The 58,143-nt window shown below is 45.0% G+C and overlaps 2 protein-coding genes across 6 annotated transcripts; one reads left to right on the plus strand and one right to left on the minus strand.

Moving 5' to 3' along the window:
* The first annotated feature begins 5,952 nt into the window (after positions 1 to 5,952).
* Positions 5,953 to 38,060, plus strand: bcl9 (BCL9 transcription coactivator). Of its 5 annotated transcripts, none has more exons than XM_076263465.1 (11): positions 5,953 to 6,040; positions 10,944 to 11,146; positions 22,756 to 22,840; positions 28,193 to 28,679; positions 30,719 to 31,041; positions 31,673 to 31,780; positions 31,948 to 32,128; positions 32,773 to 32,869; positions 33,419 to 35,672; positions 35,978 to 36,259; positions 36,375 to 38,060. In XM_076263465.1, the coding sequence occupies exons 4-11, from the start codon at positions 28,369 to 28,371 to the stop codon at positions 37,520 to 37,522; spliced, it is 4,704 nt and encodes a 1,567-aa protein (XP_076119580.1). In that variant the 5' UTR covers positions 5,953 to 6,040; positions 10,944 to 11,146; positions 22,756 to 22,840; positions 28,193 to 28,368; the 3' UTR covers positions 37,523 to 38,060. The 5 variants fall into 5 exon arrangements, with proteins under 5 accessions (XP_076119580.1, XP_076119582.1, XP_076119581.1 ...); XM_076263467.1 differs by having other exon boundaries at positions 6,010 to 6,111; XM_076263466.1 differs by lacking the exon at positions 5,953 to 6,040 and adding an exon at positions 6,301 to 6,981.
* Positions 38,061 to 39,523: 1,463 nt separating this feature from the next.
* Positions 39,524 to 45,846, minus strand: acp6 (acid phosphatase 6, lysophosphatidic). The gene is made up of 11 exons (XM_076263470.1): positions 45,739 to 45,846; positions 45,068 to 45,365; positions 44,778 to 44,906; positions 44,208 to 44,338; positions 43,930 to 44,009; positions 43,650 to 43,737; positions 43,180 to 43,312; positions 42,445 to 42,545; positions 42,193 to 42,285; positions 41,181 to 41,346; positions 39,524 to 40,853 (listed from the first exon to the last, which is right to left on the minus strand). Exons 2-11 carry the CDS (start codon positions 45,266 to 45,268, stop codon positions 40,716 to 40,718), a joined length of 1,260 nt encoding a protein of 419 aa, XP_076119585.1. The 5' UTR covers positions 45,269 to 45,365; positions 45,739 to 45,846; the 3' UTR covers positions 39,524 to 40,715.
* Positions 45,847 to 58,143: the final 12,297 nt, after the last annotated feature.

Consider the following 58,143-nt stretch of genomic DNA (forward strand, 5'->3'; position numbering starts at 1 on the left):
TCCCAGGGGGAGAGGGGCTGAGGTCTGGAAGTAAACATCGCTGCTGTGTGTGTGTGTGTGTGTGTGTGTGTGTGTGTGTGTGTGTGTGTGTGTGTGTGTGTGTGTTAGTGTGTGTATGTGTATGTGTGTGTGTGTGTGTGTGTGTGTGTGTGTGTGTGTGTGTGTGTATGTGTGTGTGTTAGTGTGTACGCCTGTGCGTTTTTGCGTGGATGCGTGTGCGTCTGTGCGTGTGGAAGGTGGATGCAAGAGAGAAAGAGAGAGAGTGGCAGACGGAGTGAGAGAGGTTACAGTATGTGTGTCTGTCAGTCTGGAGTGTGTGTGTGTGTGTGTGTGTGTGTGTGTGTGTGTCTGTCTGTCTGTCTGTGTGTTTAAAACGCAGAAAGGGAGGGAAATCTTTAAACATTACAAAGACGGCAGAGCATGCATGCTTTTAGGATAAACAAAATATGGTGCAATAAGAGGACACAACTTGGCCGGGTTTACAAAGCACTCTCCTCTCCTGTGTCCTCACCCTGAGCAAATCACAGAGTTCCTACCAAGTCTCTCAGTGAATGCAGGCATATTATCTTCAGTCTTAATTATTTAGCAGTTCAGATTTAAGCTGTATCCAGAGTATAATCATGTATTATAAATAACCATCTGTGTGCGCCTACACACACACAGACAGACACTCACACACACCAACTCTCTCTCACACACAGCATGGCATTGTGTGTTCTGTGTGTATTTGCATGGATCTGACTGTGTGACTCATTTACTTATTGGCGCAGAGTATATCTACAGGGATTTTGATGTGTTACATTAAGCAGCTGGACACACACACACACACACACAAATATACACACAAACACACACAGAACACAGACACACACACAAATAGACACACACAATTAGACACACGCACACACACAGTTTATTGCACACAAATACTTGCCTTCTTACCATTACTCTTCTTATGACTTTTAAATGTACCAGCTTGCGGCAGTACTGCAGTTTAATTTGCTGTAATTAGATAGCTCGTGCAGGCTGAGCATCAGCCTAACTTCCAGTCTCTCAAAAAATACACACCTGTACACATATACACACTTTTTTGTATCTCTCTGATACAATTTCAAACGTTACATTCTGCGTAGAAGCACAGGAGTTTGAGAGAGAGGAGGGGGAGTGAAGAAATAATCGCGAGGTTGACAGAGAGACCGTGAGAGATATATAAAGAAAGAACAAAAAGAGTGGTTAGTTGAAATGGATGTCAACAACATTTCAGGTTTGGGTGATTGTGTTACTTTCTGAACAGAACCACAGATGTCATTATCTATGCACTTTGTCTCCATGGTGATTCCCCTGTTGTTTCTTGTTTGGAATGCTGAGTGTTTTCTGAGAATCCTTAGTTCCGTCTAGACGATGAGGTTCCAGTTGTAGAACACACAGGACAGTTTCATAATGGTTTCAAAGTTCATAGGGAAAGACATACTAAAGAGAGAGAGAGAGAGAGATAGCTATAACTGGGAGAAAAATACTATTACATGTACATGTTTAAAGAGAAAACTTATTAAGGAAGATAAAATAGGGCAGCCGTGGCCTACTGGTTAGCGCTTCGGAGGGTTGCCGGTTCGAACCCCGACCAGTAGGCCACGGCTGAAGTGCCCTTGAGCAAGGCACCTAACCCCTTGCAGGCAGCTCACTGCACCGGGATTAGTGTGTGCTTCACCTCACTGTGTGTTCACTGTGTGCTGAGTGTGTTTAACTAATTCACGGATTGGGATAAATGCAGAGAACAAATTTCCCTCACGGGATCAAAAGAGTATATATACTTATAAAATATGATTAAGATAAAAGTGATTGGGCATATACAATACCATGGAACAGTCAAATGCTTGAAAGCCACATGCAGCTTTGTTAGACTCATATAATTCACATAATTGAAGATGCTGGGAGTGGAAAACAAAAGGAAGAAATTCTCTCTAAATGAGGGGCCTTCTGGTCTAGTGAACCCATCAGTCACCATCACAGTTGCCAAGAGGTGATAAAAGAACGCAGGGTTTGTGCTTTTGTACTGCTTTGACCTCTACATGAGGAACGCATGTCATTTAAAATGTACTTATCCCAGGCTTCTACTGTCTATGTCTGTGGATGCTCATTAAATGGCTGGTCTCTCTGAGGAAGAGGCCAAAAATTGCGATGGGTCTTTAGTTCTTGACAGGCCAAGGAGCATATAGCTTTTTAATTAGTGGTACTGCACTTCAACCTTGTAAGAATTAAGCGTGTGATAAAGAGTAATCCCCTGCATAAATCTGCCTGTGAGGTCACTGGTCTGCCAGAATAGCTGGCCAGCAGTACCGCTGGAGGTCATGGTTTATCTGTTAATGCATCTTTAGATGTGAAAGTAGTTTAATTACTCATTTAGGAGAAGAGAGGAGACAGACAGTGTGTGTATGTGTGATAGCGTGTGTTTGAAGAGAGAGAGAGAGAGAGAGAGAGAGAGAGAGAGAGAGAGAGAGAGAGAGAGAGAGAGAGAGAGAGAGAGAGAGAGAGAGAGAGAGAGAGAGAGAGAGAGAGAGAGAAAATCACAGAAGTGTTGTTCGGACAGCTAAATGGGAACCAAGAGATATGGACAGCTGTGTGAAGTGGTCAAACACAAAGAACCGATAAGATGGCTGCCCACTGTGAATATGACTGGCAGCTTGAGGTTGGGTTCAGGAGTTGATGCATTTCCTGTATTGGGACACCTGGGCAATGTTAGTGAATTACATTATTGGTGTGAATCTTTTACTGGTAGAGCCCTAGGTATCCCCATTCTCTGTGTTTGGTAACTTTCATCAGAATACAGCTGCCTATAATCAGGTTGCTGGGCTGAGCAGTTAAAAGAGCAGGGAATGAGCTCACTGTCTTAGTATTTTCATGGTTCTATCCATTGGGCTCCCAGCTCAAGACAGACAGAAAATGCTCCCAAAGAAATCTCAGAATAGATCCCACAAAAATGTAAGGAAAAGCACATCACAAATGACTAGCCTCTAACTTAATGTTCTCTGGAGATAATGGAAAATCATGTAAAAACACTCTTTGTGTGTGTGTGTGTGTGTGTGTGTGTGTGTGTGTGTGTTTACAAATATTTCCACCCCAGATCCTGACCCAGTCATGATGACTGATAGGATACTTTAATTGGTGCTCTCAAGCCAAGTTCATTGCTAAATAGGCAATTGATTAGTATGGCTTGGTCTTGTTCAGCCTGGTGCTGTAAGGCATTGTTAATCAATGGTTTACCTGACACAGAGATTTGAATAGGGTGATGAATGAGAGAGGCTCAGCAGGAATAATAAGCTCAAAGGGATTTTATGAATGGGAGTAGCCTACAGCTCAATGTGTGTATTGCCTGTATGTGCGTGTGAGTGTGTGTGTGCGTGTGTGTGTGTGTGTGTGTGTGTGTGTGTGTGTGTGTGTGTGTGTGTGTGTGTGTGTGTGTGTGTGTATGTGTGTGTGTGCTTTGGTTATGTGTAATGTGTGGGTGCACATGTCTGCTGCCATTGAATTTTATCAGAGTGATATCAAAGCACCTCTATCTCACACTGCCTGTAGGGTATTATACAAAAAAAACTTGAAAGGTTTTCTACACATACAGACTAAAGGAAGATGAAGAAAAAGAGAGAGAGAAGTCAGAGACAGAGGGAGAAAGACAGAGAGAGGGGGCGAGAGAGAGAAATATAAACAATGGAGCGACAGTTGTTTCATTACTCCAGCTCATTGGTGGTTTGGGGCTGGCAAAAGCGCACCAAACCATCAGACATGACTGGGAGTATACACACCACTGTTGTGTGTTTCATAACTGCCTGTCTACGCACACTAACCTCTCTCGCTCTCTCTGTCTGTCTACACACACTAACCTCTCTCGCTCTCTCTCTCTACACACACTAACCTCTCTCGCTCTCTCTGTCTGTCTACACACACTACCCTCTCTCGCTCTCTCTCTCTACACACACTAACCTCTCTCGCTCTCTCTCTACACACACTACTCTCTATCGCTTTCTCTATGCCTGTCTACCTGTACCTGGCCTGAAGGTCAATGCCTTAAGCTGTTTCCAGAAGCTTCCATATGGTCTTTCCCAAAAATATGAACTCCATCCTTGTTTTTAGTAACTCATTAGCAATGTTGTACCCTTACCCAGTAATTATACCCAATTCCCCAAAGTGAATTTCAGGTATTGTTTTTAAATACAGTGATGGTGATTGGCTCCATATTGACAACATACACATAAAAAGTGGAGACTGTTGAGTAAAAGACATTCACCTTACACATTTTAATTATGTCATCACCATTCTTCTGTGGTCACACCTATTTTCTCAGGGGAATGAACTAGGCATGTACTTGATAATTGTAAAAAATTGAGTGGAAATTTTATTAGAGCAATGGGAGTAGCTTGCTTCGCCGTATCTGCTAAGTGGTTAAATTATGCAGGTGGCTCTGTAACTTGATATGCAGAGAAGACATCGTCAGTGTCTATTTGTGTGTGTGCCCCACACACAAGGGTGGGTGTGCATACACCAACTCTCTCTCTCTCTTTCGCATTCACACACACACATGCACGCATGCACACACACACACAACACACACACACACAAACAAATATTTATATCCCCTCCACTGAATTATTCAGTTCACTGAAGTCAATTAAATATAATGGAGATTCAGTTCACTGGAGTCATTTATCTGCAAATGGAAAATTCAGCACACATAAATGAACTCTCTCAACTGGTCATTTTACCCATGCACTCTGAACAGTGCAGTGAATTGTAAGATCAGTTGAATGAGCCTCTAGACTGCTTTTCCCCTTGCACTGTCCTGGACTCATGTAGCAGGAAAGCCGGAATGTCGGAACACTGGCCTGGAAAGCCCTGCTGGTGTGCATGTCTAATGGATGCAGCGTCTGGGAAAGCTGCCAGACTATTGTTACACTGCCATAGGCTCAATACACATGAACACAGACACACTTAGATATGTGCAGTAACTCACGCACAGTAACACACAGACACTCAGAGACAAACACATACATAAAATACACACACACACACACACACACACACACACACACACAAGCACCCATAAAAGAACATTATTATATTCATTATTATACTCTTCTCTCTTCTTTGCATACCCGTGAGTTTGTTGGGGGGGGGTTTGAGTATTGACAAACTCTTTATTTACAATAAACTGAATGCATCAGTCACATAAGACCATATCTATTAACTTAATGTCAGTGCAGATGTGATCAAAGTGGTCAATGGCTAAATGTCAAGCAACTTTGTTGAGCTCTCTAGTCATCACACACACACAAAAAAACAATACTAAACACACACACACAGACACTCACTTTATTCCTTGGAAAATGACAAGAGTGCCCAAAGGCATAATAATATGTGTAACAACATTTAATACAAGCAATCTGAGAATGGTCTTGCATATTTAATTGAGAACATTTTAAATGTAATTCAAGCATCAAATTAAGAAAGCGCAATTCAGAGCTGTGCCACTTGAGTGTGATTCCCAGACAGGCACACGAATAGAGACAGATGACTGGAGGGCTTCATACCAATGAAAGTAGCCTAGTCACTATTCCATTACTGAAGCCTATCTGACATTTTTTCAGTATCATGGACTAAAGGGGCCCTCACATTGTCTCCCCGGGCCAGAAAATGAGTTAGTCTAGTGTAGGCTAAATGTGAACTTAACCAAAACAGGAATAGATCTAGTACTTGCGTATGTCTACTAGGCTACTGCTAATAACGATAATATTGTTGATGTTGGTTTTCATCCGTATTCGCATGCCCCCGGTGTAGCCTACGTTTCGCCCGACTTTGAATCTGTCATTAATATATTCTCTGCCACACAGACCTGACCTAGAATTGCTACTTAGAATTCGGACGAAACCAAATGACAGACGAAGCGGGGGGTGGAGGAAGGAAATCTTGGCGATGGATACAATCTAACAGGGCCACTTCAATCATCGCGTAGGGGGTGGCGGATTGCCGTTATCAAGCGTTGTTCCAGGTAATGGTGTCATTTTTTACATAAATATGATATTTTAACGTGGATTTGAAGGATACGGCGACCCACAGCAGGTGAGTGTTTGTATGGTTGAGCAAGGAACGGGGGCATTCGTGGTTGTTGCCCACCTCCAGTTTTCAATGTGCAAGCCCTTCTTCCATGATACCGCTCTTATGTCCCTCTCGCTACCCCTCCTATGTTTCTCGTATACTTTCTCCATGCTCGGTGGATGGAGCAAAGCGATCAAGAGATCTAAATGCTCACTTTAACGGATATGTCGAAGATCCGGTGGAATAAACTACACAGCTGAAATGGCGCTATGATGTGACCATACGGGGGACTGGTGCGAGATAGGCTATCGTGCGCGTTCGGCGAAAATAAATAGCCTCTATACCGTATGTGGGATGACATTTATCTTTGAAAATAATGAAATGCGCCGTTGATTGCAGTAAATTACCAAATGCGTCCTCTTCCATTGTGCATGCTCATATAGACAGGCTTACGAGCATATTTGATCATATCACTCATATTTATGCGATAGATTTCGTGTTTTTTTTATTTTATTTTCCCATTGATGTACCGCTGGTTTGGCTAATAGATCAGGCTCACAGCCATGGTAGGATTCGATAGCCTATTCCGTGTGCTTTATCTGAACGTAGAACATGGAGCCTCCGTGTCGTTTTATAAGTGCTCCACGATGTTAGGTGATTACAACAGTATAATATTGTTTTTCAACGCGTTATCTCCGTTTTGCGAGTCATACTGAATTGGATCCCGGGTGTGTGGAACACAGGGTTGGTTCTCTAGGCGGACTTTTGTCTGCACAGCCACCGGGCAGGAGAGAAGAGGAAAAGGCTCCCCTCCCCCCAGGTTCCGCGGAACAGGAACAACTTCTTTAGGAAGAAAAAAAAGTTGTTCAAGTTTGGAACGTCTTGGAGCAAGGGGTAGGCTACTTTTTCTGCTCGTTATTGGACGCGAATGAACCGCCGAGATTTACTGGAGAATAGTAGCCTAAGCATTCTGGATTCGAAGTTCTTTGGTGGATCGTACTTTCGAAAACTGTTGTTTTGTGCAACGCTGGATTTAAACAGAAGTTTCCTCGATTGGAAGGCTTCGCTTTGGATAAAAGGAACTCTGGCTGTGTATTAAGTTACCTCTCTTGCGAAAGAGACTCGATGGTAGCCTAGACATAGGCGCCCAATTTGGGTTGGGATGTTGGTGAACTTTTTAATAGCAATGGAGGATCTAAATTTCAGTGTTTGGTCTGAATTGAAAAATCCTATCGCAAGGGGTAAGTAAGGATCTGTTGTAGGCTATAATATTTAAGTTTAGCCTAGCCTACTTACCCTTCCCTATCTTCGCAGACCTATCTCTCTATCTCCTTGCTGGTCTCTCGATGGAACAAATCAGTTTGGGCAATACTGTTCCACTTCGCAGCCATTTAGCATAGTCGAACTTGCAACAAAGTAGCCTAATCAAAACAGTTGGTTAATCTGCAATGTAGGCTATCAGAGAAAGTTTTCAGTGCAAGTGATCTCGGTCACAATTGTTGCATTTGGATAGATCTAAGTCGATTTCAGTGTTCTTTTCTGTAGCCTACAAATTCTCCCTTTGGTCTCTCTAACAGTTTACATTATGCTCTTAATTTTTGTATTCATAAACTTGCCTTTAGGTGGATTATTCTGGAATGTTGGAGCACGTGGGTTTCAAACAAACAATACTAAACACGGCGGTACTGTTATCATACATTTGAAACTCGGTGTGTATTTCGCTGAGTTTTGAATAGCCACTTCATGGTGTTACGCTCTTTGGTTTCAGCGACTTTTGTTTGGGTCCCCATTGAAGTCTGCGCAGAGCCGCTCAAGTTTACTACGGGGCCGAGAGAGTGAGAGCCAGATTCGGTTACACTCCCGTGTGTGCTCGCGGCTCCAAGGCGGCTGTTGTCACTGCGGGCCAGGGGCCTCTGCAAGGCCCGTACTGACAACCGACGCCTTGGAGCGGCGACAATGAACGAGTGGCATAAACAGTAGACAAAGAGTAGGCTGGTAGGCCTACCTGAAGGAATGCTGTTGTGCTAAACGTGTTTGAACAGTTTCTTGGTAGTTGTGCAATATTATAGGCTACTCAAACACTATTGATCCGCGAATTTCTGAAGATTTAAGTTCACTTTGTGTCATCTTTATATATATATATAATGGTCACGTTAAGAGGAACTTTTACGGATTCCTAGATGGTTGCAGTCCCAGTTTAGCCTATGTTGTATTTTTATTTTATAGCCTATTATCTAGTTTTGCACTGTTGACATGACCTACATCTGCGAAGAACTCAAAACTGAAGTTGTCTGCAAAGATGTGCCACATAATTTAGGAGAGGATGCAGTCAAATGTGTTACATCAGTCTAATTCATTTAGCTAATTGGAAGCGGAGTGTCAGTGCAATTACATTTCATAATATCTAAAGGAGACTAAAGGCATATGATATGAAAGGGTATGCGAGACATACTGGTATTGAGAATCGACTCCCTTCCTGCCCTTTCTGTTGGTAGGGCCATACATGATTTCAGTGCAGCCAATATGAAAATCACAATCAGTTGTTAGTGTGCTTTGTTATGGTAGGCCCTATAGTATGGATGTAGGCCTGTCTTTACTTTTCAAATTACCAGTTGCTTATATTGAAAGTAACTCTGAATGAAGAGGATAAAACAAACAATATGTTTTATCCCCTGCTCTCTTGTCTTGCTAGTCTCATTCTTTGTGTCAAATCACATTATGGAAATTTTGTTGTAGAGGCAGCCATGTATGTATACCAAGATCTTCACCTGAGTTGTTGATTTTTGTTTGAGTAGCCTTGTTCAATATAGGAAATGGAGTTTCGGTATAGTCAATATATGCAGCAATATACAGCAGCAGCCCATAGAAAACGCTCATTTTGCTCTCTTTATGGATGCAATGCAGACTCTAGAATTACTCTGGATTGGAGTCAGAGTATATGTGTTTTTGTTCCTTGGGGAAGACTAAAGAGGATTGTTCAAATCTCGCAAAGTAGGCTAGTCTCTGATTTAACAGAAATCTAAGCTTTACAGTAAGTGTGGATGTTGTGAATATTTGTGTGTGCACCTATGTGCACTTGGCCTATATGGCCTGCTCCCGTCAGTCCTGTGCACTGCTCTCCTGTGCACCTCTGAATGGTTGTCTGGGTCACACAAGTGCGGTTTACCTTCCTGAACAGCCGTATTTATGTGTCTGGCAGTTATGTGTGCAACACTGAACAACAAATACATTATATAGTTCCCTATGACCTTTTCCTTTAACCTGATTATTTAACACTAAAAAGTTTTACAGTGCACTTCTTTTGGCCCACTATAATGATGCAAAAATAGCTCAGGTATAAATGTATTGGTTACACACTGCTTGCCTGTGCCTTTAAAGGGACACCAGACAAGCCTGATGCTTTTTCTCTACGAAACTCCCCCTCGCTCGGTCTGAAGCTCTTTTCCTTTTCTTTGCATCTTCCGTCAAGGGTTTTCGCTGCTTCTTCGCCGGCTCTGCCATTATACACACGTTTGCAACAATCGCTAGCGTTTCGTTAGCCTCCCTCTGTGCTGTGGATGCAGGATGGAAACTGAAACTGCTTCGGTCGCCGGGTACGATACACTGAACTTGCAAGCGGGATATTCTTCCTACAGGCAGTAGGGGCGGGCAAGAGAGTCTTCATTCACCCTGTAATGAGTCATTTAACCATATACCGACTTACGAAGATGAGTAATTAACACGAAAACGTTGCCTGGTGTCCCTTTAATGCTGCAATATCTCTGATTAATAGATAGTTTGGCAGACCACACTGGTCAGGAAGCCACGTTCAGCCCATATTCTCAGGGGCATGTCCATGATGCGCAGGTTTGGATGAAGATGTCTCCATATTGTTTGCCTTGAGCTTTTAAGTGGTGCAATAGTTAGTTTTGATATAGAAAGGGTAATCGAACATTTCCAGGTGAAAGTGAAAGCCAATAGAAAGGTATGGAAGATCCGTGCTTACACACACAAAGTAAAAGGATGGCTCATTGTGTGTGTTTTTTATTGGAGTTTACACATCCATTAGCTTGTGAATGCAGCTGGCAGGTGAGGTGTGCTGCTGATATTCTCATTCAAGCGGCAGCACAGGATTGAGAAATATAGGAGATCTCTGATGTCACTACAATACAACCAAAATGCTGGTTTCATGTACAAATACCTCTTTTGTGAATTACTTAAGATTTGGAAGTAGTGTCTGTTGGATGTTTGGTTATTGCTAGGTTCTTGTAAAGTTTATGTTTATGCTTTATTCGATGTACTTTCATTTGAAGTGTCTATCAAGTATCAACGCTGTTTCTTCTTACCATGTCAGATGTTTAGCTCCCTATTTGTTCCCCATTAGCTTGGAAGTGCTAGTGAGTTGGCGTGGATTATGTACTACAGTCACACTGTCTAGATGTGCTGATTGACATTTCTATGCCAATGTCAGATAAATGACCTTAACATGTGAGATGCTGTATTGATGATGTGATTCAGATTGTTAACAAGGGTCGAAGAAGTCAATTAATGATCATGGGAAGTATATCAGTTTAATGCTACTTTGAAAAAGGGTCTACCAATAACACAAGCACACTTGACTCAGTATTTTAATCGGTCTTGGTTGCAGTGTTTTCATTACTCTTTGCCAGTATTTGTCACTGTTTGAAAGTAATGATGAGCTCCAGCGTTTACATTGACATATTTTACATTTATTCATTTAGCAGATGTTTTTATCCAAAGCGACTTATGGAAACGGCATGAAATTCAGCTTTGTACGGTTGTTTGTGTCAGTGGGTTTAAGAAACCTGCTCAACACTTTCTCTGTGTTTACCTTTCCTCTCCCCCTCTCTTGCCAGGTTTGTGATTGGATACCTTGACCGGCTCATTCTGGGATTTGTAGTTTTTTTTGTTATACCCCCAATCTTTATTGCCCGCCTGTACGTTGGCTTACGTCACAAGTGTGGAGAAAGGTGAACTGTGGGGATCAAGTGGACCGGTTGGCCAATGCCACTGATGAGGAGCAGAACAGGCCGCCTTGGAGTTCAGGGGATCATTTGAGGTAAGACCTCGGGAACTGAAAGCGAGCGAGAGCTCACTTTGTTAGTGTCTTTCTGATGTGGTCATACACTGATATCTACATAATGTGTGTGTTAGTCTGTGGCCGTATGAAGTGTGAGTGCTAGTAGTGTTGTGGAGAGTCACACTGTTTATAGTATGTCTTAACAACTATAACTGGCAGTGCACTGCGCAGCTGACTTACTGAGGCTGACTTAATGAATCCTTGTTTCAGCTGACTGCATGTGGGTTATTGCATGCGTTTGGCTGTTTGTCTCGTGTGTCTTTGCACAGGCAGCATTTTATACATCACACAACAAAATAAAGACAATGCGAAGGAATGTTGGCTGAACAGACAGTGACGCACAGTAAGAACCAGTCTTTCCCCGGGTGAATGACTCATTCCGTGTATACACACACATACACACACACACACACACACACACACATACATGCACAAGCTTGGACACACAAACTCTATCTCTCCCTGATAACATTCCAGTTTACTGACACTTTGTAGACAGAGAGAAGTTCTGTTCAGCCGACTGTGCAGCATGTTTTACAGTGCCTCAAAGGCCCCCAGTGTGGTCTCTGTTTCTCACGCACATAGTGAAGGCGGCACTCAACTCATTTCCTGAAGAATGACCGTCTTTCTTAGAGGCACTAAAGTTTTGCTTAAAGTGATGATCCTGTGTGTTTTTTTTTTGTGTGTAAAAATGTAATTCCCTCCTGCAGTATCTGTGACTCTTGGTCAGTTACTATGGAGTTCATTTTTGGTACTTCCAAAAAAAAGACCCAAAAATACAGTAGAGAAGCAGCATAAACTTTCATGTATTCTGAAGCAAAATATTTTTTGTGTCAATGATTTTAGATGCCTTTGGAGGGAAATGGCGGTAAAACCATTCCGTAGTGGTAGAAAGGTTTATTGTGGCACAACAAATGGCTTGACTTCCTAGTAGAGTCTTGAGAGGGAAGTAAACTTATACATTACTAGTGGAATGGCGTAAGTGTTTTCAGGACAAGAACGGTGAATTAGCCATTGATGCTAAGAGGCTTAGAGGCACTAAAGTTTTTGCTTATAGTGATGATCCTGTGTGGGTTGTTTTTGTGTAAAAGTGTAATTCCCTCCTGCAGTGGTCTGTGGTCAGTGACTGTTGGTCAGTATATGTGACTAACTACAGTATGTGGAATATGTGCATTACATGAAGTTGACAAATTAGAGGCTACTTATGGCATAATGGAATACTTTTATTTTAACGGATGTCTGTTTTTGCAGATCATCTGCTTTTAAATGATTTTAAGTATTTTAAATACTTTGCTTTCTCTGCTTTTTAAAATACAGAAACATTAATGTAGTTGATAGTGTATGTCACAGATTCTGTAGACAGATGGTGCTTTAAAAATTGGAAACTATCATGTGTTGTGAAGGAATTTGGTACTTGGTGAAGCTGTTTCCACAGTCAAAGTCATGAATGGAACATTTTAGGAGCAAGAAGTTGCGTAAAAGCTGCATTGCTACAATTTGTGAGTTGCATACAAAATCTGAACTTGTAACTGGCATAATACCAGTATTACTTTTTTCTAAGGAATAATATTTAGGTATTTTTCCAGAACTTACTTTTTAAGGGCTGAAGTATACTCTTAAGGGCTGAAGTATAATAGTTTTGCTGTTGCGGACACTTTTTTCAGAACAGAAGTTCAATAACTCAATCCTCAATCACAGTGTTTGAGATAATATCTCGATATGCTGTGTGAATCTACAGCAAATACTGTTTAAAAAAAAAAAAAAATAGATATATACTAAGTCTGTAGTTTCAACTGGCCCTTTATCCCCATGAACTAAACGAAACTCTTATCTTATCAGCCAACGTCCAGTAGATTTATTCACAGCGAGCAAACATACTAATGAAAATGTCTGTCTAAGTTGCTTTGGTCTGCTAAATGAACAAACTGTGCAACTGCATTTTGTTTTCTGTTGACCCTTCAGAACCTGCATGCACATGCACAGTCCGTGACCACAAGTCTGACACAACATTGTGCGGCTATGTGGACTGTGTTGGCAGATCTTCCTAGTGACAAAATTTGTCATGTTCACTTGTGTGCCACAGACCTAAACATAACAGTGTTTGCGGGAGCATATTCAAGAATGAAGTAGTTAGCTCCTTACCTTTGGTACAATACTGCTCATCGGGGCTTCTACATTTAAGGTTAAGGGCTGAGTTGACCATCGTGTTCATTCTTTGTCTGTGATGCAAACACTTTGTTTAGAGGAACTTTAATGTCAGGCCCCTCGGAAATGATTACAAACTCTTGAGTCAGTTTCTCGAGAACAGATTAAGTGGCATGTCGTCTTGTGTGGCTGTGGTGGTGAGGTTGGTGATGCTTTCATCTTAACAAAAGTGTCTCACTTGGATTCTCATGAATCATGAACCATGGGCTCTTGAATAACTTCACTGAAGTATTGTTTATTGATCATGTTCATCGCAACTATTGTATAGGAACATCTCATATTGTTGATCTTTAGTCTGCTGTTCTCTAACTGCATACCTTTCGCCCGGCGTTGACTTATTTGGGGTGAGTTTGTTACTGCTCTGTGTGGATTGATTCAGGACTGAACATATCACTGCAAATGTTCAACTTCTCTTCAACTGTAACCCGTTTGTATTACTGTCAGTAGTTATTGCAGTCATAGATAGATAGATAGATAGATAGATAGATAGATAGATACTTTATTGATCCCCAGGGGAAATTCAAGGTATCAGTAGCATACAGACATCACACACAACATGCACTTACAGCAGAAATGTTAAATATAAGTATAAACGTATAACTCCACTGTACAATAGAGACAGTAGAAGATAAGGAAAACTAACAAAACTAAATACTAAATATACTATATAAATTAAATAAAAAAATCCACAGTGTGCTTTAGGGTGATCAAGCATGAGACGCTTGCAGTGACAGGGCCGGGACTGGCCTGTAGTTCTGTGTGCATGGTGAGGTGCTCAAGAGAGTGAGTGTCATGGTGAAGGTGCAAAAAGTAGTCCAACAGTAGTCCTGTAATTCTGTGTGCATGGTAAGGTGCTCAAGATGGTGAGTGTCATGGTGAAGGTGCAAAAAGTAGTCCAACAGTGCAAGAATAAGGTCTAGAGACCAGCATACATAATATGGACAAATAAGAGAGTAAAGTATAATGTAGACAAGGTAATATAAAAAACTATGTCAGTGCAAGAATAGGTTGAGGTAATAATTTTAACCTTATGGTAACCTTTGGTTAGCTCTATATCCCTCAACAAGTGTTGATTTTTTTTTAAACTTCTTTCCAGTCAGTGATCGTCCCCTGTATTTATCTGTAATGAAGGAATGGGCTGTTTGTAGGCTATCCACATCTTTTCAAATTTTTTTTATTATTTGTTGCTGCTTTGACGGTGACTTGGAATACTAACGATAGCTGTCTTTGGCACTCTGAAAGCAATTAAGAAAATGGACGCTCTAAGGGGGGATAAAAAATCTTGTGGGCCTGCTAACTTGGGCATCCCTGCCTGCCAATTATTTTGCGTTAGCAGTGCCCATTCAGAGGTATGGGTATGCTGCTATGGGTGCTATGTTTGGGAAAAATGCTAATATTGCGCACAGCGTGTCTTTTAAGAGTTACTATTCAAATTGTGATCTCCAGGGTTGGCATAATACCAGTATTACTTTTTTCTAAGGAATAATATTTAGGCCGGTATTTCTGCAGCAGTGTGTTAAAAAAGAGACATATTTGGTCTGAATAATGGGTCATTGTGTAGCACAAGGAGCACAAAACTGTAATGGAATGCAATCAAATGTACTGTGATGCCCTGAGGGCATCGAATAGCTCTACAAAGCTTTATTCATGATCCTTTTGTTGATGGAGTCTTAAGTAATATTGAGTAGTTGTTGTAAAAGCGTGACACCCAAGCTGCCAAGTCTAGAGGTGCAATGTATTAATTTATCATTGAGAGGCTCACAATCCGTGAGTACTATAAGAGCTTCAGTTCTGATCACTGACTGCATGCATATAAACTAGTTGTGAAACCAAACAAGCAATATTTGAAAGTGAGAAGGTAGCTATCCTTTTGAATTATATTGTATTTGGAGATTGTTTAGTAAGGGATATTGGTGGCCATGGCTACCATTCCAAGCACATTCACATTTAAGGTACCTGGAGGTATAGCTGGTCTAATAGGCATGAGGAATCCATTAAATGCATACAGATTGGCAGTGAGTATGGGGAACATTCAGTGATGTGGTTGAAGGCTGGTACATGCTGTAGTGGGTTGGTATGACAGGCAGCTGATGTAATAATTTGTGGGACAACATTAATAGCAGCTTGGTACCTTGTTCTTTAGATGGACGTGATTAATTTATTTGTCATGAGGCGCTCTGTGGTAAATTGAAATTATAGGAATGTTTCTGTGAAGGTCACCTTTGTGAGACATTTGGCATTTCAGAGTTGCAATCAGACATCTTTCTGACACCCAACAGGGTTGTCTCAGGAATATAATATGGATGTCAAAGCATTATCCTAATGTTGTGTTCACATTGTTGTATCAGAGAGCTAGATATCCATTGAATAATCATATGTTGGTGTTTGAGATACATTATTCATTTAATCATTATGTGCTTTTGGGTACCCTGATGTATTTTGTATACTACTAAGTTCAGATATAATACTGAAAACATGAGTTGTTACTGAGCACAGGAAGCTAATGAGGCTTATGTGATGGCATTGTGCTTGCTTTTTAGCGTGGGTGAACCCAGACGAACCTGTTATCAAATTTGAATTTGCAGGTCCGTCTGGAAAGGATCCCACTGACGCCCATTTCTGAACATCCAGGGAAGTAACCAGCAGTGAAATTAAACTTAAATTGGTGCATTAAACTTATCAAGTGCAGCAAACACATCTTTCTTGTAAATGAATAAACAAATTCAGTTGTTTAATCAATTCCAAAGAAATACTACGTTGCTGGGTTTTTGGTGATTTGGAAATGGACGTCAATGAGCTCCTTTCCAGGGTTCCAGCGGATCCTTAAAAAGTCTTAAATAACTTTTGGTTTTTAAGGCCTTAAAAAGTCTTAAATTGTCTGGGATGTCTTGAATTTTCGAAAGGGAGGTATTAAATTTGCGTATGGGACCGCCATCAAGTGAGCGAGTGAAATGTTTCCATCCGGTTTCGTGTATTTAGCCTACAACGCAACTGTATTGACTATACGGCTACGGGAGGAAGCGTAGTGGTTGCAGAGTGAAGATGTTTTTCACGGGTGTTGTTAAAGGTGTGAAAACGGTAATAATACAGTATGTACAAATATTCCTGACGTTTTCGTGGTGTAGCCGTGGCCTGAGACATACACAGGTAGCCTATGTGAGTGATAGAATGAGCGGGAGAAAGAGTTGGTAAGCCAGTTAGCGATAGGGTGGCCATGCGTTCGAATTTAGGCCGGACATATGGATTTTAAAAGCCCTGTTCGGCGTCCGGCGCAGCCTCAAGCCGGACGCTCATTTGTCCTCCTTTTTGGAGTTGCGCTGGGCATCTAGAATCTTTGCTCAGACGCAGCATTGTTTCACAAACTATGGACGCGAAGACTGCTGGTCAAATTATGCGCAGTGCTTCTGTCATATATGTTTGATATGTTTGCATCTTTCCAGCGGTTGTTGCTGGCATAGCCTAGGGAAGAAAATATCTGTCTAAGTTATAATATCTGTAATATCTGTCAGCAGCTCGCTTGCCAGCGTTTCCCAGAAGGTCTACTTTGCAAAAGTTGTGAAATGTAACCGCATATTTTTTGAATGTCGGGACTGGCTACATAAAAAAAAAAAACGTGCGTCCATAATACGTGCGTGCTTAAGATGAAACCAGCAGCTTTCAGCAGGATAATGCGAGGAGGATCTGTCTCTTAATTAATTTAAAACAAGTCAATGGTTTTACAATGTTTCAGTCAAGCTTTGGTTGGTTTAGATAAAACTGGTATGCAAAATGTAAAGCAGTGGATTAACTTTAATTTGCTGTGCTGCATATGGGACAATAGATGTACATAGTAAATTATATAAAGTAGGCCTATTAAAATATTTACATAGCTTAGTCTAACTTTGAAAAAAATATTGAAGGAAATCCAGTCCAGTGGACATGTCTTTGGCAAGTAGTCTAGGCTAGGCTACTACAGACACAGGTGAAGAACAGTCAGCCTCAGCCAGTAAGCACAACCAAATATGTACAGCCAACTTCAAAAGCAAGCAGCCCAGACCCTAAAATTGGGCATTCATAGCTGTGAAGGTAATTCACATACAATTATTTTTTTTCGCCAAAATATATTTGGTAACTTCTGTAGACATCCTAAATGGGGTAGGGGTTAAAATTAGTAGAAAAAAAATATTGCATAAAACATTTTTAAGTTGTCGTATGTATCTTTTTGCCGTGGTATAGTGTTAATTTTTCCATTTAGATGTCTTGAAAAGGTCTTAAAAGTCTTTACATTTGCACTTGGAAAATGTGCAGATACCCTGCTTTCCAGACTGATCTGCAGAGCAAATTCAAATTTGCTAATAGGTTAGTGTGGGTTCATGCAGGTTATTTGCTATTGTTTTCCTCTTTCAGTTTAGACCAAACTTGTGCATTCCTGACAGTGTATATAGATGCCTATCAATGAGTGTACCTGCACTGCCAGCTCTAGTGTTGTACCAATAGCACTGTGGCTCTTGCGAACGGCAAGATGCCTCTGGGAGAAGGCCTGTGGGTCTTAGTGGAGATTTGCTCAAGTTAAACTAGGCCTGGTGTCCAGGGAGCTGCCAGGGTGCACCAGTAGATGATTTTTATTAACATTTTATCTGTAAAGCACGGAGGCCTGGATCACAGCAAGGTATTCTAACATTGAAGTTTATTTTATTATTTCCCACAAGTGTAGGTGTTCTGTGATGAATTAATACACATGTATGATTCCAAAACTGCTCTCTCTTTATTCTCTCCTGCGCCAGAACACTGTTAGTTCTGTCACTGAAAATGATGAGAATGTTGTGGTTGTTATAGTTATGGTGGCTTATGCTTCAAAGAAATCCTGCTCTGGGTCTATGGGCTGACTCTTGGCATGGTGTGGCATGGCAGTGTGGCGGTGGTGGTGTTTGGTGTGGCAGGAAGGAAGGTCCTGTTGGCATTAGGTGCCCCTGCTGCCTGCTGTGGCATCCTCTCGCTTACGCCACTGTCCAGATGACCTGGTGGCGACCCCCAGTGACATCCCACAGTGCGCTGGGCCATCTGCCTGTGGCACAGATGTAAGGGAATTGGGTTAAATGGGCGCTGCTAATCTGGCACTGCTCGATCCCCGTCTCCCTCTCTCTCGCTCTCTCTCAGAGCTCCCTTCTCTTCTCTCGCCATTGGTGTAAATCTTCTAAAGTCCTCCCTTTTTACTCTATCCCTATTTTTGCGTGCTCTGTGTCTTTCCCCTGTCTTATAGTCATTTTCCAGCCAGCCAGTTGGAGGTGAGCATTCACTCTTTTTGATCTCTTTGTCTTTCTGTATTTCCTCACTATCTGTCAGGCGTTTTAAAAAATCCATCTTGTCTCCTGTTGCTTCCATTGTGAAAGGCACAGATTCATGAATTGTCCTTAGCTGATCCCACTTCAAGCTAAACGTCAGAGAGACAAAATGTCAGATTTTGCTCACTGCTTTTGGTGTTTACGTTCATGTTCCCATCTATCCCCAGTAGGGGATGTCCGTGTTGGAGACTTGTGTGTTTTCTGAATGGCTGCCTGTCTCTCCTCTCCTCTCCTCTCCTGCCGACACGTCGAGTCTGTAAAAGCTGGCGGGTCAGTCCGTCTCGCACCCTTCTGAGCGCAGCAGCCAAACCAGAGACGCTGGGAAACGCTCCCGCCATCACTCCTCCATGTTTCCTCACACACACTCTACCAACCGGCAGACACGTCTGCCCCTCACCCCCTCCTCGTCCAGCCCCCCTCACCAGCCTACTTACTCCACCCCCCCATTCCCCTCCCTCCATCTCTCTCTCTCCCTCATCCCTGCCCCCCCCTTATTCCTTTCTCCTGTCTCCCCTCTTCCCTCCTGGATCTTCCTGATCTGCTTGTTTGATGACAGTAGGGTTAACCCCATCCTGGATTGACGTGTTTGTTTGTGTATATATATGGGATGTGTGTTTGAGACTGAATGAATATATTTGTGTGTGTGTGTGTGTGAGGGTAAGTGAGTGAAACTGTGTGTAAGTGTGAGGCAGAGAGAGGGTGAGAGGACTGTGTTTGGTGCTTGTTTTCTGAAGCATCACTGTGGTGCCTAGGCCAGTGTGTTACCGTGCCAACGTCCCTCCCCCACTTCCACCCCCACCCGCTGGCTGTGTCAGCGCTGGCTGCCATGCTGGGCTCTTTCTCACTCTCTCACACACACACACACACACACACTCTTTGCTCTGTGCCAGGCCATTTAAACGGGCCGTGTCATTCCAGTGGAATGTTCAGCACACAGCCAATTCAGGGTAACACAGGGACAGACTGCTTATGTGCTCTTCATGGTTGTGTGTGTGTGTGTGTGTGTGTGTGTTTGTTTGCGATTCTTGCGAAGACCTCTTGCTGTGTGTTGCATGATCTCACACACACACCCCGTGTGATGTGATGTGGGGTGGCTCCACGAGATTAAAATCAAAGCTTGACACGACTCCTCCCTCGCCAGACGTGACTGCCTCATCCAGCCCCTCCCTTTCATCTCATCACATCTTTCTCTCTTCCTCTCTCTCTCCCTCCCTCTCTCCCTCTTCTCTTTGATGCGTATGCTGAGGTGTTCAACTGCCAGCGTGTCTGACGGAAACGAAGTTGTCTTCTCCTGGAGAGACAGGTGTGAGTGAGTGTGTGTGTGTGGGGGGGCAAACCCATCCCTCCTGTACTCCACTCTTGGTTGATTGACAGTTGCATTGGATGGACGCTACCTCGACGTCAATCCTACTTCAGGTGTTGAGAAGCTGGCGTGCCGGATGTGTCGAGGTTCATGTTTTCTTTAGGCGTGCCTGTTTGACTGTGGTTTCCATTTGCATAAATATGTGGTTCTACTTATTTACATTCACCTGCAGTCATTCTGAAGGCATTTTTATGAAGAACTGCTCACAGGCCAGTGAATGCATTCATTTGTCCCCACATACTTACGCGGGGAGTGGAACCTTTTCCTCTCAACAGGCACGGATTGTTGGCCAAGAGGCTACTCTGTGGTTGAAAAGTGTTCCTTACCGTAAAGAGTTGGCCAGACCCTGCCATGGGTTCTGAAGAGAACCTGTCATGAGCGGCTTCATAGTCCTGTTAGCATGAGTAGCATGTACAGTTTGACCCACTAAATCCAAACTGGACTGACCTCCTCAAACAGAGCTGTAGAGCTGTGTGCCAAATTGCATTGTAGTCCCTGCTGGACTAGTGCCTTATGGTAAAACATGGCTGTGGGCCCTCCACTGACTGTGCGCTGAGCCTGGGTGCTTGGAGTTGGCTACTCCACTCTATGAGCCACATCTGCTGGCTTCATCAACAGCAGTTGGGCGGTGGTAGTGGAGTGGCTAAGGAGCTGGGCTAGCATGTAGCCCAAAAAGTTGTGGGTTCAGTGAGATTTCTCAAGTAATTTCTCTTATTGTGAGTCCTGCATCCTAGCTGTCTGTCAGCGGTTGGTTGCGGCTGATGGTGATTTGGGGTGTGTTCGGCGTGAGGGAGAGTATGGATCCCCGGTCTGGGAGGTGTTGCATGGTGGGAGTGTGCAGGTGGTGAGGTGGGGCTAGCTGAGTTTTGGCTCTGGGAGGTGTTGCATGGTGGGAGTGTGCAGGTGGTGAGGTGAGGCTAGCTGGGGTTTGGCTCTGGCCTGCTGTTGTGAACAGGACCGTTAGCCACACAGCTCATAATGAGGTGCCTCTCTAGCAAGCCTGCAGGTACATGGACATCATTAACTTGGATGATTGACTGTGTGTGTGTGTGTGTGTGTGCGTGCGCAGGCGCGCATCAGTGTGTGTTTGAGAACAGTGCGGTAGGCAAACTTGTGTTCATTATAGAAAAGTTTTAGTCCCTAGTGGCTGTTCTTGAATAGGGAAAAAAATACAGACTTTTTTTTTTTTGAGGCCCAAAGCCTTCGTCAGCATCTCTGAAGGCTAGAAAAGTTTTTAGGAGCGGCTTGATGAGTTGTGTTCAGGAACTGTCGGCATCGCCCCATCCCTCCCCACGCACGCACGCACGCACACACCAACCTACCTCTCCCCAGAGGGCTACACACTCATTAAACTCCTTTAATTACTTTATTGATTTGAGATCATCAAAATATATGAAAACCACACAGACACTTTCCAAGAGATGGCGTGGGACTGGCTATGTCAATTATACCAACCCAATTATGGGATGATTAACTTGCTTGTAACTCTTGAATTAAAATCGGATGTGGTTGGCATGGAATGGCAGACGCTGGCTGAGGCTTAATGAAGACAGGTCAGAAGGTGACACAAAGGAGGCACGTTCTCATCTGAATAACTCGCATAGCTGTATTATGTATGGCTGATGAGTGGGTTTTGGCTAGTGAGAGTTCAATTGAGTCATAGCAGATGTTCATGACGCCATTCCTCACACTCATTGCACACACAAAGAGGAGGGAGAATCCAGCGTTGTTGGTGTGGAGTACTCCATAGTAGTGGCTGATGTGGTGATGGAATTTGTTTGCCATTTGTTTGCCTTATCAGTGATTTGTATATGCTTTTGTCACACGGTCACCATTTTGAATATTTTCTGTACGAAAAAGAGGCTGAGGTGAGAGAGAACTCTGAAAGTTGCTGTGAGTGAAGTAATGGCTTAGTGCTGTGTGTACCAGACTGCAGTTCTTACCAATGACGGAACCAGAAACTCGTTTCATCGTTTCCCAAGAGACACAAATATCCATCAGCAGTGGATTGCCAAAATAAGGAGTAGGGGACCCATTAAAAGTGGGCAGTTGAAGAGGAGGGGGGAGGGGTCATCTTGTATGGGACCTGCCTGACTTGGTTCATCTATAGCAGTGTGGTTCTCTGTTTGCTTGTGAAGTCGTGTGTGTGTGTGTGTGTGTGTGTGTGTGTGTGTGTGTGTGTGTGTGTGTGTGTGTGTGTGTGTGTGTGTGTGTGTGTGTGTGTGTGTGTGTGTGTGTGTGTGTGTGTGTGTGTGTGTGTGTGTGTGTGTGTGTGTGTGTGTGTGTGGAGGGGAATTCTGATATCAATTCTGAAATCAAAATGGAAATGAACGCATTGATTTGCTGCTACCGTGCAAATAAAACTGGAAGTAGCAGAATGTGTTGACAAACACGACTGAAAAACGGCATCCACCGCTAAAACAAAGAGAGCAGCTTCTTAGTAGAAATCATGGGGAAATTAGAGCGCTGACCTTAATGATCCACACAGACACCCCCGCCACACACACACACACACACACACACAGAGTGGATGGCCCCCTGGTGTTGTGTGCCAGACGGTAAGCAGATTACAACTGAGCACACAGAGTAGCATGGAAAGAAATAGAATTTACTGTGCTGCTCCCCATGTCTCCAGTGTGTGTGTGTGAGTGTGTATGAGAGAGACAGACTAATATCTATGCTGTCTGTCTCTTTTGCAGGCTTTGGGTCCTCTGCCATTGTCCTTATCCTACACACAGACAGACAGACATGGCCACAGCAATATCCCGGTGACACATGAAGATGGTGAGTCAATATACACACACACACACACACACACAAATATGCTGTCCTTTTTGTTAACTCTCTGAGGCCAAATGTGGCCACACACACAAACGCTCCACACAAGCAGAGTGTGAGATGGGCTGTGGGGTTTATTTTGCACACAGGCAAAGCTTGTCCCATCAGCTGCAGTTCTAACCAATCAATTATTTCCACAGCATTTCCACTGTACAAACTGCCATTATATTGCCCTCCTTTAAGGACATTCAGAGTTTGAAGACACACACACACACACACACACACACACACACACACACACACACAGAGGACTGTGTCATGGAAAGACAGCTCTGTGGCAGAGAAGTGTATGTGAGAGGAATGTGGAATGGTTGAAAAGTTCACAGTAAATATTTGAAATGGCTGGCATTCAGGAGCAGGAGGTGTGTGTGTGTGTGTGTGTGTGTGTGTGTCTCAAAATGAGCCAAAGAGCGTCACCGAGTTAAATTTAGTCCGTAATCAGTGGCGTACACACGTCACCGACTCCATCTCCAAGTTGTGTCCACAAATGCCACCCTCTCCAGTATCTAATTTACTCCTAATTTTCTTTCTCTAGGTCTCGCTCCCTCCCACTCTGACATGAACATAAACACTAACATAGCTTATGTTTACGTCAGGTATTGTTTTTAGTGAGGACCTTATGTAATGCAAGTGTGCAAGTTGAACTAAAAATAAGAAAACTTTTTTTTTATTATTATCAAATACAAATATGAACCCTCATTAGAGCTGCCAATGGTGCTCAGGTGCAAGTTATGGCTTAGTCATGAATAGTCACGAGCCAGAAAAATGATGATCAGTCATTACATGTTCCACCGAACTAGCCGTCACTCCAGGCAATGGGCTGGAGTAACACAGGACTGAAAAGTGGCAATGGCTGTACAAAGACAAACAAAGACCCAAACGGTCTTGAACCCATCCGGATAACTGAAAGTCTGTCATTTCTGCAGTCCCTGAAGTACCTCGGCCATCACTGTGTTTGAGCCAATGTCCTAGAGGCACACAGACTCAAGGATAAAGTGAGGCAGACGAACCTATAGGACAGAAGCAAGATGAAAAGCATGGAACACTGCATTTGGACTACTATTGTGATGTACTGTTCCCCCTTTAAAAGGGATCGAAAATGACAGTGTTTCCATTTCCACTAAGCACTACATTAACTGGGTTCACTAATTAGTTTTCTGTCTGTGGTTGAAGAGGCGCTATATATTGAAATTACTCGACATGTTTTTTATTCTTGGCCCTTAATGGAGCGACTTTGACGCCAGAGAGAGCGAGAGAGACAGACAGACTTAACTGAGTCACAGCTGCATTTCTAATGGGATTTGCATAAATGTGTTTGCTCTGCCAGTCAGCTGACCTGTTTGTTTGATTGTGTGTGTTTTGGATATGTGTGTGCTTTTCTGTTTTAGGATTGGTTGATTCATAATTATTTGGATTTTTTTCTGTGTATATAAACAGATTTCGATGCATCAGTGTACATAAGAGAGTGGTAGTGGTAGTGTTTATTGCACTGGTAGTGTTTATTGCATGTGAATTACATTCAAGCTTACAGATACAGGGTGTCGTGCTAAGGATACGGTGTATTACGTGGACTGTAGAATAGATGCATAAGCAGGTTTGTCCATGATGGGGAAGTGGTTTCGATGTGTGGGATTGATTAACTCTGCCAATTAGTAGTTTTCTGTTTTGTGGTTCTCCAGTAGTTTTTTTTTTTGTGGTCCCGTGGCTTCTCTTTAGTGAGCGTGCTGGTGTATAAAATTAGTGGAGCGCAGAGGAGGCGTGTGGTGGGTGGGGTTTTGGAGCAATTGTAAACACACGGAAACACCAGGGTAAACATGGGCGCTTGTGGGTTGGCATCATTGGCATTTTCCTGGCGATGCTTGGGGCTAGTGATGGCTCAATATTACCTCAGAGGGCTGGTTGGTGGAATGATCTGTGTTTTTTGGTAAGGGGAGGGGGGACTGGCATACCGTTGTAAAGTGTTGGCATACTGGTACTACTTGTCATAGGCAGAAACTACTCATTGATTATTAAATGCCATGTTCAATGCGGAAAAAACACTGTACCAACATTTGCACTTGATAGGACATTGATTATGTATGAACCAGTGAACAAATACTCTTTATTTGTTCTCTGAAAGCTGAATGTGATAGAGTTCTTTTGCTGAGAACCAAGGTTCTTCACAGGTTTTAAGTATTCACTGAGCCAGAGTTCTTTGTAAAATTCAGTGGTATTCTCTACATCTAATATTACAGTTCCAATACTCAGTGTGGGTACATATTTTGTCACTTCCGTACATGTCTTAATTGGGAGGCCCATGGGGCATTGTAAAATGAGATTGCTTTTCCTCCAAAGTGTATGTAACCCTCATCAAATGGTTTTCCAGTGTATCTGTTGGTTGCGTCCTTGATTAGCCTTGTAAAGAGGAGAAAATGATGGTGCAAACCAACAAAAACCACCTTTTTATTAAAACATAATGGATTATTTGCAGTTGACCTCCGGGGTCAGGAAATGCACGTTATGGATATGATCTTAAGGTCTCAACAACGATTTAGTTGTTACTGATAAACATGTTGGCATGTTGATTGTGTTTGCCGTAGGCATGAAATACTCATTGATGGTTATAATGGTATTAGATGCACAAAATACACATTAAATGCACAAAAAATACTGCAACTGAAATTATGCAACACTGTTGCAATACTGCAACCAGAATTGAAGTTGATGTGTATGAACTAGTGAAATCTTAATGGGTTCTCTGTAAGCTGAAGATTCTAGATAGAGCATCGAGAGGGTTCTTCATGGCTGGATAGTAATTACAGAGCAGGTGTTTTATGTCCTGTTTCTTGGTTGTTTCTGTGGGCTATATCCTTTGGTTCATGGATTAGCTTGGTAAACAGTAGAAAAATTATTGTTTGTCCTGTGTGCACCATCACCCTTTTACCAAAGCATATCGTTTGCAGCATATCTACTAGGCCAGGAAATCATCCCGCTGTTAGCAATGTTGTGGATATTGGAAAAAAAACATCACTAGCTAGCCGTGTGTTACCCACAAAACGTGTACATTTTATAGATAGCTAACAATTGGCATTGGTTTGATGCTACATGATAAACTTCCAATACAGGGGAAAAGGAAAAGCAAAGCCCTTTTTTTCTGATTACCATGACCTTATTGTTTTTTGTTCAGTCAGTTGAGCGTCAGGATAGGCCTACTGCAGAATGCTTTGAATTGAACGGACCACCCCGACATTTAGAGATTCGATATTGCTTTCTAATGACCGCTGAAAATGAACCACGACAACTTCTTTTGGCAACGGCTTTTGTGCATTTTAACTCGTAACCCTTCTTCTGTGGCCCATATCTATGTCTGCATTGTAACGTGCGGTGTGTTCTGTTCTTTCTTCCATCTCTGTGGCCCTCCTGCCTTTCTAATGGTTGCAGCTACTCTTGTTCACTACGGCAGCTCAAGCATGTGCCTTGCACAGGTGGAGAGTATACCAGTTATTCCTAGCTCAGGTTATATTTAGCTCGTATGTTCTTTTCAATTCAAGTCAAACCTCAGCAATGGGCCAGTGCCACTTGGGACAAATATTGTGCCCATTTTTCCAACACCACTGGGAAAACGTCCAGGGATATTTTATATATATATATATATATATATATATATATATATATATATGTGTAAGGGATATAATGTATAGAACGCCGGTCATTACTGGGAAAATAAGTCCCGACAGGGTGGGGGCAGCGGAGGGGTCTTGTTCCGCCCTGAAGGGACTTCAGTTCTATACATTATCCTGCTTATTACACGGCTACTTGCCAAAACTAAATAATAAACTCCCCACGATATGACTTTAGCCTACATAGCCTAGCCTATTTGTTACCGTTCATCATGGCATCTGCTGAGAAACAAATAGTTCGCTTAAACACACGCTGAACTTGAATCAAACATTCTTTAGAACACAGCTGATCAACCGTTTGCCTTCACTTTTGAATGAAGTTCCAGTCCTTGCGTAGTGATATGGAAGACGTATCAGAAGCACAAAACCCGTTGCCATTGACGGCGGTAATTATATGTTTTTTTATCACCCGGAGAGAAGAAATACTCTTTTCTGATTGGCTGGCGGGTGGCCTTTAATTCTGAATAACAGGACACCGTTCCATATCAATGCTTATGAATGGTAACTATAACAACCATAGTAGGACGACGGTTGCAGCGCTCTAGAATCTTTTGGTTGGAGGCTTCCCAACAATGGAATTAACTGTAAACAAGCTAACTGTCCATGCTAAAGTTGTACAACAAGCTGAATAGTGAGCTTCTTTTTAAACAGAACCGCGTGTTTACAGTGTTTACAGTGGCAACCGGGTGATAAGCGGGATAACGGCCTTCGAGGTATGTCCAGTTATACGGAATTAATGGACTTGGGCGGAGGCAACTCACCTCCGCTGCGCGTCGGGGAGTTTTTGCCCCTCGCCCTCGTCCATTAATTCCGTATAACAGGACACCTCGGCGGCCGTTATCCCTTACATAGCGGTAATTACATGAATATATTTTACTGTAGAACTTTGGGAAATCCCATTCAAGCCAATGGAGCGTTCTACTTGTAATAGCCGTGTAATAAATATATATAGCCTATATATGCTACGATCCAATGCGTTGGTTACATGTAGGATATGTGATCTGTTTGTCAATTAAACTTAACATACATCTCTAGTTTAGAGCCCCAAATTGCTTTTCTAATCCTTCGACGCTATGAGGTTGTGTTCCTTTATAGTTTCTGGATAGTACCGGTGCTTTGGACTGCTTTGTGTGTGCTTTGTGTTGAATGCATTATGCATATGTGTATTTTGAATACGTTTCAGTAGAACTCCTGTGGTCGCTCTGACTGTGAGTTCCAAGGGCCTTTTTGCTTACAGTATTCGGTTCTTTGGAAGCATGCCTAAATATTTTTGGGATGACAATGTGATCTGACATTGTGGTTTCTCATATTGCAACTGGAGGATGGGGGTTGGGGGAGAAAATAGAGGAGCCATGGTGACACACACACACACAAAAAGTTAGACACTAATATTTTTGGCTCCATTCCAAAAGCCTTGTGTATTCTATTTTTTTCCATTGTTTTGTTTGAAAAGATGGGCAACTGTGGTTGACTGTGCAATATTGGGGCTGGTTTAAAAATCTCTACATGATCTAATGTTCATTACCATATACAACAATGCTCTAATATTCTAATATTTTCATTAGTACTCCTGGTGTCTCATCGCTATTCTTGTGTATGTCTAATATTTCTGCTCTGTGCCTGTGTGTTTTCCTTCTAGTGTGCCAAAGAGTTGTAAGAGCTCCTGAGGGAGACTCCATACATTCCTGCACACACCCACCCACACACACACACCCACGCATATACAGTTTCACACACACACAAACACAAAAACACACACACACACCCCACACACACACACACACACACACACACAGAGACATTCACTCACAGAATATGCTCGAGGTGCAAGAAGAGAGGCCAACAGCAGCCACGGCGACAGCAACGCACTTTGGCAAGAAGGAGCGGGAGCGCGCTCGGAAGGAGCGGGAGGAGGGGAAGGACGGGCGCAGCCTTGGCCCCGGCACCGGCGCGGGCCCCCGGACCGGCAGGGCCAAATCCACGGGCCTCGCGGCGCACACGCACTCCCACGCGCACACCCACAGCCCGCACCAGCACTTAAGTCCACCGATCGTTGCCCTGGGATCTCCGTCAATGCATTCCAGCAACCCCAAAGTCAGAAACTCCCCGACAGCCAATACTCAAAGGTGGGTAGTGATGCATAGAACACTCATCCGCACTGAACACTCATCCGCACTGTCTTCTCTAGCACTCGTTCACTCTCTATCACTCTCTGTGGTCTGTGTCACTTCTTTCTATTAATCTCAGCTCTCGTTTTCAGTTTCTTTTTCAGATCATTTTTCTCTTTTTCCTATTCTCTTCTTTGATTCCCCCCATTTGTCTGTGTGTGTGAACCTCTGTCAGATTTTTCGCCCTTCTGTCAAGGTGCTTAGTCCTGTTAAAGATCCTGCATGTACGTTTCTGTATTTGAGTGTGTGTGTGTGTGTTTAAGTGCATGTGCGTGTGCTGACGTTTACACACACACCCAGTTATTGTCTCACTGTAGGGAACCCATAGATGTTGACTTTGGCAGACACGCCTCCCTGAAATAGTTTTTTTTTTTTTCTTCTTCTTCCAGTGTTAGGTTTTAGATGTGGAGGCTGCTCTCTGAGTGCCAGGGAGCGCCTCAGTGTACTGTTCTGGGGTCATTGAGGACACCGGACGAATGGTCCTGGGTGCTCCTGAGCAGGCTCTAAAACTGATCGGGGGTCAGTGGGTTTGTGGCTGCTGCTGACTCATGTTTCTGGAGCGAGTGGAAAAACAAGTGTCTGCACTTTGCCAAGGTCCCACTGAGCTTGAGCTTTTTTTTCGCATTCTGTCTATTTCTCTCCTTTCTCTCTCTTCCTCTGTCTCTCTCTCTCTCGCGCGCACGCACGCTCTTCGAGGTCATGTTGGCACAGGACCTAGCTTATGCCTCAGGCTTTCCTGCCCTGTGTGTGTGTCTGTGTGTGTGTCTGTGTGTGTGTTTGCATGCTCTTGGCTCAGTATATTAGTGTTGGTAGGGTGTGGTATGGGGATTTCTCCATTCTCTGTGTGTGTGTCTGTTTGCAGGTTTGTGTGTGTGTGTGTGTGTGTGTGTGTGTTTCAGGGTGTGGTGTGGCTTTGCGTCTGCCAGTTTGTACAGTTCTAGAAATCGGGATTAGATTCTCATGCTAGCTGAGACCATAGGATATGACCAACGGGGTTGTGTAAGACATTGCCAGGTGCTTGTCTTTCTGTGTGTTTAGTCATTTTAACCCTAGGCTGTGTGTCATTTGGTTTCCATGGAAATAAAGAGCTGTATTTCACAAGAGACCAAAGGGTCTGAAACCTGCACCATGATATTCACAAGCTCAGCTGACACACACACACACAAACATACTCTCACAACATACCACAACAACTATCCATGTGGTTTGTAGCATTGTTTGTGTATCTGTCTGGGTTTCTTTGTGTCTGAGTGTGTGTGCACGTGCCTTGGGCTAACTGTTGGCCAGATTTTAGAGGCCTCCTGAGGTGACTCTGTGGCCTGATTTCCAGCTGAGCCCCCCCCCCCCTCCCCTCACTGGGGCCCTCTTCCCTGGGCTCAGAGCTACTCTAGCCCCAGGCTTTGGCCTGTTCCCACTCACAGAGGAACAAAGGAGCAAAAACATCAGCTTGTGCAACCAGCTGTGAGATCAAGCCCTCTGGTAGAGCCCTGCGAGGCAGTCCCTCGAAAGAGCACAGACGACAAACTTAAATTGGTGCGCGCACGCGCTGAAGTACACCATTGGCTTTTTTCCCATTTTAATTTACTCTCTGATTGTTTGCAGTAACGATCCAGGCTCCATGCTGTTTTCATTGTGCTCCCACTCGTCTTGATGAAATTATTTGGTTTATGTGTACGCTGTGTGTGTGCATAATGTGTGTTATCAGTATCATAACTGGTTTGGCGTTCTCTAGCTTTCTTCAGCTTGATATTTATTTTTTTCTAGTTGTGCTCATTTTGTTTTGTAACTAATTCTCACATTTTTTCTCTCTCTCTCTCTCGCGCTCATTCTCTCTCATTTCATTTCATCATATCTTTATTTTTGGAGACCAGTGAAACTAGCACACGTGACTGGACTCAATGCCAATGGCCATATTGCTTATGTTCATGCACTTTGCTACCGATAGATGTGGAGCCACAGTGACCACTCCTCACTACCCCCCCCCCCCTCTCTCTCAGCAGTCCCAAGTCCAAGCAGGAGGTGATGGTCCGTTCGCCCCCTGTCATGTCTCCTTCCAGTGCCGCGCAGATGGACTCCAAACTGCCCAATCAAGGAAAGCAAGGCGGCGCTGCGAGCCAATCACAACCCTCCCCATGTGACTCTAAAACGCTGGGTGGTTGCCACGGGCCCAAGGGGACGCCAGGCGGCGGACCCGGGCTGAAAAACGGCCAGGGCCTCAACGCCGGCTCCAAGGTGAAGTTAAAGCGGGAACGGAGCACGTCGCTGGAGTCATTCGAGCAGCGTGACTCCGCTACACCCAACAACGACAGCGAGCCCAGAGGTAGGTATACCATCATAATCATCACCACCACCACCACCACGGCTGGCTGGCTGGCTGGCTGCTGCCATTTTGTCTGCGCTGGTAGTAAGCTGCGCCTCACACCGGGGTATTTAATGACTTAATTGATGAGGCAGCGAGTCTTACCTCCCTGGAGGCAGTTTACTAATAGAAGATGATTATATTGCAGTGGGCGTCTGTGGTACTATGACTGGCTGAGTGTGCGTGCATGTGTGTGTGCGTGTGCTAGTCTGCGTGTGTCTTGGTGTGTGAAGCCCACAGGCTAGGAAGGGTAGCAGAAAGCAGAAGACTAATGATGAAATCACAGAATTTATATCTAATGAAGAAGAGGGGTGGCCTCTACTCTCTCACTCACTCACACACATACACTCACATGCACATACTCAAGGAACTGTGTGTGTTTTCCATGTCCTCTATGTATCTTCAGACAGAGACAGCCAGACACACACACAGTTGGTGTTGTGTAAAGTTAAGTGTATGAGCACTGGAAAGACAGCAACCCTGCAGTTATTTTGCGTGTCTACACGAGCACACTCCCACACACTGACCTTGTGTTCTTGTGTGTGTGTGTGTGTGTGTGTGTGTGTGTGTGTGTGTGTGTGTGTGTGTGCAGAGGGGAGCCGGGTAAAGCGTGTGTGTGTGTCGGAGAGACGGCAGCCCTACAGCGGAGCAGACTGGTGCTCAGGGGGAGAGAGTGACGAGGACGAGCAGGGATTCTACAGTGAGTCTAACACACACACCCATGACACACAAGGACACAGAGGTTATGCCGTTTGTCGCTCTGATAAACTTTTAGCTGTGTGTGTGTGAGAGAGCTTTGAAGTGTGACCTTTCTAGCGCCTAATAATTTGCACAACTCCTCTATCTTCTCCTCTGTCTGTCTCCTAGACTGCTCCTCTGGGGATCTGAAGCCCCAGGATCCCAGCTCCCACCCAGCCTCCAATCCCGCCCTGAGTCGCTCCTCTACGCCTTCCCACAATGCAATGGGAGGCCAGAGCGCTACCAACGACCCCAGCAGCACCCACAAACCCAAAGTGGTGTATGTTTTCACGACAGAGATGGCTAACAAGTAAGGGTTTTGGTTTTTAAAGCATACGTACACCATAAACCTTTAATGCACATTTTACACTCTACCTCATCTCTCTCCTTCATGAATTTCACTCCTTCTTGTATTTCCCCTTGGGGATCAATAAAGTATCTATCTATCTATCTATCTGGTCTCTCTATCACTCTTTCTTCCCACTCTGTTCTCTTCATTAATCCATCTCTCTGGCCATCTGTACAAAACTTGGGTGAGGTCAGGGGGCAGAGTTCAGCATCTGTTGCCATGTTGACTGGTCCTCACAGAGTTCTAGGCTGCTTAATCAAAGTTCACACGGTGGAAGTAGGCAAGCAGAAATGAAAAATTATGTGTAAATGCACAGTTGGGGAAAAAGCACATGGGTATTTATAAGCTGAGATGGTTGGAATAATGTGTGAAAGAGGGCTGGACAGTTATTTGTGATGTTCACTTTTCTTTATATGTCCATCATCTGTACTCTCCTATTCACTCTGTATTGGATCATTTTGCCAAGCTTCCTCTTGTATGTAGGCTGGAATTGTTTGTTTAGTCTCCAAGCTTTGGCATTTCCTTTGGATATCTGTCCTCAGCCCCCCTCCCCTCACAGACATATCTAATATTGTGTGTATGTATGTGTGTCTTGCTCTCTGCAGGGCTGCCGACGCTGTAGTGACAGGACATGCTGAGAGCATCATTGCCTTCCACATGAAGAACATCTCCAACAAGGGAGAGAAGACCCACCTACTTGTGGTATGATGACAACCATTTAATGTGTTTACAAATTTAGAGTTTGCATGGGGACATTTTGTGCTACTGTCTTCCAAGTTTCTTGTTAGCTGAAGTTTAGAATACAGTGATTTCCGAGCTGTTAAGAACAAAACAAAAACCCTACATGTGGCCAGTTTGTTGAAGGGAGGTGTTCTACCAATGGGTGTTTTCATATAGTTACATACTTTAATGATGTGTAGAGAAATGCAAATGTGTGCACACTAACACACACACCCACACACACACACTGACTGTTCATCAGTTTTGAATGTTGCAGAATGTGTTTGTTAAGTAGTCCTCTCTCCCCTGTGGTGTGTTTAGTCTTAATGAGTCTGAAAGCTAACGAGGCTAATTACCGCACACTGCGCTCTGATCAGCCTTGCTGAGAGTTGTAATGCACAGGCATTCATGCTGCATTGCTAATTGCAATCACAATGCTCCCCTGTCTTCTGTCTTACGAGACTCCTTCCTCTTCATTTTATCAGCCTTTGTTTTTTTACACCTGCCGTTCTTTGTCTTTTTAAAATCTAGAATAATCAGACGGGACCCCTCCGGAATGAAGGGAAGCCCCCACAAGGATCAGGAGTCGGGCCCCAAGACCAGAACCTGCCACCCGGCACAAAACCTTCACAGCAGTCCTTCCAGCAGTCCCAGTCTTCAGTAGGCCAGGGGCCAAAGTCCGCTGGCCTCTCCCAAGATGGAGCTCCGTCAACAGGCATGGACAACAAGAGCCTACCAAGCAGCAGCCCTCGTAATCCTACACCTCATGACCGAACGCCTGGCAGGCAGACCCCATGCTCCCCAGGTGCCCAGCCAGGGTTCCCTCCGGTAGATGGTTCTAAAGGGGGAGACCAGAAGCTTCTGCCCCAGGACATGATGCCCGGCATGGGAGAGAACTCGAGCTCGGAGGGCCTGTCTCAGGAGCAACTGGAGCATCGCGAACGCTCTTTGCAGACTCTTCGAGACATCCAGCGCATGCTATTTCCCGATGACAAAGATATGGCAGTCATGGGACAGAACACCCCACCGGTGGGCCCCCAACCCCCAAATCATCCTGGAATGATGGAAGGGGGACCCAAAAAGCCAGAGCAGGGGCCTCTACAGGCCATGATAGCTCAGTCGCAGAGCCTGGGAAAACCTGGCGGACCAGGAGGTCGTCCAGATGGACCCCCATTTGGGCCGCCAGGTCCCCGCGACATGCCCTTCTCTCCAGATGATATGGGGCCCATGCCGCCTGGAGGACCAATGAACTCCCACCCTGGGGGTCCAGGGGGGGAACAAGGGGATCACTTGACCCCAGAGCAGCTTGCGTGGCTGAAGCTGCAGCAAGAGTTCTATGAAGAGAAGAAACGCAAGCAGGAGCAGATGCACAGATCCATGGGGGACCCCATGATTCTTCACGGCCCACGCGGTGCCATGATGCGTGCCCCTCCTCCGCCCTATCAGATGAATCCCGGGGAAGTGTGGGGCCCTGGCGGGCCTGAGCCGTTTCCCGATCAGATGGGCATGGGGCCTCGTGGAATGCCACCCCACATGCAGCGGATGCCCGGCTTCCCTGGCATGATGAACCCAGACATGGAGGGAGGGCCAAACCCCATGCCTCGGCCAGGCATGAACTGGCCTGATGATATGCCCAAAATGGGAGATGGTCGAGGTTTCCCACCCGGACAGGGCATGTTTGGGGGCCCTGGGGGACCAGGGGGCAGGGTTGAGAGGTTCCCAAACCCACAGGCAGTGCAGGAAGCCATGTTCCAGCAGGGAATGGGGGAGAAACCTGGAATGGGAATGCCACCAGGAATGATGATGGACAGGATGATGGGACATCCCAGACCTGGAATGGACCCCACAAACGGCCAGGGAGGCATGTTTCCACGAATGCCCGGTGACCCAGGACCCATGAGCCCAGCCTCAAGAATGGAGTACATGAAGGGGTTGGGGCGGGAGATGGGTCCAGGCCCTGAATTCGGCATGGGTCCTGGGGTCATGGGTGGTGGCCCGAATGCAGCTATGATGGGGGCCAAGATGAGGGAGGCAGGCATGAGTATGAGCCCCGAGGAGATGATGAAGATGGGGAGAGGAGGCCCACCACCTGAAAACATGGGGCCCCAGCAAAAGATGCTTCAAGGGCATCCTTTTCCTGACCAGCCCGGTGACTTCAACATGGGTCCAAACCGGCACTACCCAGGTCAGCAGCCTCAGGGCCCTGGCAATATGCGAGGTCCAAGGGGTGGAGAAATGCCCTTCGGCCCTGACCAGCGATCCAACTCCGGCCCCAACGTTGGAAACAACCATGGCCGTTTGAGCCACATGCCTCCACATCCGCAAAATCAGCCCCCTAACCAGGGCCAAGGTACTGGACCCAACTCTATGCCCAACCAGAGGGGTATGGGGCGCAAGCCTGCTGAACTCAGCATCCAGGCCGGGCAAGGGGTACACTCCCCAGGGGTCAACCCCCTAAAGTCCCCCACCATGAGGCAAGTCCATTCTCCCATGCTTGGCTCTCCGTCGGGAGCACTCAAATCACCGCAGACCCCTTCCCAGCTGGCCGGTATACTCTCAGGACCATCGGCTTCGGCTGTAGCGGCAGCAGCATCCATCAAGTCTCCCACCATGATGGGGTCTGCAGGGGCGTCTCCTGTTCATATGAAGTCTCCTTCGCTTCCGGTCCCATCTCCAGGGTGGACGTCTTCACCGAAACCTCCCATGCAGAGCCCAGGGATCCCCCAGAACAACAAGCCTCCCCTGAGTATGACCTCGCCCAACATGATGAGCAATGTAGACCAAGGTACTAGCATCTTTAGTCACATTAAGGCAGATCAATCAAATGTTGGTTAGATTAAGCACACACAGCACACCTTACTGGTCTTTCAGGCTGTATAACAGCAATCTCTTTCAATTTTAGCACCAGTTAATAGTTACTGTATTTCACAAAACAAATGTAGAGTTGTATGTATGTAGATGTATGCCAATCATCTCTGTCTACACAGTGGTTATATTCATTTTATCAGTATCAATCACGTATGCTTTGATTTACAGCACCTATTTAAGATTTAACAAGACCATGTGATGCCCTGTTTTCTCCTTACACAGGTGGGAATGGCCCGTCTTCAGCTCCTCCTCCCAGCTCAACAGCGAGTGGCCCTGGTGGGATGTCCCTTCCAGGAAGTCTTCCGTCCAACAGTCCCTACGGCATTCCCCCAGAGCCAACACTCCCCCAGAATCCTCTGTCCATCATGATGTCACGCATGTCCAAGTTTGCCATGCCCAGCTCCACCCCGCTCTACCACGACGCCATTAAGACTGTGGCCAGCTCTGATGATGATTCACCACCTGCCCGGTCGCCCAACCTGCCTTCACTCAACCACATGCCAGGTGCACTCACAAATTCATAACGCATTACTGAGACATCACTTAATCCAACCATGCACACAAACAAGTTTTTGATAAGTCAAGTTTAATTGTTCCATTTCTCTGTTGCCTCCTACAGGAATGGGTCCGAACCACCACCAAGGACACCCACGCATGATGGTACCCAGTTCTGCTGGCCACATGCCCGCTCTCAGCCCCATGGGTATGAACACTATGGGCTCCCAGCCCCTCTCCCACGGCATGCCCAACCAAATGCCCTCACCAAACCACATGGGTCCCAACATGGGCCCCCACCCTGGTGGCATGGGTCCCGGCGGCATGATGCCTCATGGGATGATGATGCAGCCTGGAGGCCCTGAACCTGGCATGGTCAACAACCAGATGGTACAAGGGAGGATGGGCTTCCCACAGCGAGGGCAGGGTTTCCCGCCTGGGCAGTCACCACCTCACCAGGGCCCTTTTTCACACAACGGCCCTGGGCCTCAGGGGCCCTTCCCCCATGGCATGGGCTTCCAAGGTGAGGGGCCCGGTGGTGGACCTATGGGCCGGATGGGTGGGAACATGCCTCATGGTCCCGGGGGCGACCCAGGGATGTGTAAGCCAAACCCACACGGAGGACCTGAGAACTTCGGCGGCATGCCTGGGGTGTTCAACGACGCTGACCTGCATGAAGTCATCCGTCCTGGGGCCACTGGCATCCCAGAGTTCGACCTGTCCCGCATCATCCCCTCGGAAAAACCCAGCCAGACTCTGTCCTACTTCCCTCGTGGGGGTGGTGGAGGAGGTGGGGAAGGTCCCGGTAAAGCTCCGCACCCCTCTGGCCCTCAGGTCTTCCAGCAGATGCAAGGGATGATGGGCGAGGGTAACCCCAGGATGGGTCTCCCGATGCAGGGCATGGGTGGCCCACCGGGTCCCGGTCACATGGGGCCCCAGGACATGGGCATGGGCAACCCTGGACACAACCCTATGCGGCCGCCTGGCTTCATGAATCAGGGCATGATGGGACCTCAGCATCGCATGATGTCTCCAGGACAACCGGGAATGCCCGGGCAGCCGGGGATGATGGGAGGGCCGGGGATGATGCCAGGGAAAGAGAGGGGGCCCATGTACAGCCACCCAGGCCCCGTGGGGTCCCCGAACATGATGATGTCTTTACATGGCATGGGCGGCCCCCAGCAGACTATGATGATGTCTCCACAGATGCGGCCCCGAGGCATGGGGTCAGATATGGGCATGGGCTTCAACCCTGGTCCAGGGATGTTCTGACCAGACCTGGCCTAACTAACTGAACAGTGCTTAGGGGGAGGATATGAACAGTTGGGGTGTTTAAAATAAAAATCCACCACAATTAAACATCCGTTTGGCTGTCACAGTGGAATCAGCACAGTGAAAATGGAGGTACCCACAATGCAACTGCTGCCATGAGAAGTGGGGCAGAGCATTGATTCTTGGACGTGGAAGTGACCGTTTTGTGTGCTCATAGTGATGGCTAAGTTTGCCATCAGTGCCATGAGAGAATACAGGAAGCAAAATAGTTTTTTTTTTCTTTCTTTTTTGGTTGTTTGTCTTTATTACTTTTTGTTCATGGAAACTTCAGAATGTACAGGACTAGCGTTCACTAGCGCAAAACTGCTTAGGTTTTTGTAAAATGTTTTGTCCGGACTTGGAACATTAACTTTGGCGTAAAAAACTGACAAGAATTTAAGTCATCAAATAAAGAATCAGGAGGTAGAGATTGAAGATGAAACTTTTTCAAATAATAAGTAAAAAACAACAAACAAAAAAAAAAACAAAAAAAACAAAACAAGCTCTCCTTACAAGGATTTTTTTTATCGTAAAGGTTGAATACGTAAGAAAAATACCAACCAAGACACCACCAATCAAGACTTGAAAGGAACTTCATTTTGTCAGCATTTTTTGTTTACATCTCGCTGATCGGAGATGGCATTTGTTGCTTTGTGTGTGAGTGCATGTGTGTGTGCGTGTGTGTGGGTGTGTGCCGTCCTCATGTTTAAGGGATTTCACCAGAGACTCTTCCTCCAGGTCCTGGGCTCCACGGTGACATAAGAGGGAGGTCCTGAGCTTATCGCCAGGCCTGGGCACTCCATATGTTTACCTGGGGTTGGCTCAGGCCATTTTAATTTTATTTGTATTATTGTTGTGTTTTTTTATTTCCTTTGTATCTTCAGTGTATAAGAAATCGACCTATGACCTCATACAGATAATAGTATTATTAAAAAAAAGCACAAACATGGATTAACCATAAAGGTACGCAGCGTTTTTATTCATTGGGTGCAGGTGGAGGCAGAAGCAAGCGATTAAGCTACTAAATGGTTGGTGAGACTGAAGAACTATAGGATTATAGGAAGAGCATTAATGACAGCTTAGTGTTTCTTATGGGCAACAGAAAAAGCTGGGTATTTGGTGAAGCAGATTTAGTACTTCTTGGCCCACTGAAGTGGATACTGAACAGTGTCTGGCTTTTACATTAATGAGGCAAGATCCAAACCAGTCTCTGGAGTGGCTTAACAACTTGGCCACGTGTCCATAAATTAAATGGGGTCTCTTAACTGATGTAATTTCACCACATTTGCCAGCCTCAGAGTGGTATGTATTTACAAAGCACCTCAGATTTGTTGAATTTGTTATGGCTGTGTTGGCAAATGCACACGGTGTGTTTGTGAGCCCAGTTTCACAAGGAAGAAGGGTTTCAGTTTATATCAAGGACAGTACATTTCTATGGTCAATTGAATTTATTTAATGCCAATTTGTGGTTTGTTTTTCAAGTCAATGCCACACAGATTGCATCACCACAACACAGGGCCAGTAGACACTTAAAATGATCATCTCCTGGAACTGGCGAAAGGGGCCTGTGTGAAACATTAGTACACCATGCAAGCTTCCATCACACTTGGCCATCATGGACATTCAACTCCTCCCATCAATGTCCTTTACACACATAAAAGAATTGGTAGATGGGGATGGCTAACGTTTTCAAGGGTGAACTGTTTATTTTTTGCTTAACTCTGGACATGCCCAGAGAGCATCTGGTTTATTGATAGACAGCTGTCTTCTACTGTTCCTATTCAGTCAAAGAGAAAGAAACCCCTCAGATCATGAGCAAAGATACACTGGTTGTGGTGTTGTAGACTAGTTTGACAGCCAAGCTTTATAGTTTCTTTGAAAATGTTTTGGGAAGAGATCCAAGAACAGTGATATGGATGTTCTCGGTGTGTTTTCTTTCAGCAAGAAGAGAAATGCAAACCATACGTTTTTGTTGTTTTATTTGTCCGTTGCATAATATGATTCAAACTCAAAAACAAATATCTCCTAAAGAGACAAACATACACTCTTAAAGATAATGTGGGTTCACATGCTATCTAAAATGAAGGCACCCATGTCATCACAAACATATATATTTCCCACTCATACAATAACTCAAGTAAAATACTCCCTATGAAAAGGGACTTATTTGTAAATCATGCTTGTTTGCAATAGCTCACACTGTCTTTAGCAGACAAAAAACAAACGGCACACACATTCCCCTGAGGAAAATGCCTGTAGTATGATGGTCGAAAATGGAAAGTAACGAAAGCCAAACCATTTTTTTTTGTTGACTGAAATGCTACACTACATGGCATTTCAGTTTTGCCTGTATTCAATAAGTAAATATGTAAAAGCTCCACCAAAGACTTACTTTTAACAAAAGCAGTGGTTCACAAGTGCTGAGGTAAGTTAGGTAGTCCATTCAGCTGCATACTGCATACGTTTTTAAGGATATTTATCCTTCATCACTGGAGTGGAAATCACCATTAAATGTGTACTGGTGTACTATTGCTACTGGCTGCTGCGGCAGTTTCTGTGACTCACCCTGTCAACTCTAGTGCAGTGGAACATTCAAGAGTATTGCAGTGGATTAAGTCTTAATATGAATGCCAAGCCCAAATGGACCAGTGTATAAGCATGTGCGTGGCATTGGTGCTTCAGTTGCCTCTAGTGGGTAGAATGAGTTGCACGTCATGATTTGTGTTCTACACATTATGCAAACAGAAAGAACAGTTTGAGATGGATATGCATGATCGACTGCTTTTCTTCTTCCAGATTCAGAAGCTAATTGAGTTAGTGAGACTCCTTAATGCCACAGTGTTAGCAGATGGCGGTAGGAGGTGCATTTTGGCCACGCCGATCCAAGTGACTGTCCAGAAATGGCCAAAATAGTGCTTTTTGTTTTGGTCCAAAACTGGATGAAGCCTGTACTGGTCACATGTATAACAAAGTAAAGGAGGATGGGATGGGAGGGGGGATAATATCAATGCATAATGTTAAGATGAAGTTGGATCTCAAAGAGAGAGTGCTTTTCAGGTAAAAAAACAAAAGAAACTAAAGTGTGTTAAGTAAACCCTGATAAAGAACTGAGGATCGAGACAAAGGACAGCAGAGAGAGGGAGCGATGTGGTGATCAGGATTGAGAGGGTACCCGCTCTGTATTGTCGCAGAGCTGCTTGTAGCGATCGAGGGGCAGCGTGTAAGCGGCCAAGGCCTGCTGGAACTCGGACAGTGGGCAGATCACCCCACTGCAGCCTGGGATCCGCTGGTCCTGGGGGTCAAGAGAGGGGGAGTTAACCAACACCAGCCATGAGGACCATGACTAACGCTAATGTTATGTGCAACAGCTACAAAAGAAGGAACTCTGATAAAAGTGCATTCATATCACTATTACCCAGCAAATAAACAGACAGTTAGGGGTTTTATATTTCACGTTCACTCTCCAGTCACTATTGTGTACTTTCAATAAAGAACATGCCAAATGTGATCTTCCAATGACTAATTTGAAGCTAGTCATGTCCACTGAATTGTTCCATTAAAAACAACTTGATGCCTCTTGTTAAGGCCTGGGGTGGCATGGCTATGGGGTTTCAGTTACCTGGCCCAGGTAGGACACCTTGACGAAGGACTCTTTGGTGGTGCGATGTTCAAGCAGCTCCAGGGTGATGTCGGCAGCGTAAGGCGGCCATTTCATGTCAAAGATTCCGAGGGCCATCAGACATGGCATCAGCGTGGTGTCATGGACAGAATACAGGAAAAGCTTCCTGTCACCACACACACACACACCAATACACAAATCTATAAATTCAGTGTTTCAATCCATTCACTTCACTTCATAGTAAGGATTAAGTCTCATGTCGACGTTCTCCTTGAATGCAGTAACTGTTGATCGTCCCTAACTGTTGATCGAATCTTCTTTGAATCCAAACTCCAATTGAAAAACAACCCTGCAAGGTCATTTCTCATTAACATGTTACATCCTCTCTAGGGGTAATGATGCAGGCAATGGAGGTGGGGGAAAATGAAAATGAGAATTTCTGCCACCTTGTGGCGATGCCTGGGGCATGCATGTCACTTGTGGCATGGTAGTGCTCGTCTGGGCAGCCTCAAGTCTGCCCCTCTACCTGGTGGAATGGCTCAATAAAAGACACATTTTGAAGGCTGATTGGTCAAATGAGCCACTGCACTCCACCAATAGGCGATGATCAACTGTTGTCAGGCAACACCGGATTATTATCTTGGACTGTGGCAAAGCTCTCAGCAGTGAGAAAAAGGTTTGGTTTTCCTCATTACACTTGATCCTTCAGAGATAACTTTGACTGCAACACTCATGGGCGCTTAAGAACAGTGTTTGTTTTCAGATCCCTCCTCTCATATTCTCACAGCCCTAAAACAAAAGCCTGGTATTGAAGTATTTCGCACTGGTAGGGTTGTTAATGAGGACTACAGTAGCCTACAATGAATGCGTACAGGCACACGAGCGTCTCAGCAGTGTTCCTGTTTCAAACCTAAACAACTAAATTGAGGGCCACTGTGAGCTTGTCTATTTTAGTAGGACCAGAGTAATTAGCGCAGCACAGCGAGGAGAAGAGAGGTGAGAGGAGACTCACCTGTTGGGCTCAGGGGATATACCCTTGGCTTTCTCGTCCATTTTGGTCAACACAGTGTCCAGCAGTGGTCCCACGCAGAGCTGCAGGTTCTCCCTACCATTATAAACCAACCAGGCAGAGAAGTACACAATATCACTAGAGGTATCTATATGTTTTACCTGTGTTGATTTAAAAACTGTATTGTATATGCTTTTTCAGTTTAATCACACTGTATTTTTCCCCTTTCAGAAGCCCTGAGTTGATGTAGCTCACCTCTTGCTTGGTTCATAGATGTGGTAGATCATGTCTACGGCTCTGCGCTCTACTATAGTCTTCCAACTGGCCAACTCAGAGGGGCAGGCCAGGCCATGTGTCTATACACATACACACAAATTATTTAAAAGCTCAGATCATCTGATACACTTTCAACAGATAGATTTAGACACATCTTGTCTGTCATCGTCTAATTAGATAGATATTTCCACTCAAAACACTATGATCAATGGTATGACTTAAAATGATTAACTGAAGAAATTACTTAACGTGAGTAACTGACTCATACAGGATAGTGGAAATACAGGAAGTGGACTGCTACTGCTATGATGATACAGTAATCTACTGTTAATTAAAGGTGCTATAAGCGATGTAACGCAGTTTCTAACCTAAAACATTTTTGTCACATACAGCTAACATCACCTCACCATAGCTGCTGCTATGTCTCCGTGGACAGCTTAGGCTCCAAAAACGGCCACAAAACAACTTGGGCCAACCTTTCCCATAAAAACAACAAACTTTTCCAGCAAATCAGACAAGATGCGTGTTTGGGAGAGTTTCAATTGCACGAGAGAGAGGTGGAGGGAGTAGCGATCTAGCTCTCTGTTTTGTTTGAACGTCAACAGAAGTGCCGTTACCCTGCGTCGCTTATAGCACCTTTAATACAACATTAAACATGTGTGATATGACTGGTGCCTATGCGGTGCTATGTTGTGTGATATATGGGCAAATCACCTCACGAGCCACCATGTCATCTCTGATGAGGATGAAGTCAACCTGTTGATGGGAGGGGATTCCAAGCTCACTTTGGATTTTGCGCAGGTCGTCTGCGATGGCCGGCAGTGTGGACGATTCTGCCCAGCGGTGACTATAGGTCACACACACACACACACACACACACACACAGAGACAAGACAAACACATTCAGAGTACACCCATCACCTTATCTGGCCTGCCTCTACGGTAGAACATCAGCAAATGACTTCCCTGTCCTCACTCAATCACTCAATTGGGTTTTATCAGATTATTTGGCTATAGGCAGAGAGAGGACCGTGTGTGTCAAGCCTTGCTGACACAGATCAGATGGTATGGAACATTCAAGAGTAGAATGTTTCCCAAACATGGAACATTCCAGAGTGGGCATTTCACATGAGCCATAAGTGACCATCTGTGAGGCAGCCCCATGTCCTTGCTCACACACCCACCCGCTCAGCAGTCTCAGCAGCTTGCAGCCATGGTAGTTTGGGTACAGGATCTCCTGCTCCGCCTCCGTCGTTAATATTGGAACAATATCTGCAAGTCAAATGAGTAAGAGTGGTTGAAGGTGTCCCAAAGACACCCTTTTAAGGAAATGAAGGGTGACAGTAAATTATATGAAGGCAGGGGAATATGATGGTGATATGAAGGTGGGTGAATTCAATTATCTTCAATCTTGTTTGACATAGATTGTAGCTTTTCACACACCCACACACGCAGTGCCCTTACCTGCCTGCTTCTGTTGGAACAGACCTGCCACCAAGCACTTGGCTGACTCAATGGTCCGAACAATGTTGGTGGAGCGCACACTGTAAAAAGAATACACACACAGAAATGCGGTGGACACAAAGACTATTTACCAGGACAGGGGTGTGTGCTTTATATTTCAACCAAAACAGCAAGCTAATCAGCTTACTGACACATAACTGTCTGTCTTACATGAGACGGGTAATGTTTTAATGAGTCTGATAAATGTAGTATCTTAACACCACGTGCAGTGTACTCACTAGACTTCGGCAGGACTGAAGGTGGGGGTTAGGAAGGGCACTTCCTGTATATATCTCATCCTCAGCCTTTTGCCCAGCTCATACAGTTGCTGCATGCCAATTGTGGTCAGCTGACCCGGGTAAGTTCCACCCTGAGTTCAGACAATGCACACAGACAGAGACAGACACAATGACTTTCCATAGGACGCATAGAGGCTTGATAGAACATATAATGGGCTGAAACTGATTACGCTGAAACATTACACAGAAACTGCACTTTGTTATATTATTTTGGAAGCAAAGTTAGAAATGTAATAAAAACTGAGATGTAGTTTTATGGCAGCGCTGACTGGGTAGTGGTGCAATATTGCAAGAGGGCAAGCCTGTTCAGCCTCTATTTCTGTCCGTATAAAAAAAAATCCTCATCTGATCTCTTACGTAATCCTTATCCCTGATGTGCATGTGAACAGAAGAAGCACCAGCACAAGCACACATATCAGCTTTAAATCAACAGCATCAGCAGTCATAGCCATACAGTAATATCCAGAGTATGCCCTGGCACACGTAAAATAATACACATCCCACACTCACGCTCAGTGTATTGGCTCTGTAGCTGTCCTCCACAGGTGCTGGAGGTCTTGGTCCTCCTTGAAGGTCTGTCACCACGTAGTTGATTCGGGTGTGAGGGGGAACATCCAGCAAGTTAGGCATCCATTGCACCTATGGTAGCACCATACATCATCATCACAGTGAGTACAGTACCACAGGGCAACAGATTGCTTTTTCCGGTTTTCGTAGATCATGGATTGGTCCGGACATTGACACAGGGAATCAGTCTATGCATCAACATTCCACTAGGAGAAAATCATTGCGATGCTCACCTCTAAAACGTCAGGGATAGATTTCAGCGGTGTTCTGGCGCCATGTCGGAACAGGACTTGGACTAGTTTGAGCTCCAACTGCGAGGGGTCCACATTCTTAGCTTGGCACTCTGAAGTGGCTTCGGGCTTGTTCTGGGACCAGAACAACGAACCGAGCGCCACCGACCCAAGGCCAACTACTCGAGCCCAGACAGTCCTCATTGCTAAAATGCGTCTTTCCTCAGGTTGGGAACAAGTAGGCTACTGAAATGGGAGGCGTAGCCTTTTCAAACAGGCGCTGTGAGATTGAGCCAGGGTCCTGTGAATGAATGACAGCATTAAAAAAGGTATGGTCCATAAAAACACTCAAGTGGAGGAAATGACGGCGTAGCCTAATACTGACACCCATCCAGTAAGCTTATATATGATACAGGTTATCACGGAAGCCTCTAAAGTTATGTAACCTAACTTTCTACATGTAGAATTCACATAACTAAATGGTATGATATAAGTGAGTTGAGCCATTGGTTCACTGAACGCGTGTAACAGTTAACGTTTCACCAGAAAGCTAGCTAAACTTATGGCTACTATAGGATAGCTTAATGTAGGTTAACACAATAACACATATTGACGACAGGGAAAACGGGACTTAATGTAGCTCCGTCACTCATTACTCAACATTAAGGACTCACTGGTATGTTGCATCAATAATAAGGTTTGTTTTAAATAAAATTCATCCCTCCGGTAAAAACATGGGCATGTCTATTACATTGACAGACCCACTGCGCTCATTCCACACACTCCGGTTGTTCAGAAAACATCGGGCAGTACATTCTGGAGAATGTAGTCTTACTTGATACCTGCCTAATGCAGAATAAACGTATTTAAACTACATTCCCGGAAAAAATAACCAGAACTTAAACTCATTCTCCTGACGTCATATCCTTTACCTAAACTTCTACCGTAAAATTAGAAATTTGGCGCAAAACATTATTTTTTTCATGTCCAAAATTCTGTATTCCTGCATATGAACTGCAAGGAATCTCTAGGCCTAATAAAAAATATGAACGGCAAAGAATCCCTAATAAAAAATAAGTTCTGACACTTGGATTTTTTTTTGAAAGAGCAGGATTTTGTTAACTTGAATCATACAAATATGCGGTAGGCCTATTAGTTAATGAGATTGTACAATCAGCAACACCCCAATAGACGACACAAGGGGCATTACAACGGTTTTACTGACATGCATTTCAGTCATGGAATTTTTAGCATTTCAGTATTTACTAGTATTTTAAAGGTTTTATTATCTTTATAACGTGGAATATCTCTGTGCAGTGGTGGAAACCCTGTTGTTGTCGTTGTTGTTGTTGTCGTCGTAGCCTACATGTCTATGCTCTTAATTTGATACAGCTGACACTTTTTGCTGCCTTTTTTTGCTGCTTTAGCAAATTTCTCTGTAATATGCCAGCAAGTTACTGCAAATAAAAGATTAATTTCCTTACTAACCAACATTACCAACTTAATTTGATTTAATTGAACTTATGTCTAACTACTTAAAACCTAAAAACAGTAGAAACAATTGTATGACTTTTTATTTTAACATAGTACAAACAAAGAGCAACAATCTTTTTCATCATCATCTTTATTATCATTAAATATTACAGTTCTTTTCAACTTACACACAAAACCTTTACATATCACATTCTGGAATTTCTTAAACCTGTCACTCAAACACCACTCCATACAAAACAAACTCATTCTCAGTTTTTGACTCAGTTTTCAATTTCATAAAACACTTTTTGTAAAATACCACATACAATTTATACCTAACACACACAAATCGTTCAGTAAGTAACTCATTTTTCAAACACAACCACTAAAACCGCTAAAAATGCCACCACACTTATTCACCAGGGCCTCATGCTCATTCCTCACTCCTATGTACACTCACACACACACACGCATGCATGCACGCACGCACGCACGCACGCACGCACACACACACACACACACACACACACACCATTTATTTCTTTGGAAAAATCAGCTTTTTCAAAATGCTTGGTGTGGTTTATGTGGTTGGTTGTATTTTGCTTTGTTTTTTTCCCTTGTGTGCCGTAAAACACTATTCACAGCAGAACAGAATTGGGGAAAAAATAAACATGTTTAGTTTCAATATTGCTTTCATGTTTATTGTGTATATTTCAACTTCTCTCTGCAGATTACTTTCAGTCTTGTATAGAAATATACATAGAAGCTCCTGAAAGACAGAATAGCTTTATGTTTAGAGCAACAGTATGTACATTATATATTCAAACATGTAATGTTTTGATTAAAGTGTTAAGGCTGCTTGCTTATGAGACGTGTTCATAATATTCTGAATGTTTCATTTTCAGTGTTTCATTTTGCAGATATGAGGCATTTTGCCTTTTGTGGAGTTTTGAAAAAATGAGAAAGCAGATGTAGCCTATAGTGTAGAGTTCTTTATTATAAAGTGTCCAGCAGGGGGTAGTAGTTGACTTCTCAAAGCACCATTCCATCAACTCTCTCTCTCTCTCTCTCTCTCTCTCTCTCTCTCTCTCTCTGGGAAAGTAGTGAAGGGTTGAGGGCATGTCTTGGTGAGGGAAGAGGCGTATCCCGGGTAACAGGATTAGTCATAGTTTTGACCATCGGTCTTCATATGGTGCCATGCAACAGTACCTCCACCTCAAAGAGAACAAGGATTCCACCTGCTCACCCGCAGTCACACTTCTGTATAGATCACAAACCTATCCACATACCAGTCTGCCCACGCATGTGCGCGCGCACACACACACACACACACACACACCTCTCATGGTTCAGAACTCAGCCGCCCAACTCCTCACCTGCACTAAAAAACGTGAACATATCAGCCCAGTTCTGGCTTCACTCCACTGTCTCCCCATTCGCTACCGCATCAATTTCAAACTCCTCTTGTCTGTGTACAAATCTCTCCATGGGCTGGCCCCCACCTACCTGTCTGATCTTCTCCACCACCATTCCCCTCCCAGAGCTCTACGGTCAGCAGACCAACTGCGGCTGGAAGAACCCAGGGCCAGGCTGAAAACTAGGGGGGACAGAGCCTTTTCAGTGGCAGCACCTAGACTCTGGAACTGCCTCCCCCTCCACATCCGTTCAGCTCAGTCTCTGAATGTTTTTAAGTCCCTTTTAAAGACCCACCTCTTTTCACTTGCCTTTGGCTAGTGTCTCTCTTTATGCCCCAGTGTTTAGTTTTAAATGTTCCTTTTTCTGCATTTCTTAATTTATTTTAACTGTAGCCCTTTTTGTTTTTGTGCCTTCCTGTATTTATTTATTGCACTTTACTGTGAAGCACTTTGGTGCGGCTAAGCCGTCTGTAAATGCACTATATAAATAAAATTGACATTGACACACACACACACACACATGAGTTAGAGACATTTGATTGACACATTGAACTAGGCATTTGTGTGTGTGTGTGTGCATGTGTGGTGACAGTCCTCTTATTTAACATTATTATTCTTGCACTGTTGGACTACTGTTGGACTACTTTTTGCACCTTCACCATGACACTCACTCTCTTGAGCACCTTACCATGCACACAGAACTACAGGCCAGTCCCGGCCCTGTCACTGCAAGCGTCTCATGCTTGATCACCCTCAAGCACACTGTGGATTTTTTTTAATTTAATTTATATAGTATATTTAGTATTTAGTTTTGTTAGTTTTTCTTATCTTCTACTGTCCCTATTGTACGGTGGAGTTTGGTTATATGTTTATACTTATACTTATACTTATATTTACCATTTCTGCTGTAAGTGCATGTTGTGTGTGATATCTGTATGCTACTGAGACCTTTGAATTTCCCCTTGGGGATCAATAAAGTATCTATCTATCTATCTATCTATCTATCTATCTATCTATCTATCAGTATAATTTTTTTCTTCCCTAAAAGCATTAGTAGCATTTGCCCTTTTAATTTCTATTTAATAATCTTGTCCTATTAATCATGTTATGATATTATGAGTCCCAGGCATTTGCTGGAGGTATTCGTGAAGGCCCCTCTTCAAATCAATTTATTCAGTTCCCATGCGCCTGTCTGTACTGAGCGGATGGTTGGGGGGGGGGGGGTAGGTAAACAAGACCTTGGGTCCAGCCAATTTGTTCGGACAAAATGCAGGGATTTTTGGGGGCTACCACAGCCTTTGCTTCTTGGCTTGACGATGAGTGAGAAGTGTCTGTGTGCTAGTGGCCCCACCTCCTCCTCTGACCTCGCATCTTCCTATCCCAGCACCCGCTCTCTGTTCCATCTGAAGAGCAGCAATCGGTTCCTGGTGTAACTTGGAATGTCGGCCCCTCAGTATGGAAGAAAAAGGTTGAACCAACTCTTATCCTACATAACTGGTACATAACTTTCTTCTCTTCTCTTTCACCTCTCTCTCTGTGATTACTTTATATTCTCTCTTGTTCTTCATTTCTTCTTCACTTCAATTCTTCATTCATTTTTCTCACAGTGAACTCTGTGATTGTCATCTTCTCTGACTCCGCCTCCACTGCATTTCTCCTGGGTTCTCAGTCCTTTGCTATTTCTCTCTTTCTCACCCTCATTCTCATGTTCATCATTGCTGTTCTCATCTGGTTAATGCGAGTGTTCCATTGCTTCAACACCACTGAAAATTCCCCCTCCAAAAAAAAGAACTCATTCAATTTCTTTCTCTCTCTCTCTCTCTCTCTCTCTAACTCTCTCATTTTTTCTTTCTCTCACTCTCTCCAGGGCCGCACTCCTTGTATCTGTAATTCTCTCTGGCCCGGGCTGAATTGAGTTGGCTGGGTGGGTGTGCCCCCCCCCCCCCCCCCCCGCCACCCCACAATGGGCAGAGGCCCCAGTGTATTAGCACGAGTGGCCCACACAATCTGAGGTGCTGGCGGGCCAGTGGTGGTGGCGAGCTCCCAGGCATGCTGATCAGAGGATTAGGCAGGCCCACCGCAGCAGGTCAAGAGCAGTCGGGAGAGAGAGAGAGGGAGAGGGAGAGAGAAACAGAGAGAGAGAGAGAGAAAGAGGACTGAGTGATGATGGCTGTTTGCTAGGGAAGATTATGTGACTGTTAGTAACCTCCAACACACACACACACACATACACAGAGGCACATACAAGCATTAAACACACACACACACACAAACTGTGATCTGTTTTCACATTAGTTCAGTCCTCGATGGAAGGCAGATAGAAGGAGACAAATTGAAGACGCCGAAAGGGAAAGTTTGTGAGAGCGAGGTTGGGAACATTACCCTAATACCTACTCATACCCCTTGTGTGGGAGAATACAGTTACGTGTGTGGATCTGGATTACCAGCTGTCACCAGGGCTGTTTTTTTGCCTGTTTTTTTAATTCCCATTCAGATTCGTCCACAGTGTTAAGTACCCCAACAGTTGCTGGTTCCCTGGTGAACTAAGGGATCTCCTCCCTGTGACCAGCACTCTGAAAGACACAGCTGCCTTAGGCCTGGTCCAACTGCTTTGACCAGCACTCTACATTAGAATCAGAGGCACACACAGTAACTCATTCAGATCATTTTCAGTTTGAATCCTTGAAATGCTTTGCAGGTTCGTTTCTTAAAAGAAAAATAAATATAGTGTTACAGAAAGTGTTTAGGATTGAGTTCATATCATGGTCATTTGTATCTAGCAATCTACCAATCAGGAGTTTCATTAGAAGGTGTTTAAATGGTGTGATTGTGATTGTCAGTGTGAATCTTCAATTTGTCATGCCTTGGACACACACATTCCCGGTGGCAGATCACTCACGCACGCATGCGCACACACACGCACGCACGCACACACACACACACACACACACACACACACACACACACACACACAAACACACAGAGTTTCATCGACCCTCCATCCCATTCTTAGGTTCCTCTTGCCTCTCTTAGATCAGGTGGCAGCTGGTCAGTAGGTTAGGCTTCGCCATTCTAACCTCTGAATAGAGGGCGGGCAGTGGGGGTACCGGCCCAGGAAGTGTGCGTCCTGTCTGCCGGTGTGTACCCCTGCACTGACCCCTGACAGACCTCCTCCTTGCCAACACACACACCACACACACACACACACCGCCCCTCCCTGCAGTGGCCTGCCTTGTTGCCCACAGCATGGTGTCCCAGCATCTTCCAGTCCAGTCCCAGTGTTTGGGGGGTGGGGGGCAACGGTGCCCAGTCAGGGGTCAGGGGAAATCAAATGGGGGGAGGAGGAGGAGGAACACAGGGCCTCCTAAAATGGAGCCTCCAATCTACATATGCATGCTGCTGACAAGTGCTCCACACAGAGACCCCGGGGCCAATACGTGAACAAGGTGGTCCAGAGCAACAGGCGGTGGGTGCTGGGGAGGGTGGGCCACCAGCCCACAATATGGGCTTTAATTCACACCAGACAGCCCCTATCAAAGAGAAAGACTCACAGTAATTAGCCTTGTTGGAGAAAGAACACAGCCAAAGAAAGAATGCGTATAAGGAAAGGAGAGAAAGAAAGACAGAAAGAAAGAAAGAGGGGATGGTGGGGAAGAAAAGAAGAGCCAGTCGAGGAAAGTGACTGGTGAATTTGATGCGTAAAAAAGCCACGTTCATTAGCATATGGTTGTGTGGCGGTGACGGGGTATTCAACGCGAGCGCCGAGGGGCTGAATGTGCAGTGCGGCTCGGCTATGCCGTGACTTTGCCCCCCAGCTTCGTCCCCATGGACACCTTTTCAGGCTGAATTGCCTCCTCCTTCTCCCTCTTTCACTGGCACCCCTCTCTTTTCTCTGGACGTTTCTTTTCGGGCTCCTTTCTGATGCCTTTTTTGGCCTTTTTCTGCCTGGGCCTTGTGAATGGGTGGCAAGGGGGATGCATTTACATGTGTGGCATGTGTATCCTTCAGTATACACACACACAAGCAAAATGCTAGGTTAGGGGTGATTAGGGGAGGAGAAGAGATGTATTCACCCAACCCCAGGATCATCTCTGCAGGTGCGTCAGGCCAACATGAGAAAGAAGGAGAGAGTGGAAGGGGGGGGGGGGGAAGGGGGCACCTGCATAGATACAGCTCTTCAGATATGCTTATTCAAAGGATATGTGTGTATTTCATTTTAATTGGAGTAAACCTGTGCTCAGGGATATAATTTTCTATTTAGCTGGTGCAGTTATACCATCCAGTTTAGTGATCCAGTTGACAACATTAGTTGTTATGACATGGAGGGCAACAAGAGTATTGACCAACAAGAGTATTATGACACCATGTCTGTCTATCATGGTGTCATAAATGAAATAAAACGTTAAAAAAAAATAGTTTTGTACTTTTTTGAGTGCATCCCAAATAAATTATGTTTTTTGAAAACATACTGTATATGTAAATGAAGGCACCAATCATCTTTTGCTTTTTTTGTCACATGACTAAACCATCAATGGTTCCCACAAGTGTCAGTTTGCTTACGTGAAAATATATAAGTTACAGGTTGAATTGACTTGTACATTGTAGAGCTTTTAACTAGCTTTAAATGTGCTTTATAGAGTCCATTTCAGTGAGCTCCTCTCGTCTTAGAGAAAGAGACTGAGAACGAGCAAGCTCACTGGCCCAGTGTGGTGCCTTTGCTCCATTGTATGTGAGGCGGACTACGCCAGCTTTCCCCTGTCACATTAGTGCATGTCAAACATCAGCGCGTGCTCATGCACACACACACACACACACACACACACACACACACACACACACACAACACATGGACAGACAGACAGACAGACACACACAGACAGACAAACACACACACACACACACACACAACGACAGACAGACAGACAGAGACACACACACACACACACACACACACACACACACACACACACACACACACACACATACACACACACACACACACAACCACGCACACGATTCAGTTCAAACAAACCTAAGGGAAAGATGAATGCAGAAATACAAAAATCTCAGCTCTGTCATTTGAAACATTTGGGGTAGTGAAAAATAGGGACAGTAGTAGCATCGTGGCTAAGGAACTGGCCTAGCAGGAAAAGTTGTGGGTTCAATTCCTAGCTGTCACTGCTGTGCTCTTGAGCAAGGCACTTAACCCCGAGTTGCTCCGGGGAAACTGGCCGTTGTAAGAATTGACGTATGTAAGTTGCTTTATATAAGTAAGTCAGTAAGTAGTGTTTTAAATTGCCTCGTTGTTCACCCAACTCTGCCAGGCCCGCTCAGAGAGCCAACGATGCAGATTAGATGACCAATGTGGATATCATTGAGCTGACCCCTCCAGGAACCTATGACACCACCTCCACCCAAGCAAAGACAGTTGGTCAGCCCCACACTGCTCCGAGCTGCCTCGCCGGTGTGGCCGTGGTGGGCTGATTGGCCTGGTGAGCGACCAGGGCCGAGTGCTGGCGTCTCGGAGGCATCTCAGGGCCATGGGTTGGAGCCCTGGCCTCCTTCTCCCCATGTAATGATCCTGGGCTGAGTGGTCAGTCTGGCCGAGCTCCATCTGAGGTCAGGGGGTGGTGGAGGGGAGTGGAGGGGGGCGCTGGTCGGTGTTGGGCGACGGAGACAGGCGTCCATCTGTTGGGGACAGAGAGGCTGAGGGTCGGGGTGAGGGGTCAAGGTGTGACTGTCAGGGCCAGAGAGCTCCCCTCCGTCCTCCATGTGGTCCCAGTTCACCTGTGGAGGCTGTGTGTGTGTGTGTGGGTATATATGTATGTATATGTGTGTGTGTGTGTGTGTGTGGGTATATATGTATGTGTGTGTGTGTGTGTGTGTGTGTGTGTGTGTGTGTGTGTGTGCGTGTGTGCGCACACACGCCGGCCAAATGTGTGTACGTACATAAGTCTGCCTGTGTGTGTGTGTGTGTGTGTGTGTGTGTGTGTGTGTGAAAGCCATCTGGTGCACTGTGTCTATCAGAGGCTAGTGGTGAGGGGTTTGTGGTGTTAGTAACCTTGGTCTGTGTCATTGGCCTCCCATTTCCCCTGTCCCTCCTTCTCTTTTTCACACTCACTCTCTCTCCCTCTCCTCCTCACTCACATTCCCACTTCCTCCCTTCTCTCTCTCTATCTTACCACCTTCTTAATATTCTCTCTCCCCTGGTCATAGCCATTGATCCTTCTTTCCACCCCTTCCTTTTCTTTTCTTTTCATTTGCTTATCCCTCTCTTCCTCTCATCAGTGTCTCCCTCACTCAGACTTGAATCCAGTATTTTTTATGGCAGCAAACGTAAACTGTACCCCCCCCCCCCCCCCCACACACACACACATTTGTCGAGTTCTTTTTCTCTGCGTTTTCTTTTTACTTCTCTCTTTTATTTCCTTCACATGTACCCCTACTCTAACTCCTCTCTCTCCCCCTCTCCTTCACATGTACCCCTACTCTAACTCCTCTCTCTCCCCCTCTCCTTCACATGTACCCCTACTCTAACTCCTCTCTCTCCCCCTCTCCTTCACATGTTCACATGTACCCCCACTCTAACTCCTCTCTCTCCCCCTCTCCTTCACATGTTCACATGTACCCCTACTCTAACTCCTCTCTCTCCCCCTCTCCTTCACATGTACCCCTACTCTAACTCCTCTCTCTCCCCCTCTCCTTCACATGTTCACATGTACCCCCACTCTAACTCCTCTCTCTCCCCCTCTCCTTCACATGTTCACATGTACCCCCACTCTAACTCCTCTCTCTCCCCCTCTCCTTCACATGTACCCCCACTCTAACTCCTCTCTCTCCCCCTCTCCTTCACATGTTCACATGTACCCCCACTCTAACTCCTCTCTCTCCCCCTCTCCTTCACATGTACCCCCACTCTAACTCCTCTCTCTCCCCCTCTCCTTCACATGTTCACATGTACCCCCACTCTAACTCCTCTCTCTCCCCCTCTCCTTCACATGTACCCCTACTCTAACTCCTCTCTCTCCCCCTCTTCCTTCACATGTACCCCCACTCTAACTCCTCTCTCTCCCCCTCTCCTTTTCTCTGTCAGTGGTCGTACGGGAGGGTGGAGAGATTGGAGGTAGTGGCTGGATGAGCCTTAGAGGAATCAGGAATCAGGCCCAAACCATATACGAAAGTGATTTCCTCTTCTAGTTTCTCTCAAATTTTAGAATCAGATAACATATCAGATATTTTGTGAGGGAAACCGTAAGTAACTGTAAGTGATTTTGTAAATGCCATTTGAAAGCATACAACCATAAATGTATTACTTAATAAATAATATAATCATAAATTCATTATTGGGTAACACTTTATGGTAAGGGTATATGAATTATCATGAATTCATGCATTAATTAATTAATGATTTATGTATTACTTTATTCCTTAATATCTCATGAATCATCAGGAATTCACATGAGTTCATAGTCTGTCATTTGTGTCAATTCCTGATGATTCATAAGATATAAAGGAATGAAGTATGCATAAATCATGAATTAATTCATGCATGAATTCATGATAATTCCTGTACCCTTACCGTAAAGTGTAACCCATTATGGTATCATAGTGTATTAAACATATAATTAATAATACTGCAATACATTAAAACAGTAACATTCTCACCTGCTTATGACCACACATAGCACAAAGTTTAAAGCTGCCTAAATGCTTCGCCAACAAACTTTCCATTACCCTCTCTCTCTCTCTCTCTCTCTCTCTCTCTCTCTCTTTCTCCCTCTCTGACATCCCCTTCTCACCACTCCTCCTAACATGCCGCACTCTCTCTTTCCAGACAGCCCTTCCACCCCTCCTCCTCCTCCCCTCCTCCTCTCTTCCTCCCTCCCCTCTCTGTCTCCCTCGTTCTCTGGGCCAGGCTGTCACAGCGGCACAATGTCAGTCCATTAGTATGCTAATGAGGCAGTAGGCCGACAGGTGGTCTGTTGGACAGCTCAATTAGGGCCCTCATTACAGGCCAAGCTAACGAAGCAGCACACTCGGCAAGCCCCGCAAACAATGTGATGTCAGAGGCTACAAATTGGTGGGGAGGTTGAGCCTGTGTGTGTGTGCGTGTGTGTGTGTGTGTGTGTGTGTGTGTGTGTGTGTGTGTGTGTGTGTGTGTGTGTGTGAGAGAGAGAGAGATAGTGCATCATGTGTATTTGTGTCAGTTTGATTCCACAGCGAGGGGAGAGAGCTTCTCCACCTCTTCCTGTGTATGTGTATGTGTGTGTGTGTGTGTGTGTGTGTGTGTGGTGAGGGGAAAATGTAACAGTAGCTAAAATGACATACTATTGATGGACATGACTAATAAGGTGGGCAGTTGCTCCAAGCAGTCAAGATAAGAGGAGGGGGAGGGGGGAGAGAGAGAGAGGTCAACATAACATTAAATCACTTAAACTTGGCCTCTCTCCCTCCACCACCCCTCCCCTCTCTCCCTCTCTCTCTCCCGCTCTTTCTTTCTCTCTCTTGTGAAAGATCATTTTTGCACTTTAGCCTGACCAGCACTGGGATCAGGGCCCAATTAGAGCTTTATCACATACTGGAGTTCTGACTGCTGCGTCCGCACTTCGAAATAAACTTGTCCTGCCTCATTTTGAGGACACAAATAATACACCGCAGTTGTTATCTTCGTGAATAAGTGCAAATGAATCCTGCTGTGTTTGTCTTTCCCAGGGAAGCTGTGTGTGTGTGTGTATGTGTGTGTGTGTGTGTGTCTATGTGTGTGTGTGAGACACTCTGTCTAGTGGATGGGGGGGGTGGTGTGGATGGCGGAGTTGGGCCGACTTAGTTTATACTACAAGCATCTTATGGATGCTCATTGTTTATTGTATGCAAAATAAAGTTGCAGCACCGACTTGATAATCAGTTTCCAGCCCCCGGCTGGTTGAGCTGATCTAATCCGCGGCTGTGCTCGCTCTTGCGTGAAATGGAGCCGTTTGAGTTTGCAATCCCTCCTCTTCTCTCTGCTCTCCTCTCTTCTCCACTGCTCTCCTCTCTTCTCTTCTCTCTCGTTCGTCCACACTCCTCCGCCTGTGACACCGGGGATCACAGGCGGTGGTGGTCGGAGTGGCCCCGACAAATGGGTCTGCGTATGGAGACAAACAAGACTGCAGCGAGGAAACAGAGCCGCCCCATTCGCCCGAAAGCTGCGCCAAAGCTGGACGCCTCATAAATATGCTAATCCTCCACCAGTGAGAGAGAAAGAGAGAGAGAATGAGATAGACGGAGGAAAAAAGAAAAGGGCTAGAGAGGGAGAGAAAAACAACAACCCTCATTAATTAATAAGGACAATGTGTCTTTAATGGCGGTATTGTCACGGTTGGCGGACGGGTCACAGAGCCCTGTGAGAGCGAGGTCAACGCAGCCACTGGGACGCAGACGTCTCTCCCGCTCTCTCTCTCTCTCTCTCTCTCTCTCTCTTTCTCTCCTCTTCTCTCTCTCTGATGGACAGACAGTGGGATGGATAGGTGGACTAGTGGACAAGGGGACAGAGACAGGTACATGGAGGAGGTGGCATCTCCAGACAGTTTGTCACTGTGTAGCAGGGGAACCTGTGGGACGCGCTCAACAGAGGGGCAGACAGGTCACTGAGCAACAGGCTGAGATCGCACATAACCGCCTTGAGAGGGATGGGCAAAAAACACTCTGTCCCTCTAGTCTGAGTGGACAGTGCTGAGAGGGATGTGACAGGGAACTTGGTTTGAAGTCAGCTCAAGGTTTTGACATGCCGGTCAACTGAGACCACAAGTGAGGAGTGGACATACACACACACAAATGTAATCTGAGTGCAAGTGGTGTGTGGTGGGGGGGGGCAGAATGTCAAAGCTGCAGATTGACTGCAATCTCTCTCTCCCTCTCTCTCTCACACACACACACACACACACACACATACATACACACTCCCCCCCGACCCCCCTGACACACGCACACTGGCAGTTCATTAATGGCCGCACGCTAGCCAGTTCTCTGCCCGCGCGCTCCATTCTGTGGTTAATTGGTGGCGCGCGGTAGCCGATCAGAGAGTGAAAAGATGGGAGGAAGACAGGGGGGATTGAAAAGGCGAGAGAGAGAGAGAGAGAGAGAAACGAGAGAAACAGAGTGGGATTTGTTCTCATTAGCAGTGGGCGGGTCTGATCTCCATACTAAGTTGAT

The sequence above is a fragment of the Alosa pseudoharengus genome, unplaced genomic scaffold (genome assembly GCF_046254945.1).
Source record: "Alosa pseudoharengus isolate Yale_2024_CS ecotype anadromous, Long Island Sound unplaced genomic scaffold, YU_APseudo_1.1 YU_APseudo_1.1_scf_3, whole genome shotgun sequence".
Taxonomy (NCBI): domain Eukaryota; kingdom Metazoa; phylum Chordata; class Actinopteri; order Clupeiformes; family Clupeidae; genus Alosa; species Alosa pseudoharengus.

Coding starts and splice junctions, on each gene's coding strand:
- bcl9 (XM_076263465.1), top strand. CDS start 28,369: ATGCTCGAGGTGCAAGAAGAGAGGCCAACAGCAGCCACGGCGACAGCA. Junction 28,680..30,718: donor CCGACAGCCAATACTCAAAG/GTGGGTAGTGAT, acceptor CCTCTCTCTCAG/CAGTCCCAAGTCCAAGCAGG. Junction 35,673..35,977: donor GATGAGCAATGTAGACCAAG/GTACTAGCATCT, acceptor CTCCTTACACAG/GTGGGAATGGCCCGTCTTCA.
- acp6 (XM_076263470.1), bottom strand. CDS start 45,268: ATGAGGACTGTCTGGGCTCGAGTAGTTGGCCTTGGGTCGGTGGCGCTC. Junction 43,738..43,929: donor GTTCCAACAGAAGCAGGCAG/GTAAGGGCACTG, acceptor TTTGACTTGCAG/ATATTGTTCCAATATTAACG. Junction 42,286..42,444: donor ATCTATGAACCAAGCAAGAG/GTGAGCTACATC, acceptor TTATAATGGTAG/GGAGAACCTGCAGCTCTGCG.